The 65,943-nt window shown below is 43.5% G+C and overlaps 9 protein-coding genes and 3 long non-coding RNA genes across 20 annotated transcripts in view; 6 read left to right on the plus strand and 6 right to left on the minus strand.

Moving 5' to 3' along the window:
* Positions 1–313: 313 nt before the first annotated feature.
* On the minus strand, positions 314–10,805 carry LOC115253382 (coiled-coil domain-containing protein 40-like). 3 transcript variants are annotated; one of them, XM_029851511.1, is made up of 18 exons: positions 10,696–10,805; positions 10,485–10,595; positions 6,967–7,027; positions 6,798–6,881; positions 6,435–6,651; positions 6,115–6,272; positions 5,907–6,029; positions 4,258–4,379; positions 3,814–4,057; positions 3,544–3,726; positions 3,220–3,465; positions 2,929–3,142; positions 2,682–2,851; positions 2,384–2,475; positions 2,172–2,286; positions 1,674–1,868; positions 1,442–1,600; positions 314–1,368 (listed from the first exon to the last, which is right to left on the minus strand). In XM_029851511.1, exons 2-18 carry the CDS (start codon positions 10,487–10,489, stop codon positions 1,126–1,128), a joined length of 2,631 nt encoding a protein of 876 aa, XP_029707371.1. In that variant the 5' UTR covers positions 10,490–10,595; positions 10,696–10,805; the 3' UTR covers positions 314–1,125. The 3 variants fall into 3 exon arrangements, with proteins under 3 accessions (XP_029707371.1, XP_029707372.1, XP_029707373.1); XM_029851512.1 differs by having other exon boundaries at positions 10,485–10,577; positions 10,696–10,784; XM_029851513.1 differs by lacking the exons at positions 10,485–10,595; positions 10,696–10,805 and adding an exon at positions 7,140–7,243 and having other exon boundaries at positions 315–1,368.
* Positions 10,806–12,694: 1,889 nt separating this feature from the next.
* Positions 12,695–21,136, minus strand: LOC115253220 (coiled-coil domain-containing protein 40-like). Its single transcript, XM_029850449.1, has 17 exons — positions 21,111–21,136; positions 20,423–20,487; positions 20,124–20,207; positions 19,375–19,594; positions 19,106–19,263; positions 18,896–19,018; positions 18,483–18,604; positions 16,983–17,226; positions 16,722–16,904; positions 16,273–16,518; positions 15,981–16,194; positions 15,719–15,888; positions 15,445–15,536; positions 15,242–15,356; positions 14,592–14,786; positions 14,350–14,508; positions 12,695–14,276 (listed from the first exon to the last, which is right to left on the minus strand). Exons 2-17 carry the CDS (start codon positions 20,468–20,470, stop codon positions 14,007–14,009), a joined length of 2,643 nt encoding a protein of 880 aa, XP_029706309.1. The 5' UTR covers positions 20,471–20,487; positions 21,111–21,136; the 3' UTR covers positions 12,695–14,006.
* Positions 21,137–24,135: 2,999 nt separating this feature from the next.
* LOC101067432 (CCN family member 1) lies at positions 24,136–28,607 on the plus strand. Its single transcript, XM_011620611.2, has 6 exons — positions 24,136–24,343; positions 25,085–25,298; positions 25,698–25,945; positions 26,083–26,206; positions 26,379–26,560; positions 27,207–28,607. Exons 1-6 carry the CDS (start codon positions 24,293–24,295, stop codon positions 27,510–27,512), a joined length of 1,125 nt encoding a protein of 374 aa, XP_011618913.2. The 5' UTR covers positions 24,136–24,292; the 3' UTR covers positions 27,513–28,607.
* A 158-nt stretch (positions 28,608–28,765) lies between these two features.
* LOC101075541 (ATP-dependent RNA helicase DDX39A-like) lies at positions 28,766–32,789 on the minus strand. 2 transcript variants are annotated; one of them, XM_011612539.2, is made up of 10 exons: positions 32,686–32,789; positions 31,716–31,923; positions 31,486–31,613; positions 31,093–31,369; positions 30,744–30,862; positions 30,140–30,271; positions 29,952–30,061; positions 29,683–29,827; positions 29,472–29,614; positions 28,766–29,037 (listed from the first exon to the last, which is right to left on the minus strand). In XM_011612539.2, exons 2-10 carry the CDS (start codon positions 31,921–31,923, stop codon positions 29,022–29,024), a joined length of 1,278 nt encoding a protein of 425 aa, XP_011610841.2. In that variant the 5' UTR covers positions 32,686–32,789; the 3' UTR covers positions 28,766–29,021. The 2 variants fall into 2 exon arrangements, with proteins under 2 accessions (XP_011610841.2, XP_029706311.1); XM_029850451.1 differs by having other exon boundaries at positions 29,952–30,271.
* LOC115253221 (uncharacterized) lies at positions 29,737–31,046 on the plus strand. 2 transcript variants are annotated; one of them, XR_003891489.1, is made up of 3 exons: positions 29,737–29,861; positions 30,520–30,640; positions 30,736–31,046. It is a non-coding gene; the product is annotated as an uncharacterized lncRNA (long non-coding RNA). The 2 variants fall into 2 exon arrangements; XR_003891490.1 differs by having other exon boundaries at positions 29,748–29,861; positions 30,428–30,640.
* Positions 31,917–33,269, plus strand: LOC115253222 (uncharacterized). The gene is made up of 3 exons (XR_003891491.1): positions 31,917–32,051; positions 32,386–32,445; positions 33,233–33,269. It is a non-coding gene; the product is annotated as an uncharacterized lncRNA (long non-coding RNA).
* A 2,385-nt stretch (positions 33,270–35,654) lies between these two features.
* LOC101067857 (ATP-dependent RNA helicase DDX39A) lies at positions 35,655–39,665 on the plus strand. The gene is made up of 10 exons (XM_003972091.3): positions 35,655–35,778; positions 36,559–36,766; positions 36,869–36,996; positions 37,113–37,389; positions 37,584–37,702; positions 38,162–38,293; positions 38,438–38,547; positions 38,674–38,818; positions 38,942–39,089; positions 39,452–39,665. The coding sequence occupies exons 2-10, from the start codon at positions 36,559–36,561 to the stop codon at positions 39,466–39,468; spliced, it is 1,284 nt and encodes a 427-aa protein (XP_003972140.1). The 5' UTR covers positions 35,655–35,778; the 3' UTR covers positions 39,469–39,665.
* Positions 39,666–40,587: 922 nt separating this feature from the next.
* On the minus strand, positions 40,588–48,008 carry LOC101075325 (CD97 antigen-like). 2 transcript variants are annotated; one of them, XM_029850450.1, is made up of 17 exons: positions 47,722–48,008; positions 45,918–45,992; positions 45,627–45,776; positions 45,412–45,543; positions 45,105–45,248; positions 44,855–44,898; positions 44,681–44,785; positions 44,451–44,604; positions 44,225–44,344; positions 43,947–44,146; positions 43,611–43,775; positions 43,305–43,499; positions 42,991–43,208; positions 42,754–42,912; positions 42,301–42,469; positions 42,096–42,197; positions 40,588–41,994 (listed from the first exon to the last, which is right to left on the minus strand). In XM_029850450.1, exons 1-17 carry the CDS (start codon positions 47,750–47,752, stop codon positions 41,953–41,955), a joined length of 2,205 nt encoding a protein of 734 aa, XP_029706310.1. In that variant the 5' UTR covers positions 47,753–48,008; the 3' UTR covers positions 40,588–41,952. The 2 variants fall into 2 exon arrangements, with proteins under 2 accessions (XP_029706310.1, XP_011610834.2); XM_011612532.2 differs by having other exon boundaries at positions 44,225–44,347.
* A 5,972-nt stretch (positions 48,009–53,980) lies between these two features.
* On the minus strand, positions 53,981–56,772 carry LOC101075099 (basement membrane-specific heparan sulfate proteoglycan core protein-like). 4 transcript variants are annotated; one of them, XM_029850694.1, is made up of 9 exons: positions 56,623–56,772; positions 55,842–55,982; positions 55,639–55,773; positions 55,283–55,455; positions 55,004–55,190; positions 54,747–54,926; positions 54,398–54,664; positions 54,241–54,270; positions 53,981–54,155 (listed from the first exon to the last, which is right to left on the minus strand). In XM_029850694.1, exons 1-8 carry the CDS (start codon positions 56,669–56,671, stop codon positions 54,251–54,253), a joined length of 1,152 nt encoding a protein of 383 aa, XP_029706554.1. In that variant the 5' UTR covers positions 56,672–56,772; the 3' UTR covers positions 53,981–54,155; positions 54,241–54,250. The 4 variants fall into 4 exon arrangements, with proteins under 4 accessions (XP_029706554.1, XP_029706555.1, XP_011610833.1 ...); XM_029850695.1 differs by having other exon boundaries at positions 53,981–54,171; XM_011612531.2 differs by having other exon boundaries at positions 54,241–54,273.
* Positions 56,773–57,419: 647 nt separating this feature from the next.
* mvb12a (multivesicular body subunit 12A) lies at positions 57,420–60,969 on the plus strand. The gene is made up of 10 exons (XM_003972120.3): positions 57,420–57,726; positions 58,491–58,583; positions 59,128–59,211; positions 59,311–59,410; positions 59,533–59,662; positions 59,736–59,876; positions 59,989–60,101; positions 60,177–60,235; positions 60,311–60,370; positions 60,457–60,969. Exons 2-10 carry the CDS (start codon positions 58,491–58,493, stop codon positions 60,541–60,543), a joined length of 867 nt encoding a protein of 288 aa, XP_003972169.1. The 5' UTR covers positions 57,420–57,726; the 3' UTR covers positions 60,544–60,969.
* On the minus strand, positions 60,166–61,978 carry LOC115253262 (uncharacterized). The gene is made up of 3 exons (XR_003891547.1): positions 61,866–61,978; positions 61,454–61,597; positions 60,166–60,313 (listed from the first exon to the last, which is right to left on the minus strand). It is a non-coding gene; the product is annotated as an uncharacterized lncRNA (long non-coding RNA).
* Positions 61,767–65,943, plus strand: part of LOC101074652 (transcription factor AP-4-like) — a 6,590-nt gene continuing 2,413 nt past the window's right edge. The window contains exons 1-7 of the mRNA XM_003972119.3: positions 61,767–62,142; positions 63,767–63,932; positions 64,031–64,129; positions 64,265–64,435; positions 64,846–64,992; positions 65,071–65,229; positions 65,823–65,943. The exon at positions 65,823–65,943 is cut by the window's right edge and continues 2,413 nt beyond it. Of these exons, the coding sequence (XP_003972168.1) occupies positions 62,054–62,142; positions 63,767–63,932; positions 64,031–64,129; positions 64,265–64,435; positions 64,846–64,992; positions 65,071–65,229; positions 65,823–65,943 (952 nt within the window). The 5' untranslated portion in view covers positions 61,767–62,053. The remainder of the gene's footprint in view (positions 62,143–63,766; positions 63,933–64,030; positions 64,130–64,264; positions 64,436–64,845; positions 64,993–65,070; positions 65,230–65,822) is intronic.

The following is a 65,943-nucleotide window of genomic DNA, read 5'->3' on the forward strand; positions in this document are numbered from 1 at the left end:
AGATGAAAAAGCAACGTTTACAACGATTTACAGTTCAGGCGGCAGAAGGTCAGCAGTCACAGCGCTGCAGCGCTAAACCCAGCACACGCACCCACGCGCACACACACGGTCAAATGTTCTACAGACCCCGTCTATAGGCTCAAACACATGAGGGAAAGCGACTCTTATCTTTTCCTTTAAGTCACACGTGGGAATCATGCGGATGCTCGTTGTAATGGACTATTTTCAAGGGCAGAAAACAGCTCACAAGGGTTGAGTTTGATGTGTTCTCAGCCTTTAAATGGTGAAGAAATATCTCCGTTTTTAAAGAACCCAACTGCAAAACATTCTCTCAGACTCTGATTAATGTAAACATTATGTGCTACACTAAAACACAAGTAAATACACAAGCAACACAACAAACATGCAAACATCTGTACTTTCCCGCCGCACCTCATTTAATGTGGCTTCCCAACCGGCACCGTAGTGCGCATACAGCATTGTTTACTTGATCACAATGCATGTCTGCAGTTCACAATAACTCTGCTGGCCGTGCACGGGATACAAATGTGATTGATTTCTAATTCCTAGATAAGATAAAAACAGTTTGACGTGTGGTGCAGTTAGAAATAGTGAGGATAGAGTTATTGTGTATTGTAATAATTATGATTGAGGGTATTGACTAGAAAGATGAATATTTCCACTTTAGTCTATTATCTGTCCTTTATCTGTCCTTCTTTTAGGGGGGATGAACTCATATAGCTGCCTTTTCATACCTGCCAAGTGTTGGATGTCGTTTGATCAAAAAAGGACGGCATGTTTCTGCAGCAAGCACCGCTTCTTAACAAAGTAGATTCTTTGTAGCTTTTATAGGGCCTGTTTAACAGCGAATAAGTATTCTGTTCAAGAAATAAACCTAATTTCCTTGGCTGTATTAGCTCAGCACAAAAGAAAATGGCTAGTTTTATTAACAACCATTCAGTGTTACTAGCATCATATAAAGGTCCTCATTCCACAGTTTAAAGATTTTTCTTGCTGATGTTGTCAGTTTCACTGTGCAAAGGACACTTTATAAGCAGTGGAAATGGCCGATATTGTCCTGGACAATGGAGAGAGACAGGTACAGGTGACACTTTGCGATGCCCCTTAAATCTTCAGGAACATCATGTGTGCTTCTAGAGCTATTCTGATCTTTCTGAGCTCTTCCCGGTTCTCTGGACACTCCCGACAGATGTGCTGCACCTTCTCGTAAAGGGAGTGCAGATTCTCCACTTCTTTATTGAAAGCTGCAGTGACTGCCTCTGTGTTGGTGGGAGGCTTGGAGGTGCCATCACGCAACATCTTCAGCCGCTTGGCCCAGTTCTGCAGGGCCACAGTGAGGACCAGGCTCTGGTGGGAAGGGAGGGGGACAATGCTTCATGGCTGAAGTACTGCAGGACTTTGCACAACATGCGATCCTCACCCTCTCTCTGTCGTCTTGGAGTTTTGTTATCTCAGATTCAAACGCTTCATTTTCATGGTGGTGTTCTGTCACCTCCTCCTTCTTCTTCTCAATATCCTCCACAATGAAAGTCTTCTTCTGCTTTAGCTCCTTGAGCTCTGCATCCAAATCTCTCAGTTGCTGAAAACACACGTATTCATGAGAAACCCTGAAAGGGAGGGGGGATCTAGGCCTGCAAGTTCTCGGGTCCCACCTTTTTCATCTTTATGAGATTCCGTTTCTGGGCCTCGAGGGAACGCTCAATTTGGATACTTCTGTAGTGCTTGGCCCTATCCGAGGTGTGCCTCAGGACCATGACCCGGTCGAAGATGTTGCAGCACTGAACCGCTGTTGCTTCACACTCTTTTAACAGCTTCTCCCCTTCTTTCACCTTTCTGTTGAGTTGTAACTGCACACACACACACGCACGCACACACACACACACACACACACACACTATGTATTTGTTGAGTTTCAACATTTAAAAACTGTGTGGTCACTTGGTCTAATTCAGGAAATGACATAATAGATGTACTATAATACAACTGGAATTAATAAACTAACACTTATTATATAGATACACATTATTATATTAATAATTTGAGACTGTTTTAACAGTCCATTTCACTCTCTTTCTTCCTTCTTTGTTAACACAGCCTTGTCTTTTTCTCTAACAGCTTTTGGGTAAAGATAAAGACAAACCACACGTCACCTCCTTGTTCTGAAGCTCCAGCTTCAACCGCTCAACTTCTTCATTTTGCTTCTCAAATTCTGAGCGAGCCTCTTTTTTGAGCTGTATTTTCTTCTCCCACAGCATTATCTGCTTTCTGTTCATTGCATATATGAAATTATTTGATAATCAGAAAATAAAAATATTTACAGTGGGAAAAATGCTGTTTTTTGGGGGTGTGGGGGGGGGCTTACTCAGACTCCAACAAACAGTTGTAAATACTCTCTTTTTCTTCCTCGATCCTCTCATATTTCATATGAATCTCAGCAGCTGCCTTCTCTGCCTCCTAAGAACATTATGTTGAAATTTGAATATATTTTAGCTCCAAAAAACAACAGAGAAATACTGTCTGAGTTTTCCTCAACGTAAGAAAGCAGAGATTTAATAAATACAGACACAATAAAGGATGGAGGGTTGTTTGAAACCTTTCAGGATCAGGTATGGGTCTGTATGAGTCTGTCTGTTACAGTAAATAACTCAAAAGAAGCGCACCTTGAGCCTCCCGAGGAAGTCCACCTCCAGCATGGTCTTCTTCTCCTCCAGCAGCATCCTGTGTTTGCCGTTCTCGTCGATCTGGGTGTTGATCTTGTTCAGGCTGACATTCAGCGCGTTGGCTTTGTTCTCAAGCTGCAACAACTCCCGGTTCTCGATTTCCATCAGACCTGTTGGAGTGACTTTATAGTTAAGAGCAGCTCAACTCTTAAGCACTGACTCCTGCGTGCTGCTTTGCCTCACGCACCATCTTGGCAGGTTTTCTTCTTCTGCAGGATGGTGTAGTCCATCTGCAGTTTCTGGATGACTTTGTTGGTGTCCTCATATTCCAGGGTCAGTCTCACGCGGGTCTCCTGCTTTGTTAACCAGAGCTGGGTGTAGTTCCTCACATTGTCCTCCAGCTTCCTCCTCTGTCCCTTTAACTCGTTTATCTTGGTTTCATATGGACTATAGTCCTCCTCCTGGAAACAGACACGGCAGCAGAAGTCAGTGCAACCGTTGCAACAGATGGGAAGGAATGTTTCACTGATTTCCTCACCCCAGTTCTGGCTGCAACTTCTGCCATCTTGTTCTTGATGTGTTCGATTGTTCGATAGTTCTGCTCAACTTCTCTATTAAGGTGATACAGTTTCGCCTCGCATGTTTTATGGTGCTTGGTTTCCCCTGCAATCTCCTTCTCCTGGTCCTCCAGGGTGACGTTCAGGGCATCCACATCGTTTGCAACTTTGGTCCTCTTGTTTTCTACTGCGGCTATTTCATTCTCCAGCTCCGACTGCTGAGACATCTACATTTGAAATTAAAATACCAGGTAAATAATGGCGTCATACTTATAAAAATAACCTGCAATCGCCCCCATTTTTACCTTCTCGTTCTTGGTGTCCGTTAGCTTGTCGAAGAGCTGTTGGTAGTTCTTGGCGGTCCTGCTGTGGACGATCATCTGCTGCATTTGGGTCCTAATCTTACCCTCCAACTCAATTTGCAGTGCACATTCCCTCTCCAGTTGCTTCCTATGATTGTTAAATACAGACTGGGCAGCGCTGGCCTCCTGTAACGATGAAGGAAAGATTTGGAGAGTTAGATGTATATTATATAGAGAAACACAAAGTGGTTGTAAAAGCGTTGTCCGGACAACCTTCTTCAGACTGCGTAGAGTAATTTCAGCCTCCTTTAGGGCCCTCCTGTGAGAGATGTACTCAGCCAGTAGCACCTCTGCTTCGACCTTTCTCCTCTCAATCTTCTTTTCTAAGTTTTCACATTCATTTTGAGCCATGTGCAACTCCAGAACGAGCTTTTCATTCTTCTCCTGCTGTTCGTTGTTGGATTTCCTGTGTATCTGTATCTCTCTGTCCAGGAGACTCACTTCATGCATCGCATCACTGAGGAACACAAAGACAACGGTAGCAAATGGACGGATGTATGTGTTTAGTTTAATACAGATTACGGTTTATTTTTTAATGATGGATCATATTTGATCTCTACATTCATGACGCTTCGATATGAGTCATCCAGGTATATTGATAATTCATCACATGGATACACAGTAGTGCTTGTGGATTAATAAAACAAGCACACTTACCACAATTCCTCGTGGATTGCATTCTTCATTTGAACAGATTTTTCCATCATCCGCAGCCTGCCCTTCCACTTCTGCTCTACCAGTTTACGGTTCAAAATCATATCCTCCAGGAGCATCTCAGCCTGCACAAAGACAATCATTTGCATGAACGTCAGCTTTGCCGATGACAGTGAGACACTTTCCCCTTAACCTTTTAAAGCTGTTCAGAGACATCTGTGGCTCTGGAGCGGAGAGAATAAACTTCCTCTCTGCTTACACTAGACACCCTTGCTCTCACTGAGACTTGGATCAAATCATAACACCATCAGTCCAGCTGCTCCAACACATGCTCTGACAAATAAACTCCCATTTTTGTGGTGTGGTGGTGGGACTGACACCTCCGGGTGAGGCCTGCCCTCCACCAGGACATCAGGGTGATTTTGCAACAGATACAGAAGTTGAGGGGGAAGTCTGATCAAGCAGAACAGTCTACATCTTTGCCCAGTCAGCATCCATTATGGAGCAAAAATACAAAGCAGATGTTGAAATTGTATTGTGTGTGTGTATATATATATATATATATATACTGTATATATATACACACAGTTCTTTTTGTGACAAAATCCTTGACCAGAAATCATTTTATAAGCCAAGAAATCCCATTAAGATCAATGGTCTTGATGTTTCAGACAAAAAAGAAGTGATCTATTGTGGCGAATCAGTCCCCTCTTGACTGAAGTAAGGTTAGAATGTGCAAGTCTGCCGAGAACAGGAATTGTGCATTGATGAGCAAATGGTTCCATTTACTGAAATTACATTTTTTGATGCCCAGTGTTCCAGCATGTAGCAGGCAAAGCAAACCTGCATTGAAGGTGTTTGTCTTGGCCCCACCTACTGGCCTGGTGTTGGAATTTGTGGTCTTGCAAGGCAAGACTACCTTTAGAGTTAAAGGAGGAAAGGACGTTGGAGACCAAGCAGCTCTTCATTTGACAGAGTCTGTTCCCCAAGAAACCCACCAACTCCTTGACAGTTTTTTTTTTACAACATTCAACCTCCTCAGGCCCAATTATCAGCTCGTATGATTTTTCATATCACTGCGATGCAGATGACACCAAGCTGTACTTGATTTTTCCCCCAGATGAACCCTCAGTCTCATAGAAAATCCCAAACTATCCCTCAAAGACATTCGCATGGATATGTTGGATCACCACATCCAAATTAACCTTGCAAAAACACCTTCCTAAATCAGGCGTTTCCCAACTCAGCAGGTAAAAGCTTCTGTGATCTCATACTTCAGATGGTCCAGAATACGGAGAAATGTCTGGTCCTTCAACAACCAAGGCAGGTCCACATCACCTGACTACTTATCGAGCTCAACTTGCCACCAGTAGCTGCTGGCATTAAGTTCGAGACACTGATGCTGACCTCCAGAATACTAGCGGGGTCTGCACCCCATCCTGTTTGAGTTGATGATACCCCTCATCTGCTAAATGTAAATGTAAATAAATGAGAAGGGCTTTTTGTCACGTTTGTGGTCTTGTATGGCGAGTCAGGCTTTTCGGTGGTGATAAGCCCCAATACAAGTGGCGACAAATACAAGTTTTAAAAGTATGACCATGTGTTGAGGTATTCACCCCGGTGTTGTTTATGTTCAACCATGGTGTCCTTACCTCAGAACTGGTATTTTTGGCTCTCTCTTTCTTTTCTGATTGAGCAGTAATCTGAACTTCATACATCTTTATCTGCTCCGTCACTCTCTCCAGTTCCTTTGTCAGACGCTCTACACACAGATCCTGATGACAGACGCAGATGTTCAACCAGAAACATTAAATGAATCCGCGTGGCTGTGTGTATGACCAACTTCAGCCTGGCCGTTACCTGCTGGAACTTCTCCTCCTCAGCTTTTTTCTTCTGAAGCGAAGTTTCCTGAATTGTATTCTTCTTCGCTTTAAGGTCCATATGCAGGGCTTCATTGTATTTTTGAGTGTAAAGCAGCTTGAGATGTAGGTCATCAAGTTCTGCCTGTTTCTTGTTAACTACAGAAAAGAAACAAATGACACTGATTTAAGTGAATAGCTCAATACGAACATGTTCTATGATGTTTTGGAGGTCAAAGGTTAGGACCAAACTTGGGCCTTGTGAAGGCCTCTAACAGCTCAATAAAGTCTTTGGGTATGAATGTTAGAGTTCGCTGTCACCTTCATTTTCAAGCTTGATCTTTTCATTCCTGATTTTGTCTAAGTCATTCTTCAGTTTTTTCTCTTCATTTTGAGCTTTTAAGCATTTATTTCTGGACGTATCAGCTACAGCCATGCATTCGTCAAGCTGGTCCTTTTTTTTGGCAATGACAGCCTTTAAATTCCCAATATCCTTTTCTATGTCTCGAAAGGCCTTTTGCTCCTTCCCGCTTTTTCTCTGGACAAGGATGTAAAAAAAGACAAGGTTTGAGTCAAATATGATGTTTAAACGTCGAGCAAAAATTTATATTAGTGGACACGGGACCAAGGCCGATGGAAGGATTTTTCCTTTTTAAGGGAGGAAGACCAGGAAAAGCTTCAAACCTTCTCCCCCAGCTCCATTGTTAACCTTTCCAGGTAATTTTTCAGGTGCTTGTTCATCACTTCCTGGAATCTGACCACCATGGGCTGCAAAGAGAAAACAAAGACAAGAGTAACATAAATATACTTTCTCAATAGTCATTGCAAAAATTATTGAATAAATTATACTGACATCTCCATCATCAGGAGTGAGCAATTCCTTTGTATCTCCCTCCATATTTGTTGTTTGGCCCCTGAAACACAAAAAATAAAACATTAGAATTAAATTCAGGCATAGAATATGTAGAAAACTCAAACTACTTAATCAAATCCCGCCCAAAAAGAAACAAAATAAAAATTACTTACCTTTTAAATGTCTTCGGATTCCGATTCAAATAAATATTAAAACCAAATCTACCGGTCAAATTTTAAGGTTAATGCAACCACTAAAGCTCAAAGACCAGAACTGGCTTTGATGTTTGAGAGAAATCCAAACATCAAAGCCAGGTGGACTTTTCCTTCTGCGGTGCCCATTCTGTTTTATTGTTCGACATGATGGGTGAATAAGAGATATTAATCTTAGATGCAACATTTTTTTTAATTAAAATAAAATTTACATAACATTTCTCTTTTGATTAGTCATTGATTTTTCAAATGTCTATATTTCCTCAACACAAATGTTAACTTTTAAAACTCCTTAAAAGCAGGCACTGATGTGCTTCAGAGCACCTTAGAAAACCGGCTGGCTCAGATAACTTTAAATGAAGTTCCCGAAACTGGAAATCTGCCTTAAATCCCCCCAAAAAGCCAGTGAGCCTAAGACTTTAAACAACTGTAAACTGATCTCTGAATTCTGACGGTGCTCTGGTGAGTGAACACATAAAAGAATTTCTGTCCACCCTTTCTACTGTCACCACTTTAGTCAGGACTGTGAAGGTCATGACACAACGCCAGCTCTCAACTGGAAACAATCTGCCCTTAATTGGTTTCTCAAAGGCATGGTGTTTTAGTCAAGTCTCCTTCAGCTATTGGTCTTTCTCAACAAGCAGTTGGGTGGTTTAAAAACAATCCTGCATGTAGAACCGGAGCTGCTCCAAAGCTTCAAATAGATTTACTGTTCAAAATACTAATCTCTAAACTCCACACTTCTTTTCTATGCTACTTGTATACTGCAAAGCATCCGCTCCTGATGAGGTTTACAGTATTTGGCATTTAATAAAGTCATGAACTTGCTGTAACCTTGTTTGAAAATGCAGGCAAAATTTGCAAGGCTCAGTTTAATATTTTTGTTAGCACAACAATCGAGATCATGTTTTTGAAGTTTATTTTATTTATCTGCATTCATATTTCAAAAAGTGGACATAACAAACATTCGCAAAGTTCATGAGTGAACTGAATTTTATATTGGCCCAAAGAAGATCATCTTGTCAGTCTGTGCAGATGATGTGTACTCTCTGTCTACAAAATATCCATGTTCAAGTAGTTGCTGGTCAGTACATTCTCCATCTCGTCACGTAGCTCTGGGTAGGACTTATATGTACAAGGGAGCTCCATAACAGATCCACAGGTGTGAGCAACAGGTCGCCGTGCCAGGCCCTCCAGAGTTGTAAAAGTAATGTGGATTCTACTAACGCAGATTATATCTGATCCTGTCACAAATCTCAGCAGCTTTCTCAGACCAACCTCATCCAATTCTTGTATGTACTGACGTAGGAATCCAAGGGTTTGTCTTTCAGCTGAAGACAGTGGAAATGCTTTAATCATCTTCAGGACTTTGGTGCAAGTTGGCTTTTTGTCATTATACATGTCATGTATATCCGACGTCGTGGGTAAGATGGCCCGCAGGGATAGCCCTGCGGCTGCAGACATGTTATCAAGCGCATACTTTGGTTGCTGAATCATTTTTATGTGTGCTAGTTGAAGAAGGACTGCTTTCAGAGTGTCTTTGGCGGGGACTTCTTTAACCCCCATTTGATCTAGTAGGTCCAATAAGTCATCTTGGTTATGACTGTCCGTGTCCATTAAGGCAGCCATTATGAGATCTCTTTGACATTGACTCAGATACAACAGCAATGATTCAAACAGTAACTCTGCAGACACAGCATGCTCTCCGAATATCAATGCTGTTGTAAATGCTGGGGCAAAACGCAAGGGGAAATATCCTTGATCCGTAAATCCCTTAGCCAATATTCGTCCCACAGACTTCCACTCTTCCTCCTGCCATCTTGGAGACAGGGTTGGCACTCTCATTTCTGCCCCCTCTGCTGCACAATCCAAGAAGTCTGTCCAAAAAGCAGCATAAACATCTCTGGCTAAACCATCTGCATCAGCACCTCTTTCATTAAAGAAACTGTACTTTAAATGGTAGCTAAGAATGGCCTCATTTTTGAACTGGCCAATCATTTCGTCTACCAGATTTGCTCTGTGAAGTTTAATCCGTACATGGAGTTGCTGATATTCAACGAAACTTATTTGGCCAGTTTCTTGAACATGGCCATCTAAATTAGAGGTAGATGTGGAGGGTACACTGAAGACTTCGTCCGCAGGAAACAAAACTGGAACAGTATCATCCATGTTCCAATTAATGGGTTCATATACTGGGAGACCTTCAAACGCTTCTGAATCATAAGACTGGGAGGAAGGTTCAACAACATCCAAATCAACAGGGGAATCTTTAGGTGTTCTAGATGATTCTGCACTAAGTGGGTTATCCTGGTGTTCATAAGAATAGGCCAGTCTCTGCTGCTCTTCAGGAGTTTCAGAATGTCTCTCTAGCTTGCTGTCCATCTCAGTGTCAGGAAACGTTATGGAACTCGTGTTGAGGTAAAACCGTAAAATCCCAAATTGGGACTGTCTGGTCAACTCACCAACAGTAGTGCTCTCATCAGTTTTGGATTCCTTGAAGTCAAAAATATTGTGCTGAAAGTGCTCCCATTTTCCATTTCTTGAATTTTCATTTGGAAAAAACAGCTTTCTTGCATGGGACGCAAGATCTTTTCTGGTTGAATCCTTGGATACTTCAAGTACCTTGATGCCCCCTCCACAACAATTTCTCATATATTTTCCCTCATGGATCCACCCGAACTCTATTTTTATTGAACTCTTTGCGTTTTTAGATTGATAGTGGTTTTCTGTTAGTACACCTGAAAGCAACAATTCCGGTTCAGGTTCCTCGTCACGGCTCACTGTTGCTGTCCACATTTCTTTTTGCAGTTTATCGAGACAGTATTGTCTTGTGGCAGTTCTGTCCCCAAAAACGGGTATATAACATGCAAGCAAATCATCCTCTAAATCTATGATGAGTGATGTGTAAATCTGTAAAGAAAAAGTATTTTTCTTACCATGTTATGGTACAATTATTTGTTACGCATTTAATTAAAAGAAATAAAAGTGACTATAGCAGATTTAACTGCTACGGTTGTCAGAGATTACGTCATGTTATTGAGTCCATCCGCCAAATTTAAACACTAAAATATAGGCAATGAACCAATTTACAATACATATTAGTGTATCAAATCAATTATTAGGATTTAGCTATTAGGATTTAAGGGTAGCTTTGGGAACAAAGGTGGCACATTTTAATGAAAACTTACCGAAAATGGATTTCAAGGCAGGACATAATGAGTATTTCAATTTAAGTTTGACAGAAAGATGAATTTGAAGCTTGACAGAAAGATGAATTTAAATATTTTCTGTTGAAATCCGCGTTACCTCATCTTGTTGCATTTGGACTATGTTTTTTTCTCTTATGCCTCGTTGTCGAAGAAAGTTCCACAGCCCGTCGTCTCTCGTTTGATCTGCCATCTGTACAGTTAAATGCTTCTGTGTCCGAATACATGAGCAATTCCAGCATCAGTCTCCATTATAAGATAAGAGGCTAAGCTATGGGCTATGGTCTCTGGTTCCACAATGGTGTCCTTACCTCAGAACTGGTATTGGCGCTCTCTTTCTTTTCTGAGTGAGCAATAGTCTGAGCTTCACACATCTTTATCTGCTCCGTCACTCTCTCCCGTTACCTCGACAGAAGCTCTACATGCAGATCCTGATAACAGACGTGTTTTATAAGTATTACACACTTTGTCGTACTGGCACCAAATTTTGAACTGAACAGATCGCTAATACTCAAAAGGTCCTACAAACGTAAATAATACATCCTTCTGTAGCTACAAGCCTCTGCCACCTCACAAACATTATACTGACATCTTCATGAGCAGTGAGCAGTTCCTTTGTGTTTTGCAATGAAACAGAAAATAAAACAAGTGGAATTTGATAAATTAAAAAAACAGTGGGTTAAAATTAACAAATATATAAATAACAGTAACAGCAAGCGCCCCCCCACCCCCCTCCTCAGAAATGTGCTTACATGCTAAATATCCATTTCCAAAGAAATAAACTTTAAGCCAAATAAATCATGCTGGTGGAGTAGATACAAACGTCAAAGGCCAGGGCTGGCTTTGATTTTAAACCAAAATGAAGATGAATGAGAGAGAGCTTTGATCATAAAGCAAAGAAACTTGGTACACGGTTACATACAATAAAAGAGCATAGTCTCCCATATCTCGGAGCTTGTTTTCCAGCTGCCCAGAAAATACCGGGTCATCTATATTCAGGGCATACACATTAGCTGGTATAACCCTTTGGCCTTGAATCTCTTTTAGGAGCAGCAAAATACATCCTTCCTCCTTAATAAACTGTAAATGCCTATGAATTAGAATTGCCCCCCACACTGGCTATTGCCGCACAGAGCAAAGCAATGACCCACCCAGTCCATGCAAAGTTTCTCAGTTTCAGTTGGTATCAAATAGGTTTCCTGGACTAATGGAATATTGACTTTTTTAAGAGTTAATAAATGCCAGAATTTTCCTACTTCTAATTGGACGGTTAAGACCTTTAACATTCCAAATACTAGATTTAAGGTGCCACCATGATCAGCCGACATAAGTTAAGTACAAAGAAGATAAATAAGGGGCATGGCAAATGGTCATAAAGATTATCACTGGGTGAGCAGTGAGTATAAGAAAAAAAGTGAGAACAAAAGCAGGTACGCAATAAAAAAAACAGCATCAAAACAACTTAAATTCAGTGGACTGAAGCAGTCACCCCCAGGTGCACCAAAACTGCACCAGCATAAACATAAATTTTACTGTTAAAGGGGAGTTTTTCCTTGCCACTGTTGCTTGCCTGGGGTTAGGCCCTGGGATTCTGGAAAGCGCCTTGAAACCATTTTTATTGTAAAAGATGCTATATAAATAAAGATTGATTTGATTTGATTTGATTTGATTTGATTTGATTTGATTTGATTTGATTTGATTTGATTTGATTTGATTTGATTTGATTTGATTTGATTTGATTTGATTTGATTTGATTTGATTTGATTTGATTTGATTGACAGCTTGTTTAGGGTAACTGAAATGAGTGCCTCTTCTAGGATTAAAAAAAGATATTTTGAACCAGAAGTATAATTTTCAAAAAACTGCAGTTGTCATTTTGCAATTACAACCTCATTTATTGAGCCCGGGAAGAAAAGGTCAGAACACCATTGTCATTTACTATGATCCTGTTTGTGGTCTGTGTTCGGTTTGTGATGTTCTGACTTTCCACTAGAGGGCGTGGTTGAGCCACCACACGTGCTGCCTGCCTCCACACCTGCGGCTAATCGGTTAGCAGACCTTTTAAGCAGCCAACACCTGCTGTCCAGCGTCTGGTCATTTCACCTTTGCCAGTGGTAGCCTGAGAATTCCAGACTCCCAGTTCTCCTGATTCTGCGCTTTACTAACCAGCTTGCATACCTCCGGTCTGTGCCTTTTTTCACTTCTTGTCTTTTCTTGTTTCACGACATACTCCAGGCTAATAATAAAATCCATAACTGACAATAAAACCATAAAATATTTAATTGATTCTGGACAAAGAAGGGTTCAATTCAAGGGTTTTATTTGTATAAACAAATCTCTGGAATTTTTAGTCAAAAAATGACCATATTTCAAGAACAATGACATAAAATATTAAAATCAGATAACATCCCATTTTATTCATATCTATAATGTAAGTAGCCTAAATGTGAATGCTCCTCCACTTGATTATGTAATTAGTTTTAGGAGGCGACCAAGTTTCCACATTTCAGTTTTTTGTAAATGTGCCTACAGTCAGTGATCTTGCTGTCCAGTTTCTGCCTGAAACCATAATTTAATCTCAATTCTAGAAAACCAGCTGGCACAGGTAACTTTTAATCAAATCCCCCGAACTGGAAAGCTGCCCTTATTACCCCCTCTTACATGGAGTTTAATTTAGGATTTTAAACAATTACAAACCAATCTCTAGATTCTCCAAAGTCTGTCCCAGCAAAGGTGCATTCATCTGCGGTTGGTGACCAGGTAAAAGACCAGGTCTCTCCGCCTACTTTATTGTCACCATTTCAGTCAGTAGCATTAAAAGGAAGGTTGTAAACTTAAGTTCAACTGGAAACAATATCCCTCTTAATTGATTTCTCAAAGGCATTGTTACTGTCAATAACATTATTTCAAGTCTTTCGGCTGTTGATCTTTCTCAACAAGCTGGGTGGTTTGCAAATAATCTCAAGAATAGAACCTGAGTTGTTCAAATTGAGGATTTGCTGTTTACTGATCTCCCAACTCCATATTTATGCTGATGACACTGTCATATATTGCAGTACTATGCAGGCACAACAATTGTTTTTATCATTAATATAGGATATGTTTTTTAAAGAGAAAATTCAGTATATTGTAGTGCTTCTCATTTTCGTGTACCAGATTATATAGTGTACGATTAATGACCAACTGTGGTCCCCTTCCTCACCATTGTGTACCCTCTTCGTGTACCCGGCTTTATGTGCTCGATGCTTCGGTCACTGGTGTTAGCTTGCACAACCATTCTGGGGAGAGATCTCTCCTGTCCGTCTTGTCTTTTAACAAAAAAGCATGTAACACGACCTCTAATCTCTGGATGCTCTGCAATTTTTCATCCCCAGAGTGCAAATGGAACTCAACAAAAAACATTAGGGGTGTCTGGACACTTTGCTTGGAATAAACAACGATCTGCTCTTGAAATTCAAGGGTCTGTTTTCCTGAGCCTCACCTGAAAGCCAACTCCTATAAAGAAATTTAAGGACAGATGGTTTTTCAGTGGGGAAAACCCATGGTGGAGTCAAGGACACATAATAAGGACAATAAGTGATGCTAATGAGCAGTCGTTCACAGAAGGTCAGTAGATGGAAATTTAACAACTACCATGTCTGGCATGTTGTGCAGTGGTCAGGAACGTCATGTGTGCTTCTAGAGCTATTCTCAACCTTCTGAGCTCTTCCCGGTTCTCTGGACACTCCCGACAGATGTGCTGCACCTTCTCGTAAAGGGAGTGCAGATTCTCCACTTCTTTACTGAAAGCTGCAGTGACTGCCTCTGTGTTGGTGGGAGGCTTGGAGGTGCCATCACGCAACATCTTTAGATGCTTGGCCCAGTTCTGCAGGGCCTCTGTGAGGACCAGGCTCTGGTGGGAAGGGAGGGGGACAATGGTTCATCGCTGAAGTACTGCAGGACTTTGCACAACATGCGATCCTCACCCTCTCTTTGTCATCTTGGAGTTTTGTTATCTCAGAATCAAATGCTTCATTTTTAAGGTGGTGTTCTGTCACTTCCTGCTTCTTCTTCTCAATATCCTCCACAATGAAAGTCTTCTTCTGCTTTAGCTCCTTGAGGTTTTCATCCAAAGCGCTTAGTTGCTGAAAACACACGATTCCTTGTGAGAAAGCCTGAAAGGGGGTGTGTAGGCATGTAAATAGACCTGTCGGTTCCTGGCTCCCACCTTTTTCATCTTTGTGAGATTCCGTTTCTGAGCCTCGTGGGTGCGCTCCATTTCACACTTTCTGTTGTGTTTGATTTTGTCAGAGGTGTGCCACAGGACCAGGCGGCGCTCAGCGATGTTGCCCCACCGCTCTGCCAGTGCTTCACTCTCTTTCATCAGCTTCTCTCCTTCTTTAACCTGCTGGTTAAGTTGCGTCTGCGCCCCCACGTTGGATACACAGTAAAAAAAAAAAATGTCTTTTTCAGTTTTAGCTTCCATCTTAATCTAGTGGCACTAAAATCTGAAACAGGAGTAATTAAGGCAATTTGGTCTCATTCGGCCTGGAAACTAGATTCGCTTGATGTAAATGAGGCCATGTTTTGATCTCAGCATGTGTACATCTCAGTATCAAACCCTCCAACACAGACCGGTGAAAGCCAGGGTACACAACCTGCTGCTCATTGAAAATGAATCTGATCTGAGATAGACCTACCAGTCAAGGGCAAAATATAACAAAAGTCTCAGGATGGCCTCTGAGAGAAACAAAGGGGCTTTAGTTTTACTCTTACATCAGTTCTTTGCCACTGATAGAGATTGTTGTTCAAATAACTATGACAACACAACTATGGAGAACCTTACGTGGAAAGAAATGATAGATGTACATACTGTACCTCCTTTTTGCGCACCACCATCTTTAACTTCTGGAGTTCTTCGTTTTGCTTCTTTATTTCTGAGCGAGTCTCTTTCGCGAGTTGTATCTTTCTCTCCCACAACAACTTCTGCCATCTGTTTATTACAATACGAATATAATTAATAATCACTAAATAAAATGTTGCCCGTTGGCTGGTAACAAGAGAGTGAGAGAGAGACTTACTCAGACTCCATCAAACAGTTGCAAAGATTCTCTTTTTCCTCCTCAGTCCTGTTGTATTTCATTTGAATGCTGGCAGCCGCCTGCTCTGCTTCCTTTACATCAGAGTTAAAATATATTTTAAGGAGGAAAAACAGTTCAGCTGCAAAAAAAAGTAAACTGCAGGAATTCATCGCTGATCTGAAATCAGACTAATGTTTCCATAGGGGTGAGTCGGTCCTGTCGTCGCTATAAAACAGTCAAGAACACAGAAACATCAGCACCAAAATAATGATACCTTTATTCTCCCGAGGAAGTCCATCTCCATCATCATCTTCTTCTCCTCCAGCAGCATCCTCTGTTTCCCGTTGTCGTCTATCTGAATGTTGAGCTTCTGCAGGCTACGGGTGAGCGCCTTGGCTTTGTTCTGAAGCTGCTTCAGCTCACGGTTCTCAATGTCCATCAGACCTGGGGGGTTGACTATATTGTTGAGAGCAGCTCGTGCAGAAGGGTGCACAGTAACACATAGTTTCACTCCCAAAGGGGGTTATTTTGAATACCATCTAGACGCATTTTCTTCTTCTGCAGGGTGGTGTACTCTATCTGCAGTTTGTGCGTGACTTTGCTGGTGGCTTCATATTCCAGGGTCAGTCTCACGCGAGTCTCCTGCTTTGTTAACCAGAGCTGGGTGTGGTTCTTCATGGTTTCCTCCAGCTCCCTCCTCTGTTCCTTTAAATTAAGTATCTTGGTTTCGTATGGACTAAGGTCCTCATTCTGGACACGAAAGCAGGGAAATCATTGAATTCAATGGTTACAACAAATAGGAAGAAATACGTCCTATTTTTTTCTCACCCCAGTCCTGGCTGCAATCTCTGCCATCTTGTTCTTCATGTTTTGGATTGTCCGCTGGTTCTGCTCGATTTCTTTATTACGTGAACATATCTTAGACTCACATGATGTATTGTGCTTGGTTTTCTCTGCAATCTCCTTCTCCTGGTCCTCCAGGGTGATGTTCAGGGCATCCACATCTCTTGCAACTTTGATCTTCTTGTTTTCTACTGCAGCTATTTCATTCTCCAGCTGCAACAGCTGACACATCTACATGTGGCCCAGAGTCAAAACATGGGATAGTCATGAGTTTTGAGTATATCATGTCCGGGTCCATGTTTGGTCAGGTCATACCGGCACACTCTTAAGATTGTGATTTAAAAGTGACAGATGGATTGAGTGTTTAACAATGCACGGATGCAATACACAACAACACAAACAGTGTCTGACAAATGTCTAATCCCAATTTTTACCTTCTCGTTCTTGGTGTCAGTTAGTTTGCCAAAGAGCTGTTGGTAGTTCTTGGCAGTCCTGTTGTGGATAATCATCTGCTGCATTTGGGTCCTAATCTTACCCTCCAAATCTAATCGTAGCGCACTTTCTTTCTCCAGCTGCTTCCTATGATTGTTTAGTACAGACTGGGCAGCGCTGGCCTCCTGTAATGATGAAAGATTTGGAGAGATTGATGTATATTATAGAGTAAGAACAAATGTTCTTAGGTATGTTCTGACAACCTTCTTCAGATGAAGGAGAGTATTTTCTGCCTGCTTTATGGAGCCCTGATAAGAACTGTACTGGGCCAGCAGCACCTCTTCTTCATCCTTTTTCTTATTAATTGTCCTTTTGATGGCTTCACACTGTATTTGAGCCATCTGCAACTCCATAGTGAGCTTTTCATTCTTCTCCTGCATTTCATTGTTGGATTTCCTGTTCCTCTGAATCTCTCCATCCAAAAGATTCACTTCCTGCATTGCACCACTGGGGGAACACAGACAACAGTAGAAAAAATACCCCAACAAAAGAAGGTGTCTTTTTTGTTGAATGCCTTTTTCAATATTTTTAAATGATAGTTTACATTTGTTCTCCTCACCCATGCGTGATGTTTAAATATAAGTGTATTTGAACACACGAGTAATAAAATAAGGGATTCTGTCAATCTGAAGCAGCCTGGTTGGCTCGGGGGGCTCCTGAGACAGCTGACATTTGCTGACATGCAGCACATCGGGTGGTGGCAGAAGCAAAACTCGGGTCTGGAAGAACCTCAGGGAGGCCATGGAGGAAGACTACCAGTCAGCCTCAAAGAAATCCTGGCAAACAGTAGGAGGGGGAAGCAGTGCTCCACCAACACTGTTTACAGTGGAAGAGGGAGCTGTTGACCTCTGCTTGGTACGTTGTTGGGCAGTGGAAGGAATACTTTCTCAATCCTACTGCCACGCCTTCTGTAGAGGAAGCAGAGGCTAAGGAGCCAGAGATTGACTCATTCATCACTCAAAGTGAAGTCCAAGAGGCAGTTCAGAAGCTCCTCAGTGGTAAAATCTGCACTGATTACCTCAAATCTCTGGATGTTTGGCTGTCTTGACACGCCTGTGTAGCACTGTTTGGCAGTTGGCAACAGTACCTCTGGACTGGCAGACCAGGGTGGCGGCCAAGTGGAGGACTTTAAATACTTTGGGGACTTTTTCACAAGTGAGGGAAGTGTGAGATTGACAGGCGATTAATCCTGCAGCCACCGTATCGGTCTGTCATGGCAAAGAAGGAGCTTTGCAAAAAGGCAAAGCGCTTCCCACCCTTCCCTATGGTCATGAATATTTGGGTCATGCTTCCTCCACAGGGTGCTGGGGTGCTATCTTAGAGATGGGGTAAGGACCTCTGTCCCCCAGGAGGAACTGGGCATAGAACTGCTACCCATCTACATCAAGAGAAGCCAGCTGAGGTGGTTCGGGTATCTGTATTGAATGCGTCCTGGACAGGTCCCTCAGGAGATGTTCCAGGTGTGTCCCTCCAGGGGGAGACTCCAGGAAAGTCCCAGGCCACAACAGAGGGACTCTGTCATTCAGCTGGCCTGGTAACCTCTTGGGATCCTCCCAGAAGAGCTGGAGGACGTGTCCAGCTTCAAGTCTGGGTTTCCCTGCTTAGACTACCCAGTCCCAGATAAAGGGAGATGGATGGAGGCATACACAAGGAGCAGTGGGTTAATAATATTCTTAATCAGGCCGCCTTGTCCTCATACTTACCTCACAGCCTCTTGCATTGCATTACGCTTCTCAACAGTTTTTTCCATCATCTGCAGACTGTTTATCCATTGCTGCCGTATCCATTTATGCTGCAGAAGCATGTCCTCCAGGAGCATCTCAGCCTACAAATAACACAAAACATGTCATCACTGCTAGTTTGTCTCAAGAGGACCAGAAGTCCATCTATGAGGAAGGGCGCTGTACACCGTGCACCAGTAACACCAGTAAATGCTGGAATGCCAAGCAGGGCGAGACATTTCCCCTGCACATTGGAATGAAGGAGAACCCTTTCGACATTAGTCCGAATCCTTTCAGAAGCTGGTGTATATATTTGTCACTTACAGGGGTGAGAATTATCTGTCAAAACAGTTGGATTAATAAGCAAATCAACTTATTCTTGGTGATGTCCTTACCTCAGAACTGGTATTTTTGGCTCTCTCTTTCTTTTCTAATTGAGCAGTAATCTGAACTTCATACATCTTTATCTCCTCAATCACTCTCTCCAGTTCCTTTGTCAGATGCTCTACACACAGATCCTGATGACAGATGCAGATGTTCAACCAGTAACATTAAATCAATCCCAGTGTGGCTGTGTGTATGTCCAATATCAGCCTTGGCGTTACCTGCTGGGACTTCTGCTCCTCAGCTCTTTTCCTCTGAGTTCGAGTTTTCTGATTGATATTCTTCTTTGCTTTAACATCCCCATGCAGGGCTTCACTGTATTTTTGTGTGTAATGGAGCTTAACGTTTAGGTCATCTAGTTCTGCCAGCTTCTGGTTCACTGAAAAAGGAACAAAGACTTATTGTTTAATTAAAGCCCTTGCTTGATACAACTGCATTTGATCTTGTTTTATAGGTCAGCTAAGCTCATAAATATCCCACTCACACTCACCATCGTTTTCAAGTTTGTTCTTTTCGTGCTTCATCGAGTCATACTCTGTCTTAATTTTTACAAGCTTATCCTGAACTTTTAAGTGTTCTTCTCTAGCCTTCTCAGCAATAACAGTTAATTCTTCAAGTTGGGCCTTTTTACTGGAGAGGTCCTTCAAATTCTTCAACACATCAACTTGCAGCTCTTGAGAATGTCTTTCACGAACCTTCTTGATTGCTCTCTATGTAGGGACATACGAAAGGACATGTTCAGGGTTCAGGAGACAAATCTTCAAGGGTCTGTCAGCAAAATAGCTCAAAAAGCTATCAACGAAGTTTCCTTTAATCATAAAGCAACTAACCATGTTATGTAAACTTGTTTTACTACTATATGTATATACTATACAAATTGTGTAAATTACAGTCCATATTGTGACTGTAATTTACACAATTTGTATATTTGTGGAAATGACCTGCTTGGCTGAGGTCTGCGCCCTTACAAGCGGGCTTGGCGCCCTCTTGTGGTCTTCATGTTAAACTAATTTCCAGCCGATCCTGACCCTTTTGGTCAGTTTGTTGCTTTGAGGTCACGATAAGAGATCAAGAGAATCTCTGGTTTGTGCGTAGGGATTTACATCTGTTGCACTGTGCGTTGTTTTTTTGTTTGTACAGTTTGTCCCGTGTTTTAAAGCTGGCGTTTATGGTTTACAGCCGCAAATCCCGAGGACACAAATAAAGACGGAGACCAGGAAAAGCACAACACATACAAACCTTCTCTTCTATCTGCAGTTCTAACTTTTCCAGGTAATGTCTTAGTTGCTTCTTCATCCCTTCCTGGTATCTGAGCACCATGGGCTGCAAAGGGAGATGTTAGTGTAGTATTGCATTTTAAAATTAATTAAATCCTATCAGTCAGCACAATTCTAAATGCCAAGTAATGTAATGGTTAATTAGAATGTTTGAAGATATATATAACTTCACACACAATTACTGTTTTAAGATCAGTAGAATACATTTCTTGTTTATAATCAGTGCTTTTATAAATAGTGAAGAAAAAATAGCATACTGACATGATCAGTGTCCAGGAAAATCAATTCCTGCTCATCCTCCTCTTTCATTTTCTCTCTGTATTGAACTGAAACACAGAAAATAATTTCTATTGTTTGGCAGCAATTACAAAAGTAAGTATTAACAGTATCACTGAAAGGCACACAGGAAAGAGTTATAGTATATGGCATAAAACGAATTTACTGAAATTTCCTATGAAACTGTAAGATCATAACGTATTTATTTTTTATTGAAGATTCAAGATTTACTTTATTCATCCCCGAAGGGAAATTGGATTGTAATAGCAGCATAGACATAAACAATATATTAATCAAATCTACTGTAAAAAGTAAATAAAAATTCTGTAGCGAGAAAATGGTGCAATTCCGGTGCAATCCTTTCAAAATAAGTTTTGAGAAGCCTATTTCCTGATATCCTTATTTTCTAAATAATAATAATAATAATCTTGCAGCGAATTTTGAGGAAAAAGTAAGACTGATAAATATAAAACATTCGCTATCTTGTGCTAATTTACGCAAGTTAATTTACGCAAATGTTCTTAAAAATCCCAAAACGCCTTTTTGTGATTAATGTTGCTTTTTGTGTCACTGCAGTTGTTTTTGCAGATGTGTGAAGATAGAAACGCTAAAATGAAACACAACTATTTCTTATATTGATTTCAATCGAGGCAAATGTCGGTTAATTACTCACCCCGCGTCTGCTTTCGCCGAAAAACGCAAACTAAAGGTTGCCTAGCAACCGTACACTTCCGCTGGTCAGGAACCGAACAGATAGGTGTCTGATTATTTTACTAAATAAATGTTTCAAATGTTAGTTTCTTCTTTAAATATTGTTTTATTGATTCGAGCCCCTTTATTTGCAAGTAATATGCATTCATGAAATTACAGATGAGTAATTTGTTTTCATTGTTTTGACATGGTGCTATAACACCAAATATTGGCGCTCGATTAATTGGGGTCTTGGGGTTTATTTAACGTCTGCAACATATAACATTTTAAAGAATACCACTCTTTTACAAATGGTGTAGTTTTTAACATTGAAAATGCTGTGAGCTCAAATTCCAGAGGTGCTTTTTTGTGTGACATACCAGACCATTAGCTCCCCTATTGGGGCACCCTTGAGAAGGCAGCAGAGCACTCCTCCCCTTAAAAAAACAAGCTCTTTTACTATGAATCACCTGTTACAAACACACACACACACAGACACACACATACACACACACACCATCTCCCCAGCCTTTGGACTTTTTTCCTCTTTTTCACTCCTCCCTCACCTTCATTGCCTGTGTGCTTTCTGTTTTCCTACATTGGCTCGTTCTCATGAAACCTCCTTGGTATTTTTATGTTTCAGCCTTATGTCTTCAGGAAATGTAAGATAATCTAAATGCATACCTTAAAACTCTAGCCAGACTTTCCGAGACGGCCTAAAACACCTCACTGTATCTTGTTACTGTTGTTGCGCAAAAGTTGGTGGGGGGGGGGGGCATCCCTGTAAATTATACCGCTCCAAAAATAAAAATAAAAAACATTTAAATCACACATCCTTGATCCCTGTGAAAGAATCATTCCAATTCAAAACTTCGACTATATTGTGTAATTTAAATAAATTCAATAAAACAAAAGTGTGCTCCTCTACCCACTACAGCCTGGATTAGGAATCAGATTCAAAAGCATAGAGAAGGAATGAGCTGATCCAAAACTCTGTGGATTTCCTAAAGGTAATTCAGAATAGAAAGTGGAAAAATGAGTGTGTGTGTGTGTGTGTGTGTGTGTGTGTGTGTGTGTGTGTGTGTGTGTGTGTGTGTGTGTGTGTGTGTGTGTGTGTGTGTGTGTGTGTGACCTCCACATGCCTGTATACGATCCCTAAACCTGGAAAGGCTCTTGATGAGCCAAAGGTTGTTCTCCTGATGGATCTCCTCCAAGACCTGGATTATGGTATCACTCCACTACTGGACTGTCTGTGGTGCATATGTGGACCAGAACATCAATATCGTCATCCAGGAGCTGAGGTCACGCTCCAGCCACATGTGTCTGGACATTGTCGTCCACCGGAAAGAAGGCGCACTCTGGTGTGTGGAGCGTATCCTGGTACCTAACAGTAATCAGGGTACTTCTAACTAGCATTTGTCCACCTTATTTGTTTTTTACACCAGTGGCAACCTCTTCTTCCTCAGGAGGAGGAGGAGAGAGTTACAACAGAAGTAGTCAGGGGACGATATTAGCTCCTCACACCATGACGACGGGAGGATTTAAATAGATGGGCCCTGACTTTGTGTCCCCGATCACACCATTGCTGACAGCTTCCTGAGCTGGTTTCCTTTTCTAAATGGGGAGTCATGAATTGTGAGGTGGGAATCTGCAGGACAAAGATGATGAATGATGACTTCGCAAAACACTCTAAAGTAGTTTAGTTCCTTTTGAGATAAATCATTTATGTCCTCTCTGATGATGGGTTAGTGTCACACTCACTATACTTTAAGATTTATCTTGTCTTAACCACCTTTAAATTGTTCTCCCCGCTTCTAAAACTTCTCTAGCTTTATATATCCTCACAGTAACGAGAGTATTTATTTTTACCTTGTGAATCTAAGTGAGATGGAGGCTTCCCGAAAACAAAAGGTTTTCCCTTTCCCTTCGGTTTATTGAATCGGTTCGTTGTTGAATTCAACGGCCTGTAACTCATATTTTGTACTTTGAGACTATTTGGATTTCAGCAAACGTAACGATTGCTCTCAGAAACCATCAACATTTATCAAAAAGGAGCACCCACGTGTCAAGAATCCTCAGCTAAGATTGAAAAGCGATTGCGCATCTATCTGAACGCTGATCGTGGTATCCTGAAGGGTTTAACTGATTCCACAGATCATTTGTCAGCACTTGACACTGGAGCTCACATGAGAAACTATGGGCCATATTTGGCTGTGCAAAGCAGGAGACCAATCTTTAAACGCCTTCATATCACATTTCCCTCATCAAACGGAGCCTCTGTGTTAGGGCAGGTGTGGCTGAAAAGGGGAGAGAGCAGAGAGGAAGGCCGGCCCTCACATGAACGGCCCTTAAAAACAATAAACCTCCTTTCAAGATTGACTGGAAACATTCTGTCCAAGTGATCATTTTCTCATCATGGTTATGAGAAAATGAAGGGCAGCCCAGTCCACAGTCCACCTGAACGATGAAGCACTAAGAAAAATAGATTATTAAAGTGTGTGTGTGTTCGTTCTTTGGAACCATGGAGATAATGGGCAGAGACACAGGGTGCGCTCGCTCCCAGACAGCTGCTATTATCTTCTTATTTGCTAAAACCCACTTTACTTAGTCTGTTCAAGCAGAGGGAATTTTATTACCCCCACCTTTCCTTTTTCACCCTCCATGTGGCGGTCTCATTATTGGTGTCCGGCCCAGTTGAATGTATTTATTCAGGGTTTGAACTGTGGCACCCAAGGTGTGTCTCAGTGTGACTTGAAAGCGGTGGTTACATTTTAATTTTCACCCCATGAAACAAATACGCAGCTCTCCTGCGTTTGTTTTTGTTTTAATGAATGACTGCATTCATTCCAAGACTCCTACCAATCAGCAAAAAGACCCTGTGGTGAGACCACGCCCCTACAGAAATACCCTGGCTTTCTTGCACACCGATTGGTTAGATATGTGAAGGGGCGTGGTTTCCTGTTGGGGCAGAGTCTATAAATGCAAGTTAAGTCTTTTACTCTGGGGCTGAAAAAAATTAACTATAAGGAAGACAGACTTGGAAGAGACTGAGTCAGTGCTGAAATTATGTAAGAGAAACTCTGTGGATGAGAGTTTGCAGAGACTTTTGAAAGAAAGAAAAATATATATATATATACAGTATACTGTATATCACTTCTTCCAGCCATGGTATTTCTGGCCTACCTGATCGCATTGACAACAGTCATCATCACACAGGTAAGACAGACACTCAGCTGCGGTATACATGAATGCTTCCTACTTTGACACTCTTTCATGTGTCTATGAGAACATTTTAGTTTCCTTCGTTATCTTCTGAGCATAACCCCTTTTAAAATGTGTGTGAAACTTGAGTGCTGGTGTACTTGTGTAAACAAACTAGGTGTGAACATAAACACCTTTATCCTAGAATAAAGCTGAAAGTTGCATCGTGAAAGGCCATAAACATAAAATATTACCAAAGTAAGTGTAGCTGTGGTGAAAATTTTTTGAATTAACCATAGCAAAGTTTGGTCAAAATGAGGTGGGATCATCATTTCAGTGCTGTGTAGGCATATTCAGACAAACCCAGTCTTTCACAGAAGCTTTACTAGAAGCATGTCTAATCACGCCCTCCTGTTTTTATTACGCCAAACATGTTGATTCTTACCAACTGAAAGAGTTGGCTCTGCCGAGGAGGGATGACTCACAACAGGAGCCGGCAAGAGACTGGCACAAAAACTGAGCTGTCTACGATGGTTGACCTAGCAATGACCACACACACACACACACACACACTCTGCAGTGCTAGTGTCCATACAAGAACTGGAATACAAATGAAATAATATACAGCATTTTAATAGAAGTCCCTGAACTAGTACTATTCTTGTCTGTAGCTTAATTTCTAGTTACTTGCATGCTCCTTTCAGCCAAGTTTGCCATATGTCACATCATCAGATCCCTGTCTCTCCTCCCCTTCAGGTGATGGCTAGCTGCCCAGCAGTGTGTGAGTGCCCCACAGAGACTCTGAGTTGCCCTCCAGGTGTTAGCTTGGTGCCAGATGGATGTGGGTGCTGTAAGGTGTGTGCGGCACAGCTCAACCAGGACTGCAGCTCATTGAGACCCTGTGACCACCACAAAGGGCTGGAGTGTAACTATGGCAATGATGTGACTGTGGCCTGGGGCGTCTGTACAGGTAGGTCAGTGTAGAGGGAAAAGGTCTGTGGCTAGTATAGTAGCATACAACTCCAATTATTAAATCGTGTAACTTTACACATCTGAGAGGGGGTATTTTAATTTACAATAGCAGTAGTGGGGGTTCAGAGGTTAAAAAAAATACTCTGTATATCCATCTGCATCGCGCCAGTGCTGTCCCACTAACTATGAATAGCTGGTGACAAGGCGTCTGTCACTTCCTGACTGACATTTAAGTCTTATGGTCTTTTGTGAACTGCTTTCCTGTGTGGAAGTAAAGTCTGGAAACACTTGTTTCTGCTGTTACAATGAACACTATTACATTCTTCTTTTTTCATCACAAGCGTAGGAGAAGGAACTGTACTTCAAATTATAGTTATAATGTAAAATGTGTTTTTAGCTAACTCAGATGGACGCACATGCGAGTACAATGGCAGAATATACCAGAATGGTGAGACCTTCCAAGCTGGCTGTAAACATCAGTGCAGTTGCATTGATGGTGCAGTCGGCTGTGCCCCACTGTGTACCAACAAGCTACCGCCGGCCTCTCCTTCCTGCCCATACCCACAACTGACCAGGATTCCTGGACAGTGCTGTTTCAGTGTGGACTGCCACAAGGGCACCTGGCATCTCCCGCCTAAGTATCAGGTGTGCGTTGCATTGGTTTTCCATGATAAAAGATTTTTGTCCAGTGGATCCTGTACAGGATCCCACACAGTTGTGGAGTTGCCACTGGAAGGCAAAACCCAAGAAAACCTCACAATTAATCTTATCTCACACTCTAGGCACCTCCGACACGACATATGCCCAAGCCTGGGATCCAGCAGCTGGAAAACGGGCTGGACAGCAGCCACATGGAAGTCAAATCCAGTGGCTGGGAGGGTGAACGAGGATATAAACACCTATCAGGTGAGGCACGCTGGCTGCCGGAAATCCCTCACCAGTGAAATTAAATCACATTGTAACATGTGTACCATCAACAGGCACTAAAATGATGAAAATGATTGGCGATCATCCTCTGGGCACCACAGATGTGTTGGGTATTGGTTAGTGATTTCATGTGACATGATCCATCTGACAGTGTGGAACCACCTGAAGGACAGGAAGTGTCCAGTCCAGACCACTGAGTGGACCCAGTGCTCCCGCAGCTGTGGAATGGGCATTTCTTCTCGAATCACAAACAAGAACCCACAGTGCAAGTTGGAGAGGGAGACCAGAATCTGCACCATCCGGCCGTGCAACGGGATAACGTTCCCCTCCAAGGTGAAGTACAGATAACCTTAACGATTGCTGACAAGAAAAAAGGAGCTCTCCCACATTTTTCCATGCTTCTGGTTATGTATTTAAACAGCTGAAGCAGGAAATATCCAGTTGGTGCTAGGGTGAATGAAAAATCTGATGTTCTGGTCCTAAATAAATATTCTCTTGGTGCTAAAGCCAGCTATATCCAGAGTTTAAGGGCAGAGATTATCCCGGTGGTACTTTTCGGGAAGCTCTACATCCACATACTACTGTGCTGATTTACTCAGTGGTGTTTTGGTGGCAGGCAGGCGCCTTTTTAAATATAGTTCCCCACCCCCAGCATTCCTGCCAAGCAACTGTCTATAGCTAGGCCCTGTCTGTATGCTCAAGAGGCCAGGGAAACATTAAGTCTATATTGGGCCTCCTGTTGGACACTAAGTGCTTGTTACTGGGCTCTGATTCCTCAAGGCATTGGAGGTCATAAGATGTCAAACACTTTAAATGAAAAGGTCACTCAATATTTAAACAAATAGTTATGATGAGAGCAACCCTCTTTAACTTAAAGTTAATGTGGACCCTGGTTCCTTTATAGAGTTAAGAGCGAAAAGACTTTTTAGTAATTTATTAATAAAACCACTGTCTGGTGCTGTTGTCTTCTCTTTCACAGAGAGGGAAGAAGTGTTCCCAAATCCATCGCGTCCCAGAACCTGTATATTTGTCCTACGGCGAATGCCGGAGCGTCCGCCTGTACCGTCCTAGCCATTGTGGCACCTGCACGGACGGACGGTGCTGCTCACCGCGGCGCACGCGCACAGTGCCTGTGAGCTTTGTTTGCCCAGATGACGAGCGTTTCCAGAGGTCGGTCATGTTCATCCAATCGTGTAAATGCAGCAGCGACTGCAGCCACCTGAACGAAGTGGCACTCCCTCCACAGTACTGGATGTACGGAGATACACACATGTTCACAGACTAGTGGTGGCAATGTTCATTTTTAAATTACTTTAATATGATTAGGATAACTTTGTTGATGAAGTTAGAAGACTAGGGGCATTTGTTGTCACTTGGCTCCAGGTGGATGAAGACTACAGGCACCCTGCCAACAGGAGTCTAAAAGCCACCTTGGATCAAAACCCTAAGGGCAATCTCTATATTGTAGTATTTCTTTGACTGGAGGAGTGTTTACTCCTGACTACTCCTGTTCAAACAGAGACAGGGCTTAAATTAGAGTCCCAAACTTCCTCCACGGAGGACTGACTGCTGGATCAGGTGTTGAGGATTTCTCAAAAACAGTCAGATGAACTTGAGGAGCCAAGCAACAGAGCACTTTTATCAAATGTTCTGCCTTAAGACCGACCTCATGCAGGTGGTCCATTACGCACTGTGGCCATTGAAGTCAACTTTTTGCAGACATTTTGAAAACCTTTTTTTTTTTATAGAAAATATTTTTTTAAGAAAAACATTGAACTCTTGAGGGATATTTTTCAGTAGGGTAGAACATTTAAAAACAACAAGCATCCAACTAAGGACCAACTCTATCCATCTATCCAGACCCAGTCCTTGTGAGCCATAATCCAGTCGGGTTTTCTGTCCTAACAGTCAGCAAACAGGATAGTGGGATCATGGGATACCAGGGGCGAGCCTTGTCTAACTGGTAGGACAAAAAACCCAACTGGATTGCAGACTGCGCTGAGCCTGTCCTAGCTTCTTTTTGGAGAGATGTGGGTACATTGGTCCAGCTCGTCGCAGGTCCAACTCATTGCAGCTATGTCTTTAGACAAACCCCTAAGAGAAATTATATGAAAATGCTCTATCATCTGGATTAAAAGGTGAAATGTTTCTCTTTCTGGCTGCTGTAGTTCTAGTTCATCTGTTTGGATGAACCAGCTTTAAACGTTAATTTTCGTACAAGAAATTCAAGATTTAAGTTTGACTGGAACAGGTTCAAACTTATCTTTGTTCTGAAACTATGCTAGCATCCTCTGCATATGAGTAGATATCCAAAATTGCGGTATCATTGTACAACATCCAATAAATGTTGATTACCGTCAAAATTAAAAGCAATTATGTCTTTTGTGGTGTTTGGATTTGATGGACCCATTTTTTAATCGAAAGAAAAAACACTGTGTGCGTGTGTGTGTGTGTGTGTGTGTGTGTGTGTGTGTGTGTGTGTGTGTGTGTGTGTGAGAGAGTGTGTTCGTTGACAGGAGAGTGAGGCGGTAGAAGAGGTAGAGGGATTTGATGGAACCATTTTTTAATCGAAAGAAAAACACTCTGTATGTCTGTGATGTGTGTGTGTGTATCTTTCCAGTCCAGTTTGTCACAGACCATGGGCCAAAGGTTAAACTGAGACCATACATTTGATTTTGTTGGATGATGTGATTTTGAGGTTTCCGAATATGAGGCTTACATTTAATTCCGAGTCGGGCTTATAAGAGTATGAAACTGAGCCACTGGACCCGTCGATCAGCAGCCAGTTCCACAACTAGCCTGTCAGTTGCCTGCAAGAGAAGAAACATGGATCTCAATAAATAATGAACCTGAATGTTCTTAATGAACCTGAATGTTCCCAAGAACTGAAACACCCAATACAGGTGTCATTGGGAGAGGGCATCCAGGGCCAACATGGATGCATTTACTCATGTACAGGACATCATGTCTTCTTGTCCACTGTCCACCTAACCAAGAGAATCATCATCTGGAGCCAGCGACAAATGAAGAGCTGCTGTACATAACACAGTAAGTTGCTTTCTGAACAAAGCCCACTGGCTTAGCAATTTGGGGGATCAAAAATCAGTTATAATGGTCCCTCCAGAATAACTTTTTCATCTATTATGCAAACAGAAAGATGCTGGTTTCACACAATCTCTTCGGCAGAGGTAATAATTTGCATTGCCTTTAAGCGTGACTCGGTTTGTCAGCAATGACAACTTACTGTAGGAGGAGATCCTCCTCTGGCAGCTCAACTACATTGACGTCAAAGCGGTCCTGAACATCATTCAGGAACTTTGCATCCTTCTCATCTGACACAAAGGTGATCGCCAAGCCTTTGGTCCCGAATCTTCCAGCACGGGCCACCTGGGAAGGAACAAGACAATGACTTAAGACAGGCATTTAAAATTCTGTCAGTATCTTGCAATACTGACTCTGTGAAGGTATGTGTCAGAATCCTCTGGCATGTCATAGTTGAACACAATATTGACACGTTCAATGTCCATTCCTCGGCCAAACAGATTGGTGGTGACAAGGATCCGCTGCTGGAAGTTCTTAAACTGTTGGAACCGGGCTATCCTGTGGGGGACAGGGAAAAACAAGATTTTTCAAGGTAATCTATCTCTAAATTCCTATTTAAATGACTTCATACTCATGTTACTTTGAGTAATGCTGACAAGCAAGGAAAGAAAAACATTAGTACCGTTCCTCTTGTGCCATGCCTCTATGAATTGCAGTGGTAGGGAATTTTTGCTCTACCAGCAGCTGGGACAGAGCAATACAACGCTGCACTGTTTTCACAAAGATCAATACCTTAAAAAGAAAACAAAAATCACAATACAGAAAGAGTGAAAACAATATGGTCAGTTGTGTAATCAATTTCAGCCATACCTGATTGAACTCAAGAACATCAAGGAGGTCAAAAATCTTCCGGTTTTTCTCGACTTCTTTCACCTTGCAGTAATACTGCCGCATACCGTGTAGTATTAGCTTGGTTTCATCATCAACAAACACCTCCATGGGCTATCAAAGAGAAGCAAATTGTTATTCTCAAACTCCTGCACACCAAAACACTGTTGTAGAGTGTGCTAAATAAAACAACTTAGTACTTTCTCACACTTCAATTACTTCTTAAACAAGTGTGCCGTGCCTTGTTTTGCCTTTCTGCATGTACTAAAGATTCATAGACATCAAATCAAATGTAGCCAGCCTTCCTGTTTCTGGAGCAGTTTATGAAGGCTGACTGTCTGGTCCATGCTAAATGTGCTCAGGAGAGTCAGTTTCACCCTCTGATATGGCCACTTATGACACCAACAACCACAAGTGGGCAAAGCTTCGAGGGATTCAAGCAACAACCCCTACGGGCATCATAAATATCTTCACCGAACATGGGTAAAGGAAGCAAATTTCTACACTTGATATTGCTGCTGCTACACTCCAAGACTCAAGTATGGCGGATTCAATTTAAACATCAACTTTCTTGACAGTAACTCACGTCTTGCATGAACCTGCGGCAGACCGGACGGACTTCCTTGCTTAGAGTTGCACTGAACATCATCACCTGCTTCTCGTGGGGTGTCATTCGGAAAATATCCTGGACGTCTTTTCGCATGTCTAAATGAAAACAGTATTATGTAAATGAAAAAAATCTAATTACACAGATAGCATAGGATCATTGATTTTGCCTTTGTATGTTGAGTTCTTTTTGTTATTAATTGCCACTTCAATGGCAAATGTCTAGAATGAATAAAAGTCTAATAATATAACAAAAGAATAAACAATCACCATAGAGCAACTATAACATAATGAAGTTAAGTGTTGTTTTGCTTTGGACCAGTACTTACCTCGTTGCTCCAACATCTTATCACACTCATCAAGAACAAAGTGTTTGATGTTCTTCAATCTGAGGCTCTTCTGGAGGATAAGAGCGCGAATACGCCCGGGAGTTCCGACAATAATGTGAGGGCAGTTCTTTTTCAGGACCTCCTCATCCTTCCTGATGGCCAGGCCACCAAAGAACACAGACACCTTGACAGTGGGCATGTACTTGGAGAAACGCTCATACTCTTTGCTAATCTGGAAGGCCAGCTCTCGAGTGTGGCACATTACAAGGACAGAGACCTGGAGACATAGAGAATAAGGACAATTGGTGGATATCCACGATTTGCTTGTGTTTGCTACAGCTTTAACTTGGGTAAATAAAGAAAGCGTGGAGCAATTAAGGGCAAATATCTCACCTGACCATCCACTGGTTCAATCTGCTGCAGGGTTGCCAGCACAAACACTGCCGTCTTCCCCATACCCGACTTGGCCTGGCAAAGGATGTCCATGCCCAGTATAGCTTGGGGAATACACTCATGTTGCACTAGAAATAAAAACAAACCATATTTAAAAGTGTCTCTACATTACATTATGGCATCCTGCATCACTATGGTACAGTTGGGAAAGTCCTTAGGGCGTTAGTCACCTTCTGAAGGGTGCTCAAAACCGCATTCGACAATGGCCCGGAGCAACTCTGGTTTCAGGAGAAAGTCTCTGAACCCAGAACTGTGAATGGATACGTAGGACCCTTTAACCTCCTTCTTGTTCGCTGGGGTCCAACTCTCTGGAGCTTCCTGGGTCTCCTCATCTTCTTCATAATCCAGAAGCTCGTTGTCGATGTCTCTGTCATCCATCTGTGTGGAAAACACAATGATCTGTATCACAACATTCTGTGCAAACTCATTTCATTTCACTCAACTTTTGGCTTATTGTGTTATAGACAAACAGAACAGAGGCAATTTCTATAAGACTGCAATGGTAGGTAAGGCTCCCTAAAATGTAAAAAAATTAAATGTCTATAAAAGTTTGTTAACATTTCATTGACTAGAAATGCATTACAACGCATTTATCTCGAAGATGAGTTCATTCAGAACACTACAAAAGTCAACTGACTCAATGAATTTTGTTAACACCACCATACTTGAATGCATCGAATACATCAATGCATGAGCTCAATGCATTGAAACAGTCATTGGATAAATGGTACAAATTTGTCCCGCACCCAGACCCTCATTTTCTCTGGGGGTAAATGGATACTACTACTACTACTATATTAATATTATTTTGTTTGTTCAATCACTCATACTTTTGGCTAGGACTCACATCCCTCTACCAGCCATCACTGAAACAGACTTTAAGTCATCATTTGGTTACAGGTACGTGTTAAGACAGAAACACCTAATGTAACTGAATGCGGTAACATTTGAACACAAAATAGAAGTCATTTTATTCATGTTCATGTTAGCTCGCACAGCGTTTTGAAAGTGGATTACGAATTCGGCTACAAGAACAAAAAAAACACGGTACAGCAAATATAACACAAGCAATAAACAAAATAATATTTGTCATGCAGACAGCAATTTACCATTTATTAAAATCATTCTTACATAACTTACTTTACTCTTGGTCTGACTACTGATAGCCTGAAATATCCTCTGAAAATTGCTGAAGTGGCTCTTCCCAATATCTTAGGCTCCAAAGGAATATAAAGTGTGCATATGCATTCCTTTGGCTGTGATTGAAATGTATCTGTGCCAGTAGGATATAGTTGAAGGAAGGAGAAGTCAAGCAAGGTTACATATCATAGGTTGCTTTATGACCAAAGCCCCTTGGCTTTGATATTTGGAGGATCAAAGGTCACAGACCTTCAGATCCTTTGGTCAACTTTGCGAATTGATCATATTTCAGCCTGCCACCAGGTGTGTCCTGTCAGGTTCAGGTGGTGTTTGCAAACTGCTCGTTGCGCCAATAGGTAGTGTCATTGAACCTTAATCTGTAGGGCTTTCTCACAGTGCCCAAATGGTGCATGATCTACAGTATATTACTAGATTGTGCTGCATGCAGTTACACCTGTTGAATTAAGTGGATGTTCTTGCTCATGTGCTGCTGGAAAGGCTCTGGGTCATCATGCGGTTGTAATCATGTGATTGTTCTATTTTGCAGAGCAAGCAGGCCGCTGCAGAGGATGCCCCCCCCCCCCCCCCCCCCCACAAAATTACTTTGCTGAAAACGTCCAATACTCTTAAATTTGCAACAGTATTTTTTAATGTCTACGGAATTCATCTGGAAACCAAAGAGAAACTTTTGCTTCCATAGCCCAAAGCAACTGTTCCCAGCAGTGTCAAAATCTTAAGTGACCCCTCTGATAGGACTTTGGCCGACTCTAAATTTGGATCTGAACCTCAAGTTTCAGCTATTTTAGAAGCGTCTATCAGTAATCTCATGAGAAATTATGAAACATCCAGGAGCCTGCATTAGGAGTACACCTGCAGATTGTTCCCAGTTATCCATATTTATAACATTAAGAAGTTTTTTGACACGTGTAATTGAAGACAACACAAAGTGGCAGTCCTATGAATCCTATGTGTAAGGCTGTTTGATGGCCTCCTCTAACTTCACGCATATTTGTTGAAGTGTGTAGTCTGAGGTGGGAGTCAGTGCTAGCGATGATGCCAAGGAACTGAAGGCCAAAGTAAAAAAAAAAAAAGTTAGTAAAAAAAAAAGAACCACAAGTATTTCTGGCAATTGCGAGGCCATTGGCCTGACATCAGAGAGATGTTGGCTTAAAGAGCCCACAAATGAATGCTTTTTAAATGAAGGCTAAACAGGACTTTTATTTTAACATGTACAGTACATCAAAACATTGCTACTGAAATTCAAATAAATGTATCCAATGTGGTAATAGAATCTCTTTGCTTTTCAATTTATGAACTGAAGAGACATAACCCACGCACACACACACACACACACGCATGCACACGATGCTGGGTATTGGACACAGCAGTAAGATGGTCAACCCTTTTGTGGTCAGCAGCAGCAGTCAACAGTCCAGCTAACTGAGAACAACCCACCCCCCTTAAAGATTTTAACCCCAATATAGATCGTGTTGTATGCAGCGTTGGTGTGCTGCTGATAATAACCATGAGTTAATGAAGTTCCTCTCTTGCTTCAGAGCATGGCTACGTCAACAATAGTAGACTTTACGTCAAGATGACCAGATAGTTGTGCTGTGAATTCAGTTTATTATCAGTTTACCGTAATGTAGAAAGATCCACTTAATCTTTTAAGATAACCACAATCACTAGAATGGGACCGCACTCTTGCAAAAGGTAGTGAAAAAGGACAGGTATAATGAGAGGGCTTTCTTGGGAAACAGCTGCATGGATCTTACTTTGCGGGGATAAAAGACAATTCACAGTTTCAGCTGGAATGTTTAAAGTACCATCTGAACCCATCAGAATTAATGTTTCTTACTTTACAATGTACTGGAAATAGTCCACATTCAAGTGCAGTTGATTTCGGCCCCAGTGGCTATTTATTTATTGGAACATCAAGGATGATGCGAGATGAGTTAAATAGCCACTGGTGCCTGTTACCAAAAAAACCCCACATTTGATGCATTAAATGCCGGGTTAAATTCTTTTAACCAAATGCAGTCTTCAGGCAAATTAAAGCCATTTCTATTCTTCAGGTAGACAATGCTTCCACCTGGGGGTTCCACTGCATGGTAGGACACAAAATCTGGCATGAATCTGGCCCTTGAGGACTGGATTTGCCCATGACTGCCAGAATACTGTAGCAATTCCACATAATGTAACATTGGGGTGGACAAGCATTCAAAATATCAATGACAGGCATTATTTTGCAAGTTAAAACAATAACTTAATTTTTGTAGGGCTGTACTCAATGCAGCCAGTTGCTTCATTTTATGTTCTGATACTTGGGATGCAGTTATGATTAGAGGAACACAGATGGAAAGAGAACTATATAGGATATTTGCGTTGTGGTTCATAATAAGTGTAATAGTCCTGGTAAAATAAATGACTTGGAACTGGCCTCCCACCAGGTGTCTTAGCTCTCATCTTTCTGGCAACACGAGCATGATCAACATTTTGTCTCAAATGATTTCATATTTCGCAATTTGCGGGTCAGCGATTTGAACGTGTCTTTGATGCAAAAATAAAAATTAAAAAAAAGTACTTTTACTTGAGCAAATGTTCTCATAGTTCCATCGCGTGGGCAAATTACAAACAAAGAATACTGCTGTGTTGCTTAACAAAGGTAAAGAAAAATATGCAAAAATAATAATCCAAAGCATTAGTAAAATTTACAATAAAATTGGTCAATGCGTGTTATAAAAAAAAAAACTCTGGTGTGTGAGATACGTTCGACTTTTTTTTTTTTTTTTTACATTCGTGTTACCGTTGCTGGACCTGTTTTTTTCTGCTGCTGGTGTATTAATATATTTACTTGATAATTACCGGGAACATATGCTGCTATGGTTATTTTCTTTTGAAGTCAAATAAAAGAATTATATTGCAAGATAAACAAGTACGCACTAGGTCGTGTGGGAATTCTGTTTTATCAAAAGGTGGCAGTAGTGAGCACTCTGAACCGACTGCAGTCAATCCACGAAGAAGACGCTCGGCCCGGTACTCTCCAGCACGCACATTCACATCGGCGGGACGTACAATTTCACAGCAAACAAGGTAACGTAATGCAACGCATTTGGATCGTGTGTAAAACATAGTTTTATATAGTTTACTCTATTTATTAATTGTAGTATAAGATTTATTCACCCAACTGAATTAGTTAAAGCAAGCTCTTTGTATTATTCCTGCGAACACGCTGTCCGCGTTGCATTAGCTTCCTGTTCAATGACCTTTGCCACCCTATTTTCTTCTTCCTTATTTTTCACTGATTCATTTTGCTGCGTTCCCCGTCTAAAACCAGTGTCCTATTCGCGTTACCTAATAGCCGCGGAGCTGCTCGAATCTAGCCGAATTTGCAAACCTCTTTCGAAATGCTGCGCTAGCTAACGACGCTAGCTTGCACGAGCTGAATGAACAAGAATAAGATGGCGTCCATTTTGTATTCAAACGCTACCGCATTCGGTTAAATTAGCTGTTTCTGTCTCCAGGTGTGTCTGCAAAAATCAAATCACAGCTTCAACACCAGTCAAGGCAATTCGACACAATGGATTAATTCTTCTCTTAGACCGGTTTATTTTATTCTTTGTTGTGCTGGTCGATCCTGCGGCCTGCTACCAAAGGCTCCTTGAGCCTGACGAGTCGCTTCGCCTATTATTTTCCGCCAAACGTCTTTTTTGGTTTTTACAAACGTACTAATTAATTTCAATTCAGTTGTTTGTTACATTGTAGCGAGTTTTTAAATCGACTTGGGTTCTGTTCATATCGCGTTGCGCCAAAAAAAAGTTGTAATTGTTTGCGCGCAACCTTGCAATACAAATGATTGTGTTTTCCACACAGATGGCAGAAACCGACGTCGACAATGAGCTTCTGGATTATGAAGAAGATGAGGAGCCCCAGGGAGCACCAGAGAGTGGGACCCCAGCCAACAAGAAGGAGGTTAAAGGGTCCTACGTTTCCATTCACAGTTCTGGGTTCAGAGACTTTCTCCTGAAACCAGAGTTGCTCCGGGCCATTGTTGACTGCGGTTTTGAGCACCCTTCAGAAGGTGACTAACGCCCTAAGGACTTTCCCAACTGTACCACAGTGATGCAGGATGCCATATTGTAATGTAGAGACACTTTTAAACATGGTTTGTTTTTATTTCTAGTGCAACATGAGTGTATTCCCCAAGCTATACTGGGCATGGACATCCTTTGCCAGGCCAAGTCGGGTATGGGGAAGACGGCAGTGTTTGTGCTGGCAACCCTGCAGCAGATTGAACCAGTGGATGGTCAGGTGAGATATTTGCCCTTAATTGCTTCACATTTTCTTTATTTACCCAAGTTAAAGCTGTTGCAAACACAAGCAAATCGTGGATATCCACCAATTGTACTTATTCTCTATGTCTCCAGGTCTCTGTCCTTGTAATGTGCCACACTCGAGAGCTGGCCTTCCAGATTAGCAAAGAGTATGAGCGTTTCTCCAAGTACATGCCCACTGTCAAGGTGTCTGTGTTCTTTGGTGGCCTGACCATCAAGAAGGATGAGGAGGTCCTGAAAAAGAACTGCCCTCACATTATTGTCGGAACTCCCGGGCGTATTCGTGCTCTTATCCTCCAGAAGAGCCTCAGCTTGAAGAACATCAAACACTTTGTTCTTGATGAGTGCGATAAGATGCTGGAGCAACTTGGTAAGTACTGGTCCAAAGCAACCATCACTTAACTTCATTATGTTATAGTTGCTCTATGGAATTGTTTAAATGCTATTTAGTTTTCATTCATATGTTGTAGGATTGTTTATTATGGAACATATCCCACAAAGATAAAATTATTTGTCTCGCATGTGTCATTTATCACCGCTCCATATTTGCGTTTTTCTGCTCAGACATGCGAGGAGACGTCCAGGAAATTTTCCGAATGACACCCCACGAGAAGCAGGTGATGATGTTCAGTGCAACTCTAAGCAAGGAAGTCCGTCCGGTCTGCCGCAAGTTCATGCAAGACGTGAGTTACTGTCAAGAAAGTTGATGTCTAAATTGAATCCACCATACGTGAGTCTTGGAGTGTAGCAGCAGCAATAGCAAGTGTAGAAATTTGCTTCCTTTACCTGTTCGGTGAAGATAATTATGATGCCCGTAGGGGTTGTTGCTTGAATCCCTCGAAGCTTTGCCCACTTGTGGTTGTTGGTGTCATAAGTGGCCATATGAGAGGGTGAAACTGACTCTCCTGAGCACATTTAGCATGGACCGGACAGTCAGTGACCGGACTCTGCAGCAGTTCAGGAGAACAGCTGCTTCAGCAGTTACATTTCACTTGTGCAAAAATCTTTAATACACGCAGAAGGGCAAAACAAGGCGTGGCACTCTTGTATAAGGAGTATAAGTTTTCTTTTTTTCAGGGCGCTCTACAACTGTGTTGTGGTGTGCAGGAGTTTAATTCTAACAATTTGCTTCTCTTTGATAGCCCATGGAGGTGTTTGTTGATGATGAAACCAAGCTAACTCTACATGGGCTGCAGCAGTATTACTGCAAGTTGAAGGACAGCGAGAAAAACCGAAAGCTTTTTGACCTGCTTGATGTTCTTGAGTTCAATCAGGTATGTCTGATATTGGCTGCACACACTGTTGTTATACTTGTTTATTCCAGTTCTTTGCAGAAATAACAGGTTTACACACCTCTGTCCGTTGTGGATCTCTTTGTTTGCACTTTTTCAGTATTAAGACGTTTGGTTTGTTTTTAGGTGGTGATCTTTGTGAAAACAGTGCAGCGTTGTGTCGCTCTGTCCCAGCTGCTGGTGGAGCAGAACTTCCCTGCCATTGCAATTCATAGAGGCATGGCACAGGAGGAGAGGTACCACTGTTGTTTTTCCTTCTTTGCTTGTCAGCATTGCTTTAACATAATGTGATAAGTCATGTGCAGAGAAAGTTGGTGCAAGATGAACTTGAAAAATCTCGTTTTTCCTCGTCCCCCCTGCAGGTTATCCCGGTACCAGCAGTTTAAGGACTTCCAGCGGCGGATCCTTGTGGCCACCAATCTGTTTGGTCGAGGAATGGACATCGAGCGTGTCAATATTGTGTTCAACTACGACATGCCAGAGGATTCTGACACATACCTTCACAGAGTCAGTCTTGCTATAAAGCATTTTCATTCTGTTATATTTCTGCAAAAGTGTTGCGCAATACTGGCGGCATGCAGGCGTTTGATCCTGTGAAAGCCTGTTTTAAGTCATTGTGTTGCTTCCCAGGTGGCCCGTGCTGGAAGATTCGGGACCAAAGGCTTGGCCATCACCTTTGTTTCCGATGAGAACGACGCAAAGATCTTAAATGATGTTCAGGACCGCTTCGAAGTCAACGTCGCGGAGCTGCCAGAGGAGATTGATATCTCCTCTTACAGTAAGTTGTTGCTGATCAACTTAAGGATTCATATCATTTATGTGTGCTGGTTGAGTTTAAAACGTTTCTAATGTTAAAATACATGGCTACAATATTAAAAATTAAGCCACTGATGCTAATCAATCCATTACTATTGTCTGCTGGAGAATGTTAGCATTTAAGTGAATGAAAGGAGCCATATTGCAAACTTAATGGTGGTAGAGAGGTTCCACTGTTAACGAGATCTCAGAAATACCCTCAAAAAAACTAGTGGTTTAATGACAGGTGGCTGGAACCCAGAATCTAGAACAAATTCAAACAATTGATGCTCTTGAGGCCTCTGAATATGCGCTAATTTCTTTTTTCCCTTTCTTTTATTGCAGTTGAACAGTCCAGATGAGTGAAGAGTTGTTCCACGGAGGGATGAGCGTTCCACATTTTAGTTAATTAAAAAAAACAACCATACGTAAAAACTCCCCTTCCCCCCTATAATTGTTTGCATCCTGCTTTAGTGTTTGGTGTTTAGTGTCTCCTTTGTTAAAACCAGATATTTTGTTTTGGTTGAATAAAGTTTTTATACCGTATTTAATGGTTTAACCCTTGTGTTGTCTTCATATTTCTGTTTGTTGGTTCAATCAAATGTATCAAAATATCAATATTCCAAGTATAAACAGCATATAAGGTTAATTAGTCCCCGTTTTAATAAAAATGAAAAATAATGGGTTAATAAAAAGATGTGTGTAAAAATAGTTTGAGGTTTACGAATCAAGGTTTGTTATATATAATGCTGTTTGATCTTTAGGATGGTAATTTAGTATTAATATCTTAGTTTCCACCATACAAACATATATAGCAGAAAGTCGTTATACACCATGACTTTCTGCAGTCTCTGATATCTTTTATGCACTTGTGTGAGAACTATTCCTGCTGATCGCCCAATAAAGTGCAGAGGAAAGTCAGCAGGTGAGGCGGGCAGTACTCTGCCTCAACTCAAGGGGGCGTACGCCAGCTGGCAGGTGCTTTCTCGCTGCAGTGCAGGCTCATTTTAATAGGCAAACTTTATGAAAATGTATTAAAGCACCAGAATTTAAAGTTTGAAAAATAAATTAAATTAAAATTAAACTTGTGCTGCACTTTAATTTGTTTACAGTATATATGAATTTCTTAAAACACAAGATGGGTGCTTATTCATAGCTATAAAAGAAAGTTCTTTATAGGACAAATACAGTATGTTCCTGTGTATATGTTTGTGTCAATGTGACTACCTGCGCGTGTGCAGCTGATAATAACCGCGGGGGTGACGGAAGTTCCTCTCTTGCTTCAGAGAGCAAAGATTTCTCACTGACGACAAACTTCTCTTGTCCAAAAGATGTGCTGACTGATAGTTGCCCTGTGGGTGCAGCTTATCATCACTTTCATTCAGATAAGACCCTACTGATCTTCTAAGATAAGTACACTCACTCAAATGGGACCACAGCTAAGTTCCTGCTGAAATTGTTAAAAAAAAAAAAAGAAGCAGTTTTGTTACATGAAATAGAAGCTTTAATACCATTTTTGGTGCATGAAGAAAACAGTACCGGACAACACAAAAGTAGAAAAATAAGTTCAAACCTTTAAACTATACAAGCTAAAATACAGATACTTACATTCGCAAAACAAACATGTGTAGCTTTTACAAAAAAGAAATACATTTTGCAAAATACAAAATATATTGATGGTCTCAAAAAGTGCAGCCAAAATAATTATTTCTTTTTTTAAAAAAAAGCTTAAACTTCAAAACTAAGGCAATATGTTGCCTTAATTACCTTTCAATGAATGTGGAAACAGCAAAAGTAAAATCTATCACAGTGAGGCATATTTGTTATTCTTGATATCTATGAAATTGAACCAAATAAACATTATTTTACTGTAACTAAATTGTTCTCCAGGTTCGTAACAGTGTCTGGCTGGTTTTCTCCCATGAACCTGGAAGCTGTTTATCAATAGAAAATGGTGACAGTCACTTTTATTCTAGGGTAGTTTGACAGCAGTGCGCAGAATTTTACACGTGAATACTATATTTTAAAAGCGACAAATTGAGCATATCCGGACGAATAAGGTTTCACGGCAGTGCCAAAGCAGGGGGCCCCAGTACAAGCCGAGCGCACGTTCTCCTGAGCCACAAATGTCATCAATTTCACGAACAAATAAATAAGAATCAACAGCCGTGTAACCACTGGGGTGAGGAGCAGTTCCTCCTTTTTCCTGTTACATCACCGAGCACGTTGACCTTTTTTAATTAAAAAAAAACAAACTTGAAATATACAATCAAACATTTGCGTGTGCTCGGATTTCTCTCGCAAACATGCCCACTGGAGACGGAAATAATCGGTGGCTAAAAATACACACATTAAATTCAGCCCTGGCTCGCTGTGAAGTACACATTCATCATCTAATTTTACCTTAAGATAGCAATTCACTTCTTAGAAAAATAGCATAGCTCACTGGGAATATTAGGTACATTTTCAATAAGGTAAATAAAACGAGTTTGAGGTATCTTGTAGAATTCCTGACCCACCATGCAAATGAGGATACAGCAAGCGGCCTTGAGGGGTCAAGTCGTCCGTCCCTTTAGCTACCTTTTATCAACTGCTGCCAACTACGATGAATTTGGATGTCGTTATTTGACGTCTACTTTCTTTTGCACGCCGATACCAAACATGGCACAAGCACTCTTCCGTTGCCAGATGGGTGCTATGTCTCTAAATGTGCACTAAAACCAAAGTAAGGCTCTCTAAATTCATACCAACGTGAATAAATAGTTATCTGGAATGAGCCAAACCTCTGAACTACTTTACTTCCCCTTTGTTGGACAGCAAAAGGTGAACTTAAAGAATAAAATGCTTCATATTTGCGATTGTCCTGTGTGCTGCCTGCTCCGGGAAGCCTGATAGGACCAAAACAGCCCCAAACAAAAAGAAAATAGATCAGACAACAGAAAGAAGGTTCGTTACGAAGGCAGCAGGCTGCCATTTCGACAGTACGTACCTGTGACTGACTACTGGAAGGATTCGTACTGCTGAAGTCGGAGTATCTCTTCTTCTGGGACGTGCAGATACAGGACAGGAAGTGGGCGTACTCATCTCTTACCTGGGTTCAACCGAGCAAAACCCAAAAGAGAACACGCACATTGGTCAAGACTGTCGCCTGGCCTCAAAGATATCCAGTAGCTGAGCAGCGCTCATTTCTGTACCTGTTTAGACAGAAGGCAGTGCATGACAAAGACCAGAGCTCCCTGCAGGCTGTTGAGGATGGTGAAGATATAGGCGACAACGATGGCGTCCTTCTCAAAGAGGAAGGCTCCGAACACCCACATCAGACCCAAAATACACATCTGGGCTATAGCTGTCACTGTGAAAGCTCTGGGGAGGGAACAGAAGAGGGTAAGTGCAGAGATAAGACCGAGAACTGAAAGATACAGTTCATTTGTTTATCCCCGTGGGATCAGATGAGCAAAAAAGAAAGAGACGAGTCTCCCACAGGTCACATAATTCACACGTTTGAACAGGAGATCGTAATTCACGAAGAAGAAGGTTTTGGTTTTGTTCATTTGGCTCGTTCTTTGTGTGTGTCATCACGAGTTAAACAGGCCTGGGTTAAATGATCCCACCCCAACAACAGTCAACAGCCAACAAACCAGACTGACTTAATTTTGTGGAGGCTGGTGAGGTCTGGATTGAGGCTGGTGAACTTCTGGGCAAGCTTCCAGACGGTGATGATGAAGAAGAAGGCATTGAGGATGATGATGACACACACGGGGCCAAAGAAGCTCCAGATGAGACCTTCTTTGAGGGACAGCCAGCAGCTGGCGAGGAAGAAAGAAACCTGTGAATGACTTGTTAGTCTTTGCATCACGTTACAGATCCGGTTTGCCAACACCTACTAGTCCTTTGTGCCGTATTCTTCCGTTCTAACGCTGACCGATATGATGACAATAACGAGGGGCATCCCATAACCAGTGGCAAACAAGTAAAGGGGCCGGATTGTGGCATTGAAGACCTGAACCACCATGCGGTACAGCTGCACTCCTTCCAAGAACATCCACGCAAAGACAGCCAAGAAGAAGAAATGGAGCATCGCCGCGACGAACCTGCAGCCGCCCTGTCGGAAACACGGCGGAGACGTCGACATTTAGGCGAATCTGTCCAAAACAAGACTTCAACGGCCTTTGAAAACGCTGTTTACGCCCACTCTTACCACCGGCGACGTTTGCGAAATGCCAGCGAGGAAGAAGAGGTCAGCAAGGAAGAGGCAGATACACAGGTGCAGGTGGATGGTGGTGCGGGTCCCCTGAATGGAGCGGCAGAACTTAAAGGTCAGGATGGAGAGCACGAGACACAGCAGTGAGACGGCCAGCCCGATCCTGGTCACCAGCCGGAGCCCGAAGGTATGCTGGGGGGGGAAAAACCCGACAGCCTCTTAACCCTCTTCTGGGAAGTTTGAGGTTTCTGCTGCTGTGAACGTCTGAGAATTCGCCCGTACCGAATTGACGTTTACACTCACCTCCATTGGAGTAAGCGCCATCAGCACAGCAAAGCTGCTGAGATGGGAACAATTACACACCGTGTGTGTGGCGTTCGTGGACTCCTCGTGGCAACCGTTGGGGGACCAGGTGCCACTCTCGCTCCAGTAAGCGCAAGTATACGTCGCCGTAGACTCATTAATGTCCTGAGTAAAGTAAACACTTTCCTGAATGGACGTGTTCAATTTTTCAATTTTTGGTTCAATCATTGTGTTGCTTTTATTGGACAGTTTCCCCTTTTATAATCAACAGTAATTGCGTGATTAGCGTTAGCCAGCTGGTTGCGTTCAGTACGATCGCGAGACAAGCGGTCTTACCTTTAAGTGTCTGAGGGTGATTTGGACCGGGTGCCTCAGGTTCTCAGTCGACGGGTTGGAGACGACAACAGACACGACTCTCGAGAACACCTGAAAAACACGGTTCTCGCTGTCGTTGTCGCGTCTCCGGAGCTCCTCAAAGGAGCGCTCCAATGAAATGTCGAGGTTCTTGTAGCTCAACAATGCAGCCAGGGCAAAACCTGTCAAAGGGAAGGACACGTGGGGGTTTGATGGGGGTTTGCCCATTCACAGACTGACCTGGGGGACCAGAGGTTTACCGGGGTAGGATCCCGTCCCAGCTGCCGTCGCCCAGTCAGTAACCACTGTGGCGTTCTCTGTGGTCAGATGAATTGGCCCAGTGGGTCGCCTCGCTCCCCTCTGCACTGCAATTTCAGCCTCTACTTGATTGTTAAACATATTGGAAATGGCAGAATTCGTACAAGCGTGTTAAACTCTGGGAGGAGGACCTGTGGGAGGACACTGTTCTGACCTGGGGCCATTTACCTGTCTCAGTGGTGTCTAACTTGGTGCGGTTGTGCTTGAGCTGTGGCCCGATGAGCCTGACGGCGTTCTCCATCGTCGTGAGAAGGTGGCTCACACTTTGAGCGCTGCCCGGAGGACCGGAGGACAGGACGGACTCGATGGCCGTGAAAACCTTCTGTAAAGGCGACGAGATGTGGAAATGAGCCAAGCGGATTCAGAGAAAAAGGGGTTTCCGTGTCTGCTCCTCTGACCTCCAGCAACGTCTCCCCGTCACCTTTGACCTCGCCGCCAGCCTTCGACAGAATTAGACAGTTGTTTCTCATCATTGACGTGATGTCAACCAGACCTGGAAGTGGCTGAGAGGCAGACAGAAAGGGTCACATAGATCCTGATCCATATGATGGTGGCAGAACATCTAAACTCACAGGATGGGAGCTGCTCCCAGTGTTGAAGCCATCACAGTCCAGTTCTGCATGGGAGAGAACCAAAGATGGAGTTAGCGAGGGAGAGGGATCCCTCGCATGTCTCCGAAGCAGGTTGTTGTGCAACATGACGTGGGGCAGCTACTCCGAGATAAATAATTGCGTAATTATTACTAAAGAATAAACAAGCGACAAATAAAATGGATGCAAATGGATTTTCCTCGATCTAAAGCAGAGCCAAAAATGTCCTCACTCGAGCACGGGGTCCCTTGGTTTCCGTAATTTGTGAAGCCGTTTGAACACCTGCACCAGTAGCTCCCATCCGTGTTGTTGCAGACCCCTTGAGGTCCACAGAGGGCCACTTCTTTAGCTTCAGCCTCAGCACATTCATCTCGGTCTGTCGGCAGAGGACAAAAGCTATGAGCACTCGTGAAGGCAGAGCTAGTTAGTTAGCGTCCAATAATCCACAAACTCAGTCCGTCACGGCTGACAAAGTTAGCAAAGTCGACTTAGAGGAGCAGGAAGTCTCGACGGTGGGGGTCTGATACCGACGTTCTCACCTTCGCAGCTGCGACTTGTGCCATTTAAAACGTAGCCAAGATAGCAGTTGCACGTGAAGTTCCCAATCTGGTTTTTGCATGTTCCATGAGGACTGCAGGGGTTCTTATTTTCATCAATGCACTCGTTGTGATCTGAAAAGATGAGAGGTATAGTTCAAAAGACACACACACACACACACACACAAACACACACAGGAAGATATACACACACTTACCTTGGCACTGCCCATCATATGGTGCGAAGGTAGTTTTATTTAAGGTGTGTTTGTAACCAGGTTTACACGTGCAGTTATAACCGTCCCCCCTTATAAGACAACTTGTAGAGTTCTGGTCCTCACATTGTCCTAATGAACACATGTCCACCTCTGCAGGTAAGATGAAATAAAGCAAAGATCAGCAGCGGATGTTGATGGATTTGCTCGTCTCCGTGTTGTACGATTAATAAAAATGTCGAGCGGGGAGAGCAGCACATGAGAGGCAGAAAAAAAAGAAAAATAGATCATTACCAAGATTTTCATCATTTTCTGAGTTTTGTCCTTGGTGACAATCAATGACGCATTGTCCCAGCATACCCAGCAAACCTGTGAGGAGGGAAAGAAGTCCATTTAGTTTCAACTCAAAAGTTTCATTGCTACAACTGGAGTTTTCGCAATTGCTCACGTTATTTTTTATGCAACGAAAGTTGCGCAAACTCCTTTCAGGGTCACGTCCCAACTGATTCTACGGCGCCTTGAGAACGTGTGGGTTGGCTGTTAATATCAGCCTAAACCTGCAGCGTGTCTGAAAATCTCCGGAATTATTCATCACCTTATTTGCAACCGTCTCCTCCTGATCCTCGGTGAGCCGCAAGAATCCTTCATACCAAGAAAGTGCAGCTTTTTGTTTACGCACGGTTCTGGCAGACCACAACAGACGCGCGTGGACCACATTTCTCAACCTCTGTGTCGCACACAACAGCAGCTCAGCATCATGTCAGGTTGAGAAAACGTTCCCCTGACCCAGCGTAAAGGGTCCATTTGATCACCGCAGCCGAGGCGGGATGGGGGGAAGCATTGACCCTAAATGCCACAGTGTGACCTGTCCGGTTTTATGAGTAAATGACAAGAATAACGAGCTAAGGTGGCCCTGTGCTCGACTCACAGCTGTGCTTTCATTCATTTGGGAGCTCCGAATGGAAACGTGATCCACAAACCCAGATGTGCCACCCTCGTTTTTCTCAATTCAACAATTCAAGACCCGGTACAGATGAATTCATCACTCCCTGGTACAAAAAAAGACAGACTAGATATTCCATTATTCCATTATTCGATGTAAAAAGACAGCGTTGCAAAACGTACAACTCAAACTAAAGCAGCAACAAGTTTGCAAAAACCCTGGCAGATACTAAAAGGTGTGAAATCATGAACCATCAGTGTTACTTTCACAAGAACGTCAGTGTTATCACTTCATACATTATAATGAGATAGGCTAAATATAATAGTCCCAAACGGAGGCAGTTTTTTCCCCATTAAAGTATTTAACATATCTTCACTACAAATATAATATTCCGTGTGCTGGGACATTTATTTGTTTCTAACATTAAAAATGTCATGATATTTACAGTCACACAAAAAATGTAAGGTCAGGTGTAAATATTTAGCCAACTGGGTTCTGCTTGACATTAATGTAAATACAATAAATATAAGCGGCGGCGAGGAATGCGTGATTTTACTCTGTAGAGTTGTACGTGCACAGAACGTTGAATTAATTGGGAATTTTGTTTCATCTGTTTTTCAAGAATCGTCGCCGTTGTTTTAGAGACTGAAATCAAAGTAAATCAAAAGGAAAACTCTTAGTTTCCCGTGACTGAACTTATTTACTGGCTGCTTTCCAGATAAATGTTTTACAGTTTTGACTTCTTAACTTCCTCTTTGCTGAGGCGGTGACCTCATGGGTTCTGTTCTGACTTTCCACGGGCAGAAAGTGACAGTGACATGGCGCCAACAAATACACGTCTAACGAAAGGACAAAACCATTTATTTACATTTTTATAGTTTTATATTTTATATTTATATTCTATTTTTAATTTATTCTATTTTATTTCTTATTTTATTCTATTTTTATTATCTTTAATAGGTTTAATGGTGTGTAATGGTGGTGGGTAATTTTGTACAGCCCCTAAAGGGATCAATAAAGTACTCAATCTAAATCTAAATCTAAACCAAAAGGAAAGCAGCTGCGTTATCTGAACTTCCTCGTGTTCTCACCTCTTCTTTATTTTATTCTCAGAACTTTTGAAGCGCACACACACGCTTCTATTGGTAGACTTACCCAAAATAAGCAGCTCTTTACCAAATCCCATGTCAAAAACTGTATGACTGGTAGATCTTTGTGAATCTCCTTGGTGTCCTCCAATAAGACACGTGGGTCTGGTCCCAGAGAAATAACAGGCCCACAGTTACTCCGACTGAGCTTTCCCAAAAATAAAAGACAAAAATAAAAGATTTCAGATCAAAGGTCCAGAAAACCGCCAACCTTGGTTTGGAGGACGCTTCTCTGAGGGAGGACTAAGAATCAATCCTCAGCTTTCTCTCTCTCAGACTCTCAGGCTGCGTCCTCCCTCCCCCTCTGATTCACCACCCCTCTCCCCCGTCCTCCCTTCCACTGTATGTGTGTGTGCGTGTGTGTGTGTCCTTGACGTCACACTTTTGTGTTCTTTTCTGTCACTCTGAACTCTTTTTCTGACGCCGGCACCGTGTCGCCTGGCTCACACAAACCCCCTCCCCCTTTCTGTCTTGGACATCGTTCACGTTTCTCTTTACGCTCCATTAAGCTCCATTTCAGGAACTATTCACAAAGGCCAAAAAAAGAGGAGGGGGAAGCCAGACAAAAAGGTGGGGGTGCAATGACTAATGCCCAGTCCAGTCCAAAACAGCTGCAGCTCCCTGATTTTTCCAAGTAGGTGCTGTTAAATCCGTTCCCACTGTGGAACCCTCCCTCCCTCCCCTCCTTCCTCTTCCTCCAAGTTGATCCCTTCACCCACTTCCAGACACCCCCCCCCCCTACACACACACACACACACACACACAACAACAAGCAGGCTAGATTTGAATCCAATATCACAGATTAAATCCTCCACAAGACCACAGTGATGCGGCCATAAAACACCTCGTTTCAACCATCCAAACACATTGACAGCAGAAGTTAGCGTAAACTCATGCTGCCCTATGCAGACCGTTTACGGAAGCTAACGCCTGTGGTCTGTGTTGCAAACGTTTCTGCCACCGCTTGATGAGAGATAAAAAATACTGTATCACAATAACGTGTATGACTTAGGAGGGTGTGTGGTCTGACGTTACTGTCTTTCTCGGGGTAACAGTTTAACTTTTTTTTTTAAAAAAGGACAGAGATTGCAACAAAATAAGTTCATGTTTGGCCTTCAGAGCGAGCTATTTAATGATGCTAACAATTTGAACTGGCAGGGGCCCCCAAATCCAGACCTGGGGGCCAAAATCCAGCCAGGTTTTCCAACCTACCAGGTAGAAAACAAGTCAATACTCTGAGACAAAAAGGAGTTGTTCTGCTAAGCTAATGAGAAATGTCACGATCTTAATAACTCCCAACTTATAATGAGCTTATAATCAAAACGAATTTATCGTGAACTGCTGGATGGGTTTTTTGGGGTTTTTTTTTTGCATATCTTTACTTGGTGAGCGGAGATAATGAACTCTCTTGTTCTGTCCGTTTTATTTTGGGGGCTCTAATAATCCCATGGCCACAGTTATCGTTGCTGCATTTCAGTTATTTAACATCATATCCTGGAGTTTGTTGTGTAGCTCTTGTATAAGACGGTTGGTGGTGTGTTTGGCAGTTCAAGACTTGGCAAACGGTGGTTTCACACGTGCGTTTGACCGAAGTTGAAACGCGGCTGCTGCAGTGACGGAACGTGAGAGGTCGGATCTGTGATCGTGTTAGGCCAGAACAGAGCAGAACCACAACACACTTAACGCGTCTGAACATGCAGCTCCGTGTTTAAGCTGCGTGGGATGATTCGGGATGTGGGATGATGGCGCAGAACGTCGCTCTCCATCTTGTGTAAGAGGCTATGCGTCGTCGTTTATCGGAACACGCCTGGAGCAGCGGGCGGCAGGGAGGACCCAAATGCACCACGGCCACCACGGCCTCCAGAAAACAGGCACCCGACTGCCCCTGACTGTAATCGCCGCCTGTTCTCATGCTCTTTCTCCTCATTGGCAGTGAGGGAAAAGCTGGTTATCGTGACCTCTTTTTCCGCCCGTCACTCCCTCAGCGTCTCGCTGTCTTAATCTGCAGCATCATCTTGTTTCCCGTCAGATTTACTGCATGCAGACGGGAGCCAGACGCACAGAGATGATCGAGAACGAGGCGTGTCTGTTCCTGCCTGGGAGAGGCAACTGCAACTTTCTCCCTGCTTCCGAATGAAAGCTGCAATTATTGGATATCTGCTTGTTATGACCAGTAGTTCCCTAGAACCAGATCACTCATCAGGATGTTATTTACTCAGGCCTCACAGCCTGTCGGCGCACAGTTGGGAGTGGAACTGGCGGCCTATTTTTTTAAATGATCTACATGTGTGCAAGAGTCAAAATGACAACCTGGTGATGTTGCAGACAAAATGGCTGTGCTCAATTTGCAACTTTGCATATGTTGCACAGACTTCTCCATTGTATCTCTCACACACATACACACACACATATACACACACATGCTCACTTCCTGGATGGCCTACTGCTGCCAACAAGGAGCTCATTATTTAGGGGCGTCTGTGTGGCCTGGTTTTGTTTTGAGGGTTTTTTCGACTGGAGCCTCTGTTGTTACACAACGTGACCTAATCTTGACTCAACATCACAAGACAACACGATATTCGTCAGTTTACAGAAGCATCATTTTACAACCGATCAACTTCCCACAAATTGAGGACGTTTTCCTACAAATTAGAGGACTGTGTGTTATTACGAGCACACACACCCACGCCCACCTATATTTATCCTGGAGGCAGAGTATATATGGTTCATAATCACACAGTTGCAGTTATTCTTTACATCCTGACTCCCGGTTGGGCACTGAGACACACATGCTATGAACACAGCTAAAAAAAAAAAAGGTTCTGTATCATATTCTGTTAAATTTCAGCTTCGTCATCTTCTTTCTCTTCTTCTTTTCTCTCTCTCTCCTTGATTTCAACCCTCTCTCTCACCATTTTTGGCACTTAGCAACTCCCAAGAGTTTCGTTCTTCGTTCCTGCTGTAAGTGGATTCAACAGCCAGTTGTGAGGAGAGCATTTCTGTTTTCTTATAACATCATAACCAAAAACACCAGTATCTCTGCTAAGACTGATTCTTCCGGTTTGAACCTCAGAAAGAGAGTCACAAGTTTGACTGTGGTCCCTAACCCCAACGCTCTACGTCGCATAGTTTCCAACTAAGAACCGCTAACACCAACCAACATGAAACCTCAAGACCTTTCTTTTGATTCCGCAAATCTATGCATTTAGTATGAAGCAAGCAGGGGAAGCACACACACAGATGCAAGGAGAATGAGCACAGGATGTACCGCTTCTGCAATGTGTTTATGTCGCCCAGCAACAGCTGTGAGATACAGCTGCCTATACAGATGTCAGCACAGTTATCAGTATGTATGCATGGCCCAAACAACCCGTTCTTTTGTTTTTATTAGCATTTAGTGTGGCTATTTTCTTAACACAATCATTGTTATGGCATAATATATATGCACTAATGTTAAACCCCCTGTAGCTGTGTTAACGCATCCAAAAAAGTGTTCTTCAGGAACACTGTTGCATCTGTAGGTTTAAACGAGGCGTCTCAATTGCCCTCTGGCTGCAGTAATGGAATAAGCCCCTCCGGAATTAGAATGCAACATTCTCAACGTTCATTTTTTATAATGATGAAGAATGTTCTGATGCTAATTTAAGACAGGTACTAACACTTCCCTGCTGTTGTGTGGTTGTAACTCAGCCCAAAGGGGGAAAAGACATGGAAAAGTGATAAATTTAGCCCAGAGGAAATGAGTTATGCGCTTTATTTGTCATTTCATGCGCTTGTTCAGAGTCAGCCGACTCTGGCTGGGAGTGTCACATGATGGCGGAGCATCTAACTCAGAGTTTTGCTCCTTTGTGTTTTCCACTAGGTGGAAAAGTGCAAGGGTGAGATCATTCAGGCCTTCAAGAGGAGAGAGTGTAGTTGTCTTTAATGCTTTCATAAACATTCTGAATCCACACAAGGGTCCTGACATTTCACTCTGTGAAATGTCTTGAACGGCCGATTCACCCTGGGGTAGAGACAGTTCATGATGTCATCGTTACCTTAGAAAGCTGCTAAAGGATTTTAAATCTTAAAAGCTAAAATCAGAGGTAAGAAAGCAACATTGTCTTGAGTCCAAGGTTACAGCACTGTGCATGTTGAATGTTGACACTTGTTCATCTTGTACGTGTGACTTCCTATTTCACTGACACAGCCTCCCTACGGCTTGATAGGTGGTTGTTTTGCTGCCTATCCAGGTTCAGCTGGTGTAGACCACAGTCTTAACAACCAGTCCCACCTCATTCTTTCACCTTCCTCAGGAAGCTCTAATCTTTTCCAATGACCCGGTTGTCCCTTGTTAGTCCTGTGTTAGCACCACACAGGTCACAGCCACAAATGGCCAATACAGTAGCTCTAATGTTCTGCTCTGAGAATTGCTGTAAAATAACTGCGTGCAAGTGCCCAGAATGTCTTTTCTAGCAGGCATCTGCTGTGAGCCTCATTGTTTATCCGAGGCACCATTAGAGATCGTATGTGCATGTGCGGTTAATGCTGCACGTATACAACAGCCTGAACGGGCAGAGATGAGTCGGGTTAGACATGATGGCGCTGAGCTGTCTCTGTCAGCGGAAATGTTCATTAGAATTTAGAAATGTTTGTAAATGTGCCCTCTGGGAGATCCTCTAGGTCATATTTATACATATGGGGGTGGGGGTGACGTGACGGAGGGCAGATGTTTCCTCCACGGCTTTGACGACGATCGGGAGGTGGGAGGAATGGGGCAAAGGCAGGGTAAAACCCCCTTTTTTTCCACGGAGGGTGGACGCTTTCTTCACAAGGGAGGCTGCAGCCCCGTCGCAGCAGACGCTGCACAGCCTCGGGTCTGGCAGCCACACTGGAAATGGGAGCTCTTTTTTTTTACAACCGCAGCCGCCAACTCCAAATGTCAGGCGAACACCTAATTTGGCGAAAGCTGGTTTTAATGTTCCTGGAAACAGGCAACCTCAGGGTGCTGTTTACAATGGACTCCTGATTACCCAAGGAACTCAAAAAAAGGCAGAACATTAATCATTTTTATCCCTTAATTTAACCTCCTGACAGTCATCAAGAAAGGACATTACATATATGCCTTGCTGTATTTGTGTGTATTAGGTCCTACTAATCACATATAGTTGTGCGTGTGCGTGTGCGGATGTGTTTTAAAAAGACATTGTTGATGGTTTATTATGATAAAAGAAATTGTTCAGATTTTAATGGCCCTTATTACTGGAGTTGAAAAACACTGCCCTCTAGCGGCCGACACGTTAATAACAGTTCAGAGTTTTTTTTAAGTTCGTGTGAGCGTGTGTGTGTGTGTGCGTGTGTGCGTGCGTGTGTGTGTGGGTGTGAGTATGGGTGTGTGCGCCGGCGCGCATGGATTCTGCTTATTTGTTATCATATTCATTTATATTACTCTGTGCTTCAAAGTGAGGAATCTTGTCAAACTTTGTTTTGAGACCGAGGACATGACTGTAAAATCATTATGGGATGTAAAATGAAATTAAATGAAATTAAATGAAAGGAAAGGAAAGGAATGCCACGGTCTCCCAGAATCACGTGCAGAAAATCATTTTTAAGCAGAGACAAACTAAATTTGACTCTAATCATGAGCTGAAATCATCTGAGTTTCATCACTCCTGGACTGCTCTCTGGACTCCATTGAGGAGGTGGGTGAGAGGAGGATGTTGGCCAAGCTGACATCAACTATGGACACCCCCTCTCACCCTCTACACGAGACTGTGGGGGCCCTAAGCAGCTCCTTCAGCAGCAGACTGTTACACCCACGGTGTAAAAAGGAACGTTAGCGCAGGTCATTCATCCCAACTGCCCTCAGATTGTTCAACATTCACAACTCTTAATGTAGCACCTATAACCCAGGGTTGGCATATTTCTCTGCACTAACTAATCATCCTACCTCTGGAATGTCTTATTTGCACATCTTATTTGCACCTTCATTCTTCTTCATACTGTCTGACATTCCTTCTGTATATAATTTTTAATTTCTGTATATACTGTACAATGTACATAGTAATGTACATAATATAAGAGTCTTTTTCTTTTTTCTTTTAGTACTATACTGTACTGTACACCACGGGCTACCGCTGTACCGTGTAATTTCCCCGATGTGGGATCAATAAAGTTTATCCTTATCCTTATCACCAACCCTGTAAGATTTACTTGCTGATATATAAGAGGTGATCACATAATAACAACTGCGTTGATGTTCCGATGGATAGAATGGAAAGCAAGAATGGGTTTTATCCTAAATCTTTATTGGGCGTGTAACCGGGCGCCGACAGGCCTTTTCGACAGAGCATCTCAGCTTGTTTTCAACAGCTTGAGCAGATGACATGAAGGGAGGAAGATGGGCCACAGAGACATTCCAGAAGAACAGACTCCCACACAAACACTGGGGAAGGATGGTTCCTAGTTACAAAGAAACCTGAGATAACATCACCAGTGAAAACCCCGTCGACATCAAAATGTGTGAATCTGTTAAATATAACCGGACCTGTAAAGCTTCATCTCTGACTGGGTGAGGCTGCTAAAAAAGAACAAAATTAGAGTTTTGAGGTCCAAAGAACAGAGAGAGGTTAATTACAATCAAAAGAGGCAGTTATGGTCTGGACTTTCCCCCTTTTTGTGATCTTAAACTGCGACCGCCTCACCTCTCACGACCACTTTGGCCAGCGCCTCGCTGGTGCCGATGTGGTTGGTGGCCACGCATTTGTAGGTTCCGCTGTCGCTGGTTCTGAGGCGGGCTATCATCAGTTTTCCAGCCTTGGTGGTCTCCGTCCCTGCGGGCAGACTGGGTCGGCCCACGCGGCTCCACTCAAACTGGATGGGGTGGCTGCCGTGGGCCAGGCACTGCAGGACCAGGGCGTCTCCGGGCCGGAGCTTCACCTGGTCGGGCAGGGAGGTGGCGTACGGGGGGCCTGCGTGAGGGGGACAGAGGTTGTCTTTAGAGCGGTCGGAGGACGTCCAACCCCCGTTACTGTGTCCACCCGGCCCACTCACTCTCCACCTCCATCTGCGTGTACGCCTCGCTGTAGCCGTGCTCGTTGGTGGCGTTGCAGATGTACTGCCCCGAATCCTGCCGCCCCACGCCGGTCAGAGTCAAAACCCCATTGTCCACCGTGTGTTTCCACGGCAACGGGGCCCGGAGTTTGGACCAGGTGATGACGGGAGGAGGGGAGCCTGGAACAAACAAAAGAGAAGACAGAGGAGGCGGAATGGAAAATACCATCCTTTGGGAGTGCAGGGGACGATCTTACCGCTGGCCTGGCACGCCATCATGACGGTGTGTCCCTCCACCACCGTCATCTCCGTGGCGCTGACCGAAGCCACCGGGGCTCCAGGGCCCCCCTCCACAAAGAGTTCGACTTTGATCTCCGTCATCCCTTCGCTGTTTTCTGCCTGACAGATATAAACGCCAGCGTCTTCTGGGTGGACCACGGGCCACTGGGAAAAGAGGGCCACTGTTACACCCGCTGAGGCCTGGAACAGCGTCCTACATCCTTTGCCTATATTTGCACGTTATAATATATATACACCTGGATGATGTTGGCATCGTTCGCCTCTTTGGTGACCAGCTGCAGGGTGGAGCCTTGGCGTTTCCAGGTCATCTTGGGGCGCGGCCTCCCCGCGGCGCGACACTCCACGGACACGGGGTCGCCCATCCTGACTCGCAGGGGCCCTGCTGGTGTCAGCCGCACCTTGGGGGCGACTGTTGCAGAGAATTAAGGGATGTAAATCTCTCTGACATCCTCCACAGCAGCTAATTGTATCTTTGACATTTAATAGATATGAAAGAAACAGGAAATAAGGGTGTTAGAGCGGAACAGCCGTGTCCAGACTGAAAAGACCAAATAGTTATTTCTTATTAAATGATGAAATATTTGAAGCTCACATTTGACATTCAGCGCCGCGGTGGCGGATTTGCGGCCCGCAGCGGTTTGCACCGTGCAGCGGTACTGGCCCTGGTTCCCAGGCCGGGCGTTAGTGATGGTCAGCACGGACCCCCCGGGGCCAATTTTAACATTATCTATAAGCACACAAAAGTGGGTGAAAATTCTCAGATGCCCAATTTTTTCCGACTCGTGCACTTCTGACCTTGCAGCGCTTGGTTGTTGGTTCTTTTCCACTCCACTGGTTCCGCTGCATCACTGCCCACTTGGCACCGAAAGCTGACGGACTCCCCCTGGCGCACCGTGGCGGCCCGCGGCTCCACGGAGATGCCAGGCTGGCTCACAACTGTGCACGCAGAGATACGGGTCAGACAAGGGCCAAATGTGCTCGTCAATTTGCATATTTGGCACATTATTTAACTCATATCAGGCACAAATAATTCAGTGGTAATTAGCATTAGCGTTAGCAACCTTTCTGCCACTACATTTTCAATCAATTGAGGTCTGCTCACAACAGCAGTGGAACGCTAACAACAATAACGGCAACAAATAAGGAATTCAATCAATTTGTGCTTTTACAACAATCAAATTCTTCTTAATGAACTGTGAACGCGCTAATGAGCATGAGCACGTGCCAAGCGCAAGTCAGTGAACCTTCAGAGAAGACCAGAAATACAAACAGTCCTAAAGCAAACAGCAAGAGCAAATATCTGACCAGAGGGGAAGAAAATAGACAGAAAATAGGAATAAATCTGCCTTTAGATGGACCATGGCTTCGTTATTTTGGCCTCCGTGCAGGAAGGTGTTGATGTGTCTCAGCTTTTGTTATATTTAAATTTAAAATGAAAAGAAAGAGACACCGGGGTGAGTCTTTGAGGATTAAGCACATCTTTAAGTTCTTGGATATTTTCTTTGTTTCTGAGATGAAAAGCAATTAAGGGAAACTATGCAAAGCTGTAAAACCACCAGCGAATAATATTAATTACCTGAACATACTAGAAAACACAGTATCAGGAGTCCAGGTGAGAAATCCATGCTGAGCAGAGAGCAGTCCCACGTTCTGTCTCGTGAACAGATGCTTTAATCGTCTGAGCCCTGCACACGTTTGCCCTTTAACCCTCGGCTGTTTACCCCACTTCTATCATGCTCATCGGAGTCACAAGGTCCTCTCAGGCCATTGTTTTAGCTGATTTTAAGATGATAAGGTGCAATTAATTTCAGCCTCCCCTGATTTCCCAAATTACTAAAATATTGCAAAAAAAATAATCCACTTTAGTCCCAGTTTTTATATTCTTTTGATCTTTACCCTGATACCCTGATTCTGTGTTTTGGGTTTTATTATCATTATATATAAAGTATATTGAAGAATATTGTGATTATTAGGATCGTGTGTATTTGCCACAAAATAGTGTTGCAATTGTGTGCAAATAAAATACACATTTAAATTAATGGGGTCCTGTAGTAATTTGGAGGAATTGTGTCTTTTAAACTTGGTAAAGTTTTGGGTATTTTCCCTCCCATTTTTCTTGTAAGATACTCATACACGGGCACTGCTTCTCTTTTTTCCATTTTCTCCTGATCTTTGGATTTATTGATATTCACTATTGATGATTAACTCAAACAAGTTGAGCAAACATGAGTTTGCATGAATCCAGTCTACTAGAGGATCTGAGGAGAATCCTGTCTTCAACATATCAGGCACTAGACAGTTGTTTGAAGTCTTGAATTGAAGTTTAATTTATGTGTCCTGTGGAAGTTTTTGTGGCGGTAGTTTTAATATGTTGTGCATTCTTTTGTACATTTTCGCCCTACTTGTACACATTACATATTGTAACAGTTAAGTTGTTAATAGACCTATGTTTTCAGTGATGATGCGCGTAAGATAGGCGCAATGCTGCCACCTAGTGTTTACCTTTGGATTGACCCTAACAATGACGCATCCCCGCGGTGTTTTATGGGATTTGAAGTCAGAATGAAGTCAAAACTTCCGGCTTTGACAAGGAAAAACCAAGAAACTTCCACTTCTGACTGACAAGTTCTCTCTCGCCAACACACTTTACCGAAAATACAAGAAGGTGAACACAAACAAAGTAAGTGCGTATTTAATCAACTCATGTAAGAGAATATCTATAAGATAATTTTAATGACGAACCGGTGAAGGGTTTTTTTTCCCTCATGGAACAGTCGCTACTGTTTTCAGGTATGTTCTGCTTTCCATGGAACGTCAGGGAATACGATTTAAAGGCAAATGTCTGACGTAAATATAGGAAGATTTGGCTTTTATTTTCTTCTTTTTTAAATCCTTAATACAAATGTAACATTTAAACGAGTAAGTGTTTTAAGGACTCAGACTAGATGCCTCCTCATATTTTCCATGTGCTGACTAAATGGCTTCGTGCTCCTATAACAAGTTATACTAGCAGGAATAATTCTGTTTTTATTTTTTTTGCTTTAAGTCATGGTAGGTTTTCCCCCCACTAATTTCAGAAATATCTTCAACTGGGAACAATAGATGTATTTTTATACAATTACGATTTAGACGTGAACACTTTATAAATGTGTCGGACTTTTGCTGTAAACGTGTGTTTGCTGAAGTCTGAACATATATCATCATCATATCTTCATTTCCATGCATGTGGCTGGATCCTGAACAGTATCTTCTGTCCGTGCACTAACTCTGATAACATGACCACTTAAATCTAATCACTCTTGAACAACAAGGCTTTAGAATAGCACAAATTCATAAACTGAATAGGAGCCTGTTGTTAAGTTAAATTCTAATGATGAGAAACCGTCCTGACACACATGTCTGTGCCTCTTTCCTTGTTTACGCTGGTGTTGTTTGTGTCCTCAGATGTCTTTGATGGAGCGTGGGAGCGGCGTTCGTCCAGTTACGGCAGTGGCGTGGACCTCCAACGCCAGCACCTGCCCTAAAGATTTCATCATGGTAAGAACAAAGTGAATGGATTGAAACACTTTTCCGTGAACAATAAACCCGACTGTGAGTACCAGCAACCCCTGAGACTCATTTCCCTCGGCGGCAGCGTGCAGCGGTATTTAAGGAGCAAAAACAGTCTCGCCCTGTTGGGAACATTACACACGCCTGTTGTTGAAGGAGCAGGAAACCTCACTGAGGGCCTGTGAGGAGATGATGTAAACCTCTTCCAGAAATTTGGATAGAAAATCACTGTGTGCCGCTACTGGTGACATCTAGACAAAATGACCGTCGTCTAATTTAAAATGCGGTCATCGTGACCACATTTTAAAGTAGACAACAGTCCTTTTTCTTCCAAAGGGTCAGGTTTATTTTCCTGCCTCTGTAAACTGTAGCGTAGTACAAGCGTTGCCATTGATGGCTCCAGTTTATAGCGCGTTTTGAGTAAAGACTGAAATATATTGAGCTTTGAAACCGTACTTTCTGTCCAGGGGACCTCGTATAACTGTGATTCCTTAAACGTCAGGCATCAAGCCATAGTCTCTCTGTCCTTCAGATCAACGTCACGGAAGACGGAGCAGCGGCAAACTTCACGCGCAGCTTTGGGATGAAATCCGGATACTACCTTTGTTTCAGTAAGGTAAGAGAGAGGGAGAGACGGCTCGCGTTCGCCAGCAACCCTGCGCGTGTTTACGGTCTTCCCTGGGTGGAATCTCTCTCTTCTTCTCTTCCTCTGCAGGATTTAGCTTGCGGGATGGTAGTCGCAGATATTCAGCTTATTTCTGATAAGGAATCTATTCCTCATGGTTACTGCTACATAGCAGAGCACCTTGAACCAAGTGAGCACACACACTCACACACACAACATATCTCAAGTCAACTTTGTTCTGGTAGTATTAACATAACATTAGAGCCTCGCAGTCGGATAGGTGGTAACTTTTCTGTGCGTTTGTGTGTTCAGAGGCGACCGTCTCGAAGAAGAAGCGGTTGTGTGCGCGGCTCCTCCCAGTGGGCAGTGTGGACACAGCTGTGTTGGATATCAAACTGACAGCCAAAAGCAAAATGATGTTGCATCACCACACATATGTGGGGTTAGTAGCGCTTGCATAAACACACGTTCTGTTCTGTTCAACTCTCAATAGGTGGGTGTGTTGTTGTCCATAGAGACATCCATGGCTATGTGCTGTGGTGCAGAAAGGGCTACTTTTCCAGCCCTTTTCCTCAGGCAAAGCCCCGCAGCGTAAGCTTGGACTTCGGCAGACTGAGCCTGGACCAGCCGACTGCCCCTCAGCCCCTCAGACCCAGGTACCTCATGAATAAAGACGTGGTCATTAACTAAGATGCAAGGTTCTGTCTTCCACCCAACACGTGCGGCGTAGGTCAAGATTGGGGTTCATTTGGGTTGTTTTCTCCTCAGCAACCCTCCACCTCCTCCACTGCCCGCGAATAAACTCAGTCAGAGAAGACACACCCTCAAGAATAAGGACAACGGTGACAAACCTGCTGATGGCAGCATCCCCGGGATTAACGGTGGGTCAGCTATTTCTGTCTCTTCCTGGCAGCGCGTGTCAGCGACACAATCATCATTCGCTCACCTTTCTGCAGCTCTGGATGGAGTTCCTTTCAGCCTCCACCCCAAGTTTGACATGAGAGTAAACGCGACGGTAGGTCACACTCACGCTGTCACCGCTTGGCTGCCGTTTGGTTCCCTCCTCATAATTCCTCCGTTTCCCTCTCAGGCTCTGAATAATCCATTAAAAGACATTCACATTAAGTCTCTCCAAGACATTGAAAATGAGGTAAAGGATCAGTCACTCTCTGTTTCAGTGTTACGAACTGTGAGTCCTTACTAAATATAAGTGCACCTTTTCCCCCTTTTTTTTAGTATAATTACACTTTTGTTGTGGAGGAATCTGCTGCTAAGAGGATCAAACCGACTGTGTCAGCCGGAGGGGCTCCAGCGACTCAGTGATGGCTGATTATACGCTCTTTTTCGGGCAGGACGGTTGAAGAATGTCTGTCTCCATTTTTATAATTTGCCAAAGACCTTGTTGGTGGGACTGTCATGACCTGGGTTTATGTTGTCTATTTTTATACAAAGTCAGTCTTTGAAGATGTCGGAATGTGATAAAAATCATGGCCAGATATCCTGAAAATGTCTTTCTTTGTTACTTTGTTGCCCAAAATGTTGCATTAACAGGGGTTATATAGTTACTGACATGGTGATGACAGTAGAATCCGTCACAGGGTTGTGTTATTTGGGGGAGTTTCAATAATCGAGGTGTCGCCGTATGTGTCCGGCATTGTTTAATTTATAAAATTACTTTTTATTGCTGCAGTGATCCATAGAGTGAAGTTTCATTTCATTGAAATAACTAATAAACACTTTTTCCTCTTATATGTTTTAATGTGAATGTAGTTTTAAATGCCGCTGCGCGATTTGCAATCTGAACAATTTGAAATGTATTAGGACAAAGTTGCGCAGGATTTCTAGTCTTTATCATTTCATTACATTTTCCCTTCAACGGTTCAGAAGAGTTTAGATGATTGAAATTGATTTAGTGAATAATGAAAAACTGTGATCAATGTGTAGATGTTGGACAGCCCAAGGATGATGATTCCCCCATGAAAGGTCATCGTAATGACGTGAAAAGATGATGATGTGATGATTTTTCTCATTAAAACGGCAGAAATTAGAAATGAAAAGAGGTTTCACTCAAGAGAAGAGTGTTTGGTGTAAAGAGAAATCTAAGTCGGGGGACATTTGATAACCCTGCCCATTATTTATTCTTATTATACTCGAGTTTAAACGTTTCCATCCCGAGCTGACAGATGCTGTGCGGAGGCCGTGTTTGCCTCACCGGGGAGTCCGGGACTCGAACCTGTTTGTTCTGCTCGCCGGAAACCGGGTTATGATTCCAACCAGCTGTTTCCCGCCTCGCGCTGATCAGCTGCGCACACACACACATACTCGCCTTCATATCTTCGTGAGGACACGGTGACGTCATGCATGCCTGGCTCCCGACCTAAACCGTAAACAAAACAACTAAATGTCTGAACCAAAGTCCCGTTAACCGTCTTATGCGACCGCCTATTGAACCGAGGTTTTAAAAACCTGCGAAATTGTCCGTATTGTCCGAGTGGGGTCCTCGCTAGTGGCTAAAACAAAAACACGGAGGAGGCGGGGCAGCGCTCACACACGTAGTAGGCGGGGGGGAAGAACACACACACACACACACACGCACACTGGAGGGAACTCCATCAGCTGTGTGAAGGAACATAGACCCAACTTACTTTTTTTTAAAAATCCCTGTTTTTGAGATTACCGGAATATTTCCCCGCTGTGTTTTAGATGTGCGCCGCCGAGGATATCGCGTGCTCCCTCCGTTAAAGCGTGCAGCGGTTTTTTTTTTCCCGATCAAAGGCGCCGGTGGAGGAAGAAGAAAAAGCCAACACGGACCCGAGAAGGTGGCTCCGAAAGCATGGAATATTTCATGATGCCGACGGAGAAGCTCTCGTCCTTGCAGCAGTTCAAGAAGACGGAGAAGGATGTTATCGGGGGACTCTGCAGGTAGGCGATAAGGAATCGGCGATTATTGTTATTTTCGACCCCGCGTGTGGCCGCCGTGTGTGTGTACGCGTGTGTGCGTGATGCAGACGGACTCGACCTAGCGCGCTAGCCGTTAGCCTCGCTGCGACGTCTTGGCTGCAGGCGCATGGATGTTAAAACTAGCACCCCCGCGGCCAGCTGCTGCTGCCGGTGGTTCTGGGGGAGGGGGTCGGGCTAATTTTCATCTCCACTCCGCTAATCGACCGGGCGACGTGTTTGTAGCCGTAGCCCAGGAATATGTAAAGCAGCGAGGTGAAATCGATACATTTGCGTCCAGTTGTACGCCAACCACGTGGTAGAAACCTTCCCCCCCCGCCTAGCTGGTGTAAAATAGTTCCCGTGTTTGCGAAGGCGGATTGTGACACACGTCACTTTTTCCACCACCTGCTTGTTACTGTCGTTAATTTGTAGATTTATCAGACACAATAGCTCGCGGGTGGAGCGGCGGCTGTGGCTTATACGCGCACTTAGAGCAGGCACGCTTGTGTCCCGTGCTAAAGCTAGCTTAGCTGGCGCGTTGCCTTCAACGTCACATTCCAGCCTCTGTCCCGTTTTTGTGTTTGTTGTTGTCGTTTTACTCGTGTGCGACCGTGTTGGGCTTAAACGACGTCGTTTGGGACGTGGAGCGGCGGCCAGAACTCCGCTGCGTGTCAGAACTGGTGCTAGCTTTGCGATCCATGAAGAAAGCATTGTTCTCCATGTTGTCCGGGGGGGGGGGGGGTGCTTCCACCAGCGGCGTCACATTTCACTGCTGCTTCCGCGCAGACTGCGCCCCCTGGAGGCCGCGCCGGGGCACTGCAGCTGGTTTCAACGATTACTGTTGCACCGACGGTTGTTTTTTGCATTTACACCAAGTTTTTTTGTTTTTTAATTTACTGGAATAAAATCCCATCATAATAAATGGAGCACGTGTAGTTTCTGCCCACTTCTAAACGGATCCAGAAAACATATTTGTTTGGCGCAAGCCTGACCAACTGTTGCACCAGATTAACTGTGGCCACTCGTGCAGCACCTGTTGAAACAAACAGTGGTTGCTGTAAGAACTGTCTAGTTACTCTGCTAAATCATATGCAATAAACAGAGCTGATCTTGGCATGTGCAGAATCCAGCAAAATCAGAGCACGGAAACTGTCAGTTTTGGTCCTGTCCATCGGTGCAAGTGCGTTTATTTCATATAGGGGTCTTTTTGTGCACAGTTTTACCGGTGTAATTACTATAATGACGGCGCTGTTAAGATTATTGCAGTATAGATGCAGACATGCGTTTGAGGTTGGCGACACAAAGCAACGGGCACAAATTTACCCCCGAGTATGTATGACCTTGTTTTGCGACCATAACATTCAGTCTTGCATCTTAAGCGGCACCAAGTTCAAGCAAACTCCCTGACCTCCAGGGAGTTTGACTGAGGAATGTGGACAGGACATGACTGCTACCGGGTTGCTAGTTAAAGGTCCAAGAAAAAAAACTGTAAGCAGGAAAGAGGATTATTAGGGAAAAGATTAGAAGACTTGATTTTGATATATGGTGTTAGCTGTGTTAGCTAGCCAGAATTAGCTAATGACCCTCTCTCCTTCAACTCCTCCAGCCTGGCCAACATCCCCCTCAGTCCAGAGACAGCCCAGGACCAAGAGAGACGGATCCGCCGGGAGATCGCAAACAGCAACGAACGTCGGCGCATGCAGAGCATCAACGCAGGCTTCCAGTCCCTCAAAACACTACTGCCCCACACAGATGGAGAAAAACTCAGCAAGGTGCCGAGACCCCGCCGACAGACAAGATGCACTGTTGAGCTCGTGCTGTCCCGGTAAAATCGTTCAATTCTTCATCACTATTTCTGTTGGACTTGCAGGCAGCCATTTTGCAGCAGACTGCAGAGTACATCTTTACCTTGGAGCAGGAGAAGACTCAGCTCCTAGCACAGAACAACCAGCTGAAACGCTTCATCCAGGTCTGCGAGGCCTTCTTTTATTAATGTCATTCATTCCATAAACCACTCGAGACTTTATATAAATATGCTGTCATAAAACTCCCAACGGGGCCGTCGGTTTAGCAAAAATCAAGGGTATTTGTGTGTTTTCTTCAGGAGTTTAGCGGCTCATCGCCTAAGAGGAGGCGAGCGGAGGAGAAGGACGAAGGCATCGGTTCTCCGGACACGATGGAGGAGGAGAAGATGGAGGAGCTGCGGAGGGAAATCCTGGAGCTGCGGCAGCAACTGGACAAGGAGCGCTCGGCGCGCATGCAGGTGGAGGACCAGGTGAAAGAGCCGCTTCGTCCCCGGAGCCAACGTCGGCCGTTTTAAACCGGGTTGTCGCCTCAGGCCACAAACGCTCTTTGTCTGGGGGGTTAATGAGGAACAATCTCAGTCACGGGGGGGGGGGGTGTGTCAACAGGTGTGCCATTATGTCTGATAAACTCAGTTCCTGGATCGACCTGAATCGCAGGTGACGACAAACAGAAACTTAAACAGGTTGTGAAACAGGAGAGCAAACAGAGATGCGAGTTGTGGTATTTTACTTCCACATCTCTGGCAGGAACCAAACAGAATCTGGACTTTTTTCCCCCCCCTTCTCCACTCAAACAAAGGCCATTAAACGATTTGAAGCGAAACTCCGCTGGATCCTGTTTGTGCTCTTAAAGTAAACACGTGCGTGTGTCCGTGCACAGGTGCGCTCACTGGACACCCAGCTGCACCCAGACCGTCTAAAGGTGATCACCCAGCAGGTGGAGGAGGAGCAGGCGATGCTCCAAAGCCAGACGTTGCTACGGCTGCAGCAGGTCCACGCCGCCGACAGGCAGACGCACAGTCCGCAGGTCGGAGCCGCCGCCGGCCTTTAACATCTGCACGCCAGATCACCGCACGGTTAACTCAGCATCTGTTTCTGTCCACAGGTGCCGGCTCCCCCAGCCCCCACCCACCACCCCACCGTCATTGTTCCCGCGCCCGCACTTACCCAGCACTCCCACCACGTTACCGTGGTGACCATGAGCCCTTCCGTTTACACCAGCACCATGTCCACGTCCAGGCAGAACCTGGACACTATTGTGCAGGTAAAAGCACCTAAACTCTTCCGACTTTGCAGGGAATTGAGCAAAAAAATTCCGTATCGGCGGGGTGGAATTGAAGCGGCGTGTGGCGCCCTCTAGTGGCGCCTTAGTGAGCGGACAGGAAAGATGTTAAATTTGTCAGAGCAGGTTTGCAGGATTTATTGTCATTGAGGTGTTCTGAAAACCTCACCATGCCTCTGCTGTGTTGAAAGTAGTTCTGCCCCTCTTCATTCTGCCCCACATCCTGCTGGGTTTAACAGGGCAGCGTTGGTGTAGCCCTCTGGGTCCTGTAGTCCGAACCCTCTTTGCAACAGGCATCCCTCAGGACAGAGAATAATGTAGTAATAGTGCTTTTCTCATTTGGTCTGTGCCAAAATGGAAGGCCAGGATGAGGGAATCTGTCATATGGGCGTGTGAGATACAAGAGGAAGGCGTGTTTCCGCCCTGACTGAATCCCCCGGGGTGTTCTGCCGGCTCGGCGGACCACATATCTGTGTTTCTCTTGCACTGTGATTGAGGATTTCACCTTTTGATGATTCAGTATTTTCAGTATTGTGAGTTTTAAATATATCCCGTCGTTCACGGTCTAATTTCAGGCTATCCAGCACATCGAGCGCACTCAGGAGAGGAGAGCGAGCGCCGAGGAGGAGCAGAGACGGGCGGTCATCGTGAGCCCCGCCCACGTTGCCTCGGACACGGACACTGACACCGAGGGGG

This window comes from Takifugu rubripes, chromosome 17, assembly GCF_901000725.2.
Source record: "Takifugu rubripes chromosome 17, fTakRub1.2, whole genome shotgun sequence".
Classification (NCBI taxonomy): Eukaryota; Metazoa; Chordata; class Actinopteri; order Tetraodontiformes; family Tetraodontidae; genus Takifugu; species Takifugu rubripes.

Coding starts and splice junctions, on each gene's coding strand:
- LOC101075325 (XM_011612532.2), bottom strand. CDS start 47,752: ATGGGATTTGGTAAAGAGCTGCTTATTTTGG. Junction 43,209..43,304: donor TTTCGCAAACGTCGCCGGTG/GTAAGAGTGGGC, acceptor TGTTTCCGACAG/GGCGGCTGCAGGTTCGTCGC. Junction 42,913..42,990: donor GAATACGGCACAAAGGACTA/GTAGGTGTTGGC, acceptor CTTCCTCGCCAG/CTGCTGGCTGTCCCTCAAAG.
- LOC115253220 (XM_029850449.1), bottom strand. CDS start 20,470: ATGAAAGAGGAGGATGAGCAGGAATTGATTTTCCTGGACACTGATCAT. Junction 18,605..18,895: donor CCAAAAATACCAGTTCTGAG/GTAAGGACATCA, acceptor TGTTATTTGTAG/GCTGAGATGCTCCTGGAGGA. Junction 15,889..15,980: donor GAAGAAAATGCGTCTAGATG/GTATTCAAAATA, acceptor TCAACCCCCCAG/GTCTGATGGACATTGAGAAC.
- mvb12a (XM_003972120.3), top strand. CDS start 58,491: ATGTCTTTGATGGAGCGTGGGAGCGGCGTTCGTCCAGTTACGGCAGTG. Junction 58,584..59,127: donor GCCCTAAAGATTTCATCATG/GTAAGAACAAAG, acceptor TCTGTCCTTCAG/ATCAACGTCACGGAAGACGG. Junction 59,212..59,310: donor ACTACCTTTGTTTCAGTAAG/GTAAGAGAGAGG, acceptor CTTCCTCTGCAG/GATTTAGCTTGCGGGATGGT.
- LOC101067857 (XM_003972091.3), top strand. CDS start 36,559: ATGGCAGAAACCGACGTCGACAATGAGCTTCTGGATTATGAAGAAGAT. Junction 37,703..38,161: donor GCCGCAAGTTCATGCAAGAC/GTGAGTTACTGT, acceptor TCTCTTTGATAG/CCCATGGAGGTGTTTGTTGA. Junction 38,548..38,673: donor GGCATGGCACAGGAGGAGAG/GTACCACTGTTG, acceptor TCCCCCCTGCAG/GTTATCCCGGTACCAGCAGT.
- LOC115253382 (XM_029851511.1), bottom strand. Junction 3,727..3,813: donor CTCTACGCAGTCTGAAGAAG/GTTGTCCGGACA, acceptor TCATCGTTACAG/GAGGCCAGCGCTGCCCAGTC. Junction 2,476..2,681: donor ACTTCCTCGGGAGGCTCAAG/GTGCGCTTCTTT, acceptor TAATGTTCTTAG/GAGGCAGAGAAGGCAGCTGC.
- LOC101075541 (XM_029850451.1), bottom strand. CDS start 31,923: ATGGATGACAGAGACATCGACAACGAGCTTCTGGATTATGAAGAAGAT. Junction 30,863..31,092: donor TAAGATGTTGGAGCAACGAG/GTAAGTACTGGT, acceptor GTTTTCATTTAG/ACATGCGAAAAGACGTCCAG. Junction 29,615..29,682: donor CTGACACATACCTTCACAGA/GTCAGTATTGCA, acceptor GTTCCTTCCCAG/GTGGCCCGTGCTGGAAGATT.
- LOC101067432 (XM_011620611.2), top strand. CDS start 24,293: ATGGTATTTCTGGCCTACCTGATCGCATTGACAACAGTCATCATCACA. Junction 25,299..25,697: donor GGCCTGGGGCGTCTGTACAG/GTAGGTCAGTGT, acceptor ATGTGTTTTTAG/CTAACTCAGATGGACGCACA. Junction 26,561..27,206: donor GGATAACGTTCCCCTCCAAG/GTGAAGTACAGA, acceptor TCTCTTTCACAG/AGAGGGAAGAAGTGTTCCCA.
- LOC101075099 (XM_011612531.2), bottom strand. CDS start 56,671: ATGGATTTCTCACCTGGACTCCTGATACTGTGTTTTCTAGTATGTTCA. Junction 54,927..55,003: donor GATGGCGTGCCAGGCCAGCG/GTAAGATCGTCC, acceptor TGTTTGTTCCAG/GCTCCCCTCCTCCCGTCATC. Junction 54,665..54,746: donor CACGCAGATGGAGGTGGAGA/GTGAGTGGGCCG, acceptor CCCCTCACGCAG/GCCCCCCGTACGCCACCTCC.